Source organism: Mercenaria mercenaria, unplaced genomic scaffold (assembly GCF_021730395.1).
Source record: "Mercenaria mercenaria strain notata unplaced genomic scaffold, MADL_Memer_1 contig_4811, whole genome shotgun sequence".
NCBI lineage: Eukaryota > Metazoa > Mollusca > Bivalvia > Venerida > Veneridae > Mercenaria > Mercenaria mercenaria.
This window is the reverse complement of record NW_026463069.1, coordinates 1-59,341: the sequence shown is the minus strand read 5'-3', so window position 1 is coordinate 59,341 and position 59,341 is coordinate 1. Positions and strand designations below refer to the sequence as shown.

Sequence of the window (59,341 nt, the reverse complement as noted above, 5' to 3'; positions counted from 1 at the left end):
TAGGCCTTCTGGTTTATTTTTAGAAAATTTTTGAAGATTTTCCTATGTAAAATCAAGTGACCCCTGGGGTGGGGTCAATTTTGACCCCGGGGGTCATGATTTGAACAAATTTTGTAGAAGTCCACTAGGCAATGCTACATGTCAAATATCTAAGCTCTAAGCCTTCTGGTTTATTTTTAGAATTTTTTTGAAGATTTTCCTATGTAAAATCAAGTGACCCCTGGGGCGAGGTCAATTTTGACCCCGGGGTCATGATTTGAACAATTTTAGTAGAGGTCCACTAGGCAATGCTACATGTCAAATATCTAAGCTCTAGGGCTTCTGGTTTTTGAGAAGAAGATTTTCCTATGTAAAATCAAGTGAACCCCGGGGCGGGGTCAATTTTGAACCTGGGGTCATGATTTGAACAAACTTGGTAGAGGTCCACTAGGCAATGCTTCACACCAAATATCTAAGCTCTAGGGCTTCTGGTTTTTGAGAAGAAGATTTTTAAAGTTTTTCCTTTTGGTTGCCATGGCAACCAGAATTCTGTATGGAATTTAATTCTTTGAACAATTTTTAAAGAAGACCATCCAAGGAACAACCCTGTGAAGTTTCATCAAAATTGGCCTGTTGGTTTAGGAGGAGATGTTGTTTAAAGGAAAGTGTGGACGGACGGACGGACGGTGAGCGATCACAATACCTCACCCTGAGCACTTTGTGCTCAGGTGAGCTAAAAATGCAACTCATTGCTATATCTTCTCTTACGCATTAAGCAATACTTGAGTACTGAAATGCGCAAACTATTTTATCAATGCATATATCTTACCCCACCTAGACTACTGTTGTACAATATGGGGAAACTGTAATAGTGATCTTCTGAACAATATCTACAAATTTCAAAAAAGAGCAGCACAAATTATTCTCGACAAAGACCATGACACACCATCAGAAGAACTCTTTCAAGAACTGAAATGGATGAAAATCCATGATCAAATTTCATACAAAAAGGCAATCTTTGTTTACAAATCAGTAAATAACCTTTTCCCACAGTACATGTCTAACTTATTCTCACATTCAAATAATACTGCCCTCAGATCACACACACAACAATTTCTAAATGTACCTAAACCAAGATTTGAATTTTGCAGAAAGTCACTGGCCTACTCAGGTCCTATCATTTGGAATAAAATCCCACTTAATATCTGCCAAACACCTTGTCAACATTTAAAACTTCATTCTTGTCATGGTGGTACTCTGGTGGGCAGCAAACCCTTATGTAAATCTAAATATTCCATCCCATAAATATTTAATTTTACAGACTAACTTAGTTAAATGTATTTAGTTAAATGTATTTCATTGTAATTTTACTATATTTTAATATGTTTGTATTAATGTATTCTTTCTCATGTACATGTATATATGTTGAGGCCCATATGTAAGATTGGTTTCCAAATATGTTTGCCTCGTAAAATAAAGTCATTATTATTATTATTATTATTATTATTATCCTGTATATCCAGAATATACGGAGTTGTATACAAAGAATATACGGGAAATGTAAGTCCCGTATTTTCAAAATATACAAATTATTTAAATCCCGTATTTCTGGCATATACGGGAATAATACGGAGTTGTATACCAAGCATATAGGGGACATATACGTCCCATATTTTCGACATAAACAAATTATCTAAATCCCGTATTTCCGGCATATACGGAGTTGTATACGAAGAATATACGGGAAATTTAATCCCTGTATTTTCGAAATATACAAACTATACATATCCCGTATATCCAGAATATACGGGAAATATACCGGGTTGTATATGAAACATATACGGGAAATATACGTCCCGTATTTTCGTAATATACGGATTTATGTATTCCCGTACACCAGACATATACGGGAATAAATGGTGTTGTATACGATCAGAATAACCCTTTTTAGAATTTCCCGTATTTCAGTAATATACGGGGTATCGTATACTAAGAATTCCGTATTTCATAGTATACGGAAATCAGTATTTTATTAGTATACGGACTTTTAAATATACAAGCCCCATTCACGCCCGTATTTTAGTTTTCCCGTATTTCTTCCCGTATACGGGATCCCGTACACTCCCGTATATTAACTCTTTTTTCGCAGTGTATTTAGACACATACGCTGCCGTATGTCCTCAACACGACTAAATGCAATAGCTACTGACAGATGGTCAAAACTACTGATAAATCTCTTAAAGACTACTGACATGGTTTTGAAGGGTCAAACAGGTCTGTTTTTGGTCTAATCATAATGAAAATTTGCTGCTCCTGTGAAAAACCAACATTGGAAAAATCTGTAGTGTCTTAAATAGGTTCAGGATCTAATTCCAGTTCAATATCTGCAGAAATATCAACAGTTTCTGCTATAGTATGGTCCTCGGGCTGAACTAAAGCTGAATTACATAAAGCTTTAACAACATCTGAAAATAAAATTGTCTCCTTTTTTGGCTGTCTTGGTGGTCTGCTTATATAGTCGGCATAATTTGACTTTCCACACCTGTAAACAATTCTGAAATTATAATTTCCTAGAGCAGCTAACCAGCAGTGACCTCTAGCATCAAGCTTTGCTGTGGTAGAAATATATGTCAAAGGATTATTGTCAGTTCTAACAAGAAAAGAATTTCCATAAAGATAATCATGAAACTTGTCAGCTATGGCCCACTTAAGACATAAATATTTTAATTTGTGTGCTGGATAGTTCCGCTCACCGGCTCTCAAACCTCTGCTGGCGTAACAAATTACGCGCTCCAAGCCATCTTGTTCTTGGTACAAAACCGCACCAAGTCCTTCTGTCGAGGCGTCAACATTTAAAACAAAAGGTTTGGTAAAAACTGCATAAGCAAGAACAAGTGGTTTAGTTAGCATGGTGTTTTGGCTTTTTAGCTCGACTATACGAAGTATAAGGAGAGCTATCTTTTCAACTTATCTCTGTAGTTACTTGATGGATTTGATTCAAACTTGAAGTACTTATTCCTCATCATCATCCACATCATCTGACATAAGGGCCATAACTCTGGCACCAATATTTCATGAATTATCCCCCCTTTTCACTTAGATTTTCAGGTTAAAGTTTTGATGCACTTTCACTCTATCTCTGTTATTACTGAATGGATTTGATTCAAACTTAAAATAGTTGTTCAACATCATCACCCACATCATATGACACAAGATGCATAACTCTGGCACCATTTTTTCATGAATTATTCCCCCTTTTTACTTAGAATTTCAGGTTAAAGTTTTGGTGCACTTTCACACTACCTCTGTTATTACTGAATGGATTTGATTCAAACTTAAAATAGTTGTTCAGCATCACCACCCACATCATATGACACAAGATGCATAACTCTGGCACAATTTTTCATGAATTATTCCCCTTTTTACTTAGAATTTCAGCTTAAAGTTTTATGCACTTTCACTCTATCTCTGTTATTACTGAATGGATCTGATTCAAACTTAAACAATTGTTCAACATCATTACCCTTATCATATGACGCAAGGTGCATAACTCTGGGACCAATTTTTCATGAATTATTTCCCCTTTTTACTTAGAATTTTAGGTTAAAGTTTTGATGCACTTTCACTCTGTCTCTGTTATTACTGAATAGATTTGATTCAAACTTAAAATAATTGTTCAACATCATCACCCACACCATATGATGCAAGGTGCATAACTCTGGCACCAAGTTTTTATTAATTATTACCCCTTTTTACTTAGAATTTTAGGTTAAAGTTTTGATGCACTTTCACTCTGTCTCTGATATTACTGAATGGATTTGATTCAAACTTAAAATAGTTGTTCAACATCATCACCCACACTATATGACACAAGCTGCATTACTCTGGCACCAATATTTAATGACAGCTCTAGTTTCCTCAGATGTGCCCAGTTTCACTATCCAACATCGAAATAGTCGAGTACGCTGTCTCCTGTGACAGCTCTTGTTTTGATTTCTTGGCAGCTTTGTTGGTTGGGTGACCTGCAAGAAGATCATTTAAATGTTTTACTATTTTGGCATAGCCATAGACAAAACTTCTGTAGTATCCTGAAAATCCGAGAAAAGTTGGTAACGATTTAATATTTTTGGGGACAGGCTAGGTTTTCAAAGGCTCTGTATGAATACCTTCAGCTGAAATGTCATAACCTAGGTATGTAACACGTGTACTAAAACATTCACATTTTGAAGCTTTGAGCTTTAAACCATGAACCTCTAAACGTTCAAATACTGCTTCCAGATGGGGAAATATGTTCCTGGAAGGTCCTGGAAAAAATAGCTAGTTTAATTTTAAATTCATTGATGGATCAGATTTTTAGCTCACCTGAGTCAAAGGCTCATGGTGAGCTTTTGTGACCAGTCAATGTCCGTCGTGCGTCGTGTAGTGTCCGTCGTCCGTCCGTCAACATTTTCTAAAAAAATCTTCTTGAAAACCACTGGGCAGAATTACACCAAACTTCACAGGAATGATCCTTGGACATTCCCCTTTCAAATTATTCAAAGAATTTCATTCCATGCAGAAATCTGGTTGCCATAGCAACCGAAAGGAAAAACTTTAAAAATCTTCTTGTCCAAAACTGCAAGGCATAGAGCCTTGATATTTGGCATGTGACATCATCTAATGGTCTTCTATGAAAATTGTTCAAATTGTGCCCCTGGAATGAAAAGAGGTCCCGCCCCGGGGGTCCCAAGTTATACGTAGACATATAGGAAAAAACTTTAAAAATCTTCTTCTCTGAAACTACAAGTCCTAGGCCTTTGACATTTTGTATGTAGCATTGCCTTGTGGTCCTCTATGAAGATTGTTCAAATTGTGCTCCTTGGGTGAAAAGAGGCCCCGCCCCGGGTGTCCCAAGTTTTACATAGACTTATATAGGAGAAAACTTAAAAAATCTTCTTGTCTGAAACTGAAAGGCCTAGGCTTTTGATATTTGGTATGTAGCATTGCCTAGTGGACTTCTAACAGAATTGTTCAAATTATGCACCTGGGTTAAAAAGAGGCTCCACCCTGGGGGTCACTTGTTATACAAGTTATATAGAAAAAAATACTTCAAAAATTATCAGATCATATTTCCTAGACTGTTTAATTATATTTATCTGATGTACCCAAGTGATTACCGGTTACCTTACTGTGACCTTGACATACTGACCTACTTTCTTGTTTTTAGCTCACCTGTCACATAGTGACAAGGTGAGCTTTTGTGATCACCCTTCTTCAGTCCGTGCGTCTGTCAACAATTTCTTGTCTGCACGATAGTGGTTTCATTTATGATTTTATTTTAACCAAACTTGCACACAACTTGTATCACCATAAGATCTCGGTTCCTTTCTTGAACTGGCCAGATCCCATTGTAATGGCCCCTGAAAGGGCCAAAATTAGTTATTTTGAGCTTGTCTGCACAATAGCAGCTTTATTTATGATTTGATTTTTACCAAACTTGCACACAACTTGTATCACCATAAGATCTTGGTTCCTTTCTGGAACTGGCCAGATTCCTTTATGGGTTCCAGTGTTATGGCCCCTGAAAGGCCCAAAATTAGCTATTTTGACCTTGTCTGCACAATAGCAGCTTTATTTATGACTTGATTTTTACCAGACTTGCACACAACTTGTATCACCATAAGATCTTGGTTCCTTTCTGGAACTGGCAAGATTCCATTATGGGTTCAAGAGTTATGGTCCCTGAAGGGGTCAAAATTGGCTATTTTGACCTTGTCTGCACAATAGCAGCTTTATTTATGATTTGATTTTTACCAAACTTGCACACAACTTGTATCACCATAAGATCTTGGTTCCTTACTTGAACCGGCCAGATCCCATAATGGGTTCCAGAGTGATGGCCCCTGATAGGGCCGGAATTAGCTATTTTGACCTTGTTTGCACAATAGCAGTTTCATTTATGATTTGAATTTAATCAAACTTGCACAAAACTTGTGTCACCAAAAGATCTTTGTTCCTTTCTTGAACCGGCCAGATCCCTTAATGGGTTCCAGAGTTATGGTCCCTGAAAGGGTCAGAATTGGCTATTTTGACCTTGTCTGCACAATAGCAGCTTCATTTATGATTTGATTTTAACCAAACTTGCACACAACTTGTATCACCATAAGATCTCGATTCTTTTTTATACGCCCTCAGGGACGTATTATGTTATCGCCTTGGTGTCCGTCTGTCTGTCTGTCTGTCTGTCTGTGTGTTGGTTAGCAATTTCCCTTCGCTCTGTAACTCTTGAACCCCTTGATGGATTTCAGAGAAACCTGACACAAATGTTCACTCATTGAAAGGATGTGCAGAGCGCATGTTTTGGATGGCTAAATTCAATGTCAAGGTCACACTTAGGGGTCAAAGGTCATATGACTTTGTTTTATGTGAATATTGCTCTGCATTTGCATTGCATTGCAGTGCTCTTGTTTTTATTTGGCAGATCCTTCTTTGTTCGCTTACAATATTTTTTTTATTACTTCCCTGTTATGTTACTATAAATAGCTTATTTAGTAACTTTTTTATTATTGGCCGTAGGGAAAAACGGAGACACTTTTCTGTGATATAACATGGATGGTACCTCCAGTTTTTAGGTGTATTTTGACATATCTGTACTTTGTAAGAATTTTTATGCCCCCGAAGGGAGGCATATAGTTTTTGAACCGTCTGTCGGTCTGTCAGTCTGTCGGTCTGTCTGTCCGCAATTTTCGTGTCCGGTCCATATCTTTGTCATCGATGGATGGATTTTCAAATAACTTGGCATGAATGTGTACCACAGTAAGACGACATGTCGCGCGCAAGACCCAGGTCCGTAGCTCAAAGGTCAAGGTCACACTTAGACGTTAAAGGTCATTTTTCATGATAGTGCATTCGTGTCCGGTCCATATCTTTGTCATCGATGGATGGATTTTCAAATAACTTGGCATGAATGTGTACCACAGTAAGACGACATGTTGCGCGCAAGACCCAGGTCCGTAGCTCAAAGGTCAAGGTCACACTTAGACGTTAAAGGTCATTTTTCATGATAGTGCATTCGTGTCCGGTCCATATCTTTGTCATCGATGGATGGATTTTCAAATAACTTGGCATGAATGTGTACCACAGTAAGACGACATGTTGCGCGCAAGACCCAGGTCCGTAGCTCAAAGGTCAAGGTCACACTTAGACGTTAAAGGTCATTTTTCATGATAGTGCATTCGTGTCCGGTCCATATCTTTGTCATCGATGGATGGATTTTCAAATAACTTGGCATGAATGTGAACCACAGTAAGACGACATGTCGCGCGCAAGACCCAGGTCCATAGCTCAAAGGTCAAGGTCACACTTAGACGTTAAAGGTCATATTTCATGATAGTGCATTGATGGGCGTGTCCGGTCCATATGATTGTCATTCATGCATTGATTTTAAAATTATTGGGCATGAATGTGTACCACAGTAAGACGACGTGTCGCGCGCAAGACCCAGGTCTGTAGGTCAAAGGTCCTAAACTCTAACATCGGCCATAACTATTCATTCAAAATGCCATCGGGGGCATGTGTCATCCTATGGAGACAGCTCTTGTTTCTTTTTGTTTTTGGTTAAAGCAATGGTACTCAGGTGAGCGATATAGGGCCATCATGGCCCTCTTGTTTAAGATACATCCTTGAAATTTGGATGACATGTACAGTTTTGCATACCGATCTTAAAACTGACTTTCAGTGACCATGAATTTGACCTACTGACCTACTTTCTAATATTTTAGCATCAGTTTGCCATTTGAAACATGTGACTCATATAACTCAGGTGAGCGATTCAGGGTCATCATGACCCTCTTGTTGTGCCCCCCCATGAGTGGTGGGGGCATATAGATTTGCTCTTGTCCGTCCGTCCGTCCATCCGAAGTTCGTGACGCGCCTAGCTCGAAAAGTATTTGATATAAATTGATGAAACCTTGCATGAGTCTTTATCATGATATGAACTTGCGCACCTCCTATTTTTCGTCTGGCTCCACCCCCTATTTTCAGAGTTATGGCCCCTGAAATAGTCAAAAATGCACATTTTGACCTTGTGACACGCCTAGCTCAAAAAGTATTTGATATAGATTCATGAAACCTTGCATGAGTCTTAATCATGATATGAACTTGCGCACCTCCTATTTTTCATCTGGCTCCGCCCTCAATTTTCAGAGTTATGGCCCCTGAAATAGTCAAAAATGCACATTTTCACCTTGTGACATGCCTAGCTCAAAAAGTATTTGATATAGATTCATGAAACCTTGCATGAGTCTTAATCATGATATGAACTTGTGCACCTCCTATTTTTCATCTGGCTCCACCCCCTATTTTCAGAGTTATGGCCCCTGAAATAGTCAAAAATACACATTTTCACCTTGTGACATGCCTAGCTCAAAAAGTATTTGATATAGATTCATGAAACCTTGCATGAGTCTTAATCATGATATGAACATGCGCACCTCCTATTTTTCATTTGGGTCTGCCCCCAATTTCAGAGTTATGGCCCCTGAAGTAGTCAAAAATGCACATTTTCACCTTCTGACATACCTAGCTCAAAAAGTATTTGATATAGATTCATGAAACCTTGCATGAGTCTTAATCATGATATGAACTTGTGCACCTCCTATTTTTCATTTGGGTCCGCCCCCTATTTTTAGAGTTATGGCCCCTGAAATAGTCAAAAATGTATATTTTCACCTTGTGACACACCTAGCTCAAAAAGTATTTAATATAAATGATTGAAAACTCGCATAAGTCTTTATCATAATATAAACTTGCACACCTCTAATTTTTTGTCTGGCTTCACCCCTTATTTTTAAAGTTATGGCCCCTGAAATAGTAAAAAAATGCACTTTTTCACCTAATTATATATCTAGCTCAAAAAGTATTTGATGTAAATTCAGGAAACCTTGCTGGAGTCTTTATCGTGATGTGACCTTGCACACTTGGCATTCTTCTTGAGAACCTTAGCTCTTATTACTGAGTTATGGCCCTTGAAATAGCCAAAATAGTGGATTTTTTGTTTGTGATGCTCACAGCTCAAAAAGTATAGTGCCTAGAATAATGAATCCTTTTCATAAAATGTTTGTTGAGGCTATACCCCATTAAGACTGCAAACATTTGAATTATTGCCACTTATTTGTGACAAATGTACCAGTGGGGGGCACACCCTGTGTCCTACAGACACATTCTAGTTTAATAAACATTTGGACCCTTGAATCCCATGAAGAATTCCATCCTGAATTTCACAAGTTACAAGAAGTCCACGATTTCTGTGTTGTGTCGTTCTCGTGCCGCCCTAGGGATCTACATCTCCTCGGCATTACAAAAATCACTTATTCCCGAAACATATGGGTGCACCCTCTGGTGAACCCTCACAGGTCGACATTCGGTCGATCCAGTATAACTACTGGCCTCTCTGTGGCCCCGGATGATCGATCGCTGCAGCCAGTTGAAATTTTGGAAAACCACACTGGCCACCAATGTCACAGGATGTAATTATACAACTCTGGCTTAGGTTCAACTTCTTATTCATTATCCATAATTAATTGGCCTTCGACATATACATATAAACATATATAAGACAAACATAAAAGATAGCTTAAACAATACAATATTGCATATAGATAGTCAATCAATGCGGATCAAATACAACATACATAAATAGTATTTCAATACATTAGATAAAATCTTACCACAGGTCTGTATTTATGAGTATTTCAATTGAAATTGAAATAAAGTATTTTTCTCTTCTTAGATACTCGTCTTACTCGTAAGAGTGGACTAGAGAAAGTGCTGGATTGGATTTCAGGAGATGCATGCGCAGAAAAAATTGTTATTCATGAAGAACTAATATATTTCTTTCTCTCATTCTTACTCCCATACAAAAACATGAAACGGACAAAACATTTAGACATGTACAATACAATAAACTGACAAGTGTTCACCAACTATACTGCTTCAGTGAACTTCGGCAGTTTCCGTCACCGGTGTATATTGACGAGTATCACCGATTCAATACCGGAAGATGAACACTAATGAATAAAAGCAAACAAATCCGAATATGACGCATGCATGAAGGTTAAGTATTTAAAATATGGAATGCTGCATCGGACATTACGATTAAACTATACTGAATGTTCGACCTGTGACATTTGTATATTTTATTATGAAAAATTATGTTATCTTAATTTAACCTTTAAATACGTTATAGTTTATAATTTTAAAAATAAAATAGTAACTTTTGTCAAAACAAGAATGAAATAACTGATATACCATTATAAACTGAAATAGTTATCTGAACTTTTGCGAACAAGAATTAAATACATCTGTTACCTGTGCAGCATGTCTGTCTTGCGCTAATAGCAAGTCTTGACATGTTTTTGATGCTACCAGCCCCTTTTCATAGCTATGTATCGGTTAACCAGTGGACAAAAGTTGTTTATATGTACTGCATGTGAGGTAAATCACGCATGATATTGGTTATTTTTGCTTATCTTACATCATTTACAGATATCAGATCATTGGGTTATCAGTTGAGATACTTAGTCACCTTTCAGTTCTTGCAATACTTCCTTCACTTGTGTAAAATCTCCATATGATGGTGTCAAACATGGAACCCAAGTTGCATCCTGTCCACTATAATTTCAGTGACTCCCATACCAATAAAAAATCTGGATGGGATTGAGCTTTGAATTTGACCTTGTTGATAAGTACCTACTTTCGACAAGAACGAAAAGCGGTAATGAATTTAATAAAAAGAAGTTTAACTTAAAGGGCCGACTTGGTTCTCCAGGCAACTTTTATCAGTTATCTGCTTACAGCTATAACATGGAAATTTAATGGCCATTATGCCCAGCATGAATTGCAAGAAAGCAATTAATTCGGTCAGTTTTTGGAATCAGGTGTGTGTTGTTACATGTTGAAATTTCACACCAAGCATGTATGCTGTATAAATATCTTTGAGAGAAAACAAAAGTTGAACTCTGAATCTCAAAAAATATTCACAAAAAAAACAAGATAAAAATACACAAATTAAACTATTCAGCACTAACGTTATTATGACGTTATGGTATTTATGTCACAATTAAAAAAACATGAAGTAATGCAACTACTTATAACACAAAATAAACTACAATAGTGTAGGTTTATTACTGTTTCCACGTCGTTATCCATTCACTTGCCCAAATTGATTAGGCTTATTATATTTCTAGAGTATATTATTATTCATTATACATGTATATTGATATTATCTTTCCATGAAGTAAATCCATATATTCGGGAATATTTGATAAGTAATTTATTGTAAATACATCTATTGTTACATACATGTATATGTAAATTTATTGTATATTATTCTTTCTCCATCTGTTTATATATATGCGCAGACATTTACAGTTATGTAAATAAATTACTATCGGGCCTTTTCTTCATCATTTTGGGAATGCCACCAACACCAGTGGAATTGGGATAATGCTCTTGTGGGAATATTTTCAAATTTCAAAATCTATGTAAAAAAAAATTTTTGTGTAAAATATTAATAGATTGCATAATAAAGCATTTCAGTAATTGTTAAACAGTATAACTGTTCCTTTGGTAACCAAAATATACATAAACTTTATCAAAACTATTTTAAAACAGCAAAAAAAAAAAAAAAAAAAGGTAACACTCATTTGGGAATCTGGAATAAAGACAGTTGTTTTTTATGCTTTTGGATTACCTCTTTTGTTTATTTGTTTTGGGTCTAACGCCGTTTTTCAACAGTATTTCTATCATGTAACGGCGGGCAGTTAACCTAACAAGTGTTCCTGGATTCTGTACCGGTACAAACTTGTTCTCCCTCCACAAGTAACTGCCAACTTCTCCACATGAATTATCAGAGGTGGAGGACGAATGATTTCAGACACAATGCCTTTTATCAAATCGTCACGGAGAACATACGCCCTGCCCGGGGACCGAACTGTCGACCAGTGATCCGTAGACCAACGTTCTCCTTAGTTGTCTTATATTTATTTAAATAAATTACTTTCATCACATTCAACTCAGTCATGCACATAGATAGTAATGTACGGTGTCACCTCAAAAGGGTGACGAAATGACCAATTTGAAATCACCGAGGGGGACGAAATGACCAAATAGGGGACGAGTTGACTGGGAAACGAGTTGACTAGGGGACGAGTTGACTGTAAATCCATAATTGTCTCATAATTATGTAAAGAAATTACTAATATCACATTTAATTACTTTGAAATACAATAGATCTTAGTATGTGTTTCATAAAAAACTAACCCCAATGATGAAAACGATGAAAGATATATTTCAGAAAAACAGAAACTCAAGTACTAAGTAATGGGGGTTTTAGTTCCCAGACCCAGTGATTGTACTACAAATGATTCACAGTGATTGAACTGCAAATTATCGAATTACTGGTATATATATCATTGCACATGACATTTGATTGAATATTATTTCTGTATCACAAGTGCAATTCCACACTGGAGCATGAACATATTCTCTGAGAGGAACCCAGATGGTCAGTGAGCAGCCATGTCCAAGCATTATTGCCTTAGTGTGTACCTGGTAATGGCTGATCATTGAAATGCGATAAACATTATGATAAAATGGGCATTAATGTCAGGGAAAACCACAAGACTCTGGAAGCTAATTTATAGCCAAGTCGGCCCTTTAACAAAAAACATGGTTTTTCATGATTTTGTAATCAACTTAACATGTTAGCAATATTTTTTGTAAATGCACATTCTGAGTTTTGTGTGATATGAATTGCAACACTTGATCGATGCACACAGGTGACAATGATTAACCTTCAAGTTTCCATCGATTGGATAAAATTTAATGAGTAATTGTAAGTGATTACCAAAATATTTGAATACATGTTGCAAGAATGGAATGGCACTTTTTTAGTTGCATTCCTGAATACATGTTTTGAAAATATTTCAGATCGTCCACATGTTTTGGAAATATTTCAGATCGTCCATTGATCGAGCCCATGAAAAAGGTTATTGCTGTAGAAGGAAACGACAGTATACTTACATGTGTTGCATCTAGTAAACCTGCATCTAAATTCAAATGGTACCGAGCAGGACATACAGGTATTCTCAGTCAAGGAACTGGAACACTAGTCAGTAATAAGCTGTCGCACATAATAAGTAACGTGCGGAGAACAGATGCTGCAACATACAGATGTAATGCAAACAATGGAATTGAAACGGCTGATAATGAAAGTGTTATTCTTACAGTCTACTGTAAGTACTATTAAGTTCTGCTTTTGAAACTTCACTGTCAACTGAAATTCTGCACAGGCATGATAATTCTGACAATGAACAGAGTATTCTTGAGAAATAATTCCTTGCCTCAAATTGGCATGTCTTTAAATGAAACTTAAGTTACTCTTGAAACTAAGTCAACATTTTAATTTTTACAGTAATCTTCCAGTGTGTGTGTATATATATATATATATATATTACACACACACACACACAAAGTAAATATTATCTTACTGATATGTATAAACAACAACTCCTCATGAACCGCTTGATGGATATTTATCAAACTTGGTCTGTAGTGTAGCATCATTTTAACCTCTGTTCCCAAATTTGGGAATACTCAATTTGGAGTAAACCGGCCACTTGTAGGGGGCTGCTAGAGAAAAAAAAATGAAATACCTGTAAATGAGTTCTTTTCATGGACAGCTGGATGAATCTTCACCAAATTTTGTCTGTTGCATCATTGTAAGGTCCTTTTCCACACTTTTTCGAAGGGGGCATCCTGACCCACATAAAGGGCCACTAGAGCTAAATAAAGAAGTACCTTTAAACAACTTCTTCTCATGAAGGGCTGGGTGCAGAAAACCATTATTATGAGACCTTCCAAAACACCTTCAGCCTGCTCCAGTATGTGTGTATCTTTTCTACACAATGTTAAAGACCTCAAGGAGATAGAACCTAAATTTTTCATAGAGAGAAAAACATTAAATAAAGTCTAAGAAATTGATTGCAGTCCTTTAGATACCCCAAAGGAAGCTTACAAATGTGAATTTATGAAAGTTTTGTTATACCAATAACTGAAGTTTTGATATTTATTTTGTAGCTTGTGTTTGCAAAGAATGAGAGCTCTTGTCTCAGAAAAGGACATCTGATAGTTTTCTTCCCCTGCTTTTAAACAATAATTTTTAGTTGAAAATGAAAATTGTTTTAGACACAATTTCATAATTTGTTTTACAACAAAGACAAGTAGGAACTATTTGTATATTTATGATACCTTTGTTAAACTGCTTCATACGTTTTTGTCAGCTTATTCATAGTAAAAAACTGAACTGTTAACAATCAGATAATAAAATGAAGTATAACTGAGTATTTTATAGTGAAGCTACTAGTTTTGCTTGTACAGTCAAACCTGTCTATAAAGACCACCCTTAGGAGAGCCAAAATGTGGTCTTTATTGCGAGGTGGTCATTACTCACAGGTTAAAATATACTGTTAATGTTAAAATTGGAAACAGAGCCAGGTAGTCTCTGTTCAGAGGTTGTCTTTAACACAGGTTTGACTGATGTATTGAAATGTCATAAACAGGTGTTGTTAATACATGACAGGTAGGATTAGTAAATGTATATTGACCTGTATTGCTATGCCTACAATTTAATGAATCATCACAAAATTTGGCCTGTAGCGCCCTTCAGATTTGTTCAGATGGTTTTGCTTTACCCTGTTTAGGGGCCACCAGAGCTAAAAATATAAATAACTTGATACTACTTTTTCTCATGAACCACTTGTAGTATCTAACTAGAAAAAAACCCATATAACTTCTCATGAATCAGTGGAATTCAGTTTCTGGCAAATAACTTGAGAACCACTTGACCTAGAATGGTGAAACTTCATAGGATGATTGGACATGCAGAGTAGATGAATCCTATTGATTCTGGGGTCACTTAATCAAAGGTCAGGGTCACACGGGCCAAAATACCGAAAACCATTTCCGATCTGTAACTTGAGAACCGCTTGACCCAGAACGTTAAAACTTCGTAGGATGATTGTACTTAAGAGTAGATGTCTCCTATTGATTTTGGGTTCAGTAGGTCAAAGGTCAAGGTCACAGGGCCAAAACATTGAAACAATTTTGAGATCAATAACATGAGAACTATTTGACCCAGAACCTTCAAACTTCAAGGCTAATTGAGCTTATGGAGTAGATGACCCCTATTTTTCAGGATCACTCCATCGAAGGTCAAGGTCACAGGGGCCTAACCATGGAAAACAGTCATTGATCAATAACTTTGAAACAACTTGAACCAGAACGTTGATACTTAATGGGATTATTGGACATGCAGAGTAGATGACACCTATGGATCTTAGTGTCAGTAGGTCAAATGGTTAAGGTCACTGGGACAAGAAAATGCAAAACCGTTTCCCAGCTATAACTTGAGAACCATTTGAACCCAAAACCTTGAAACTTCATAGGATGTTTGGACAGGCAGAGTAGATTACCCCTATTGATTTTGGGTTCTTTTAGGTAAAGGGTCAAGCTGATAAGATCCTGAGGCATGAAAATTATTTATGATCCATAACTTCAGAACCACTTGACGCAGAACATTGACACTTCCTAAGATGGTTGGACGTACTGAGTAGTATGTCTCCATTCCCCACCCTCCCCTAAGACCACAGGGATTTAACGTTGAAAACCGCTTACATGTAGATGACCTAAATGATCGCTATTGTATTTCAATGGCTTACCCAAGCATCTGGGCTACTTTGACTTTGGCTCCAGCCCTGATTGATTTCTTGCCTATGACTGCTTTAGGGGAGACATTTGCTTTCCTACAAAAGTATCTGAAATGTTTGAGTTATTGAGGGCGTGTATGAAATAATGGGCCCATCATTGTTGCCATTTGGACATATAAACATTCTAGCCTTTCAAGCAAGGGTGATTTAAATAATTAAATTGTGGCGTAGTAGTTAATATTGCTGGCTTTGAATTAAATGCTTCTCACCGTTATGAGTTTGAAAACTGAATTTGGGTTTAGAATTCTTTCATGTAAAGAAACCATCCATCTGGCTTACAGATCATAAGTGGTTCTAATCAGGTGCTCACCTGTGTCTGTAACTTAACCCTTTTGGGCAGCTTTAATCTTTCTGCACAGTCTAAAGCTTGAAGTAATATAATTGTGTTTGTGTAACCTTAAACCAAACCAAAAGAGAGAAAAGAAAGGAGTTCACAGGTTTACATATTTTCCAGATCCCCCAGTTGTTACAGTAGTTGCAACGAATACCACAGTCAGTGCTACAACTGCCTTAATTACGTGTAGTGCTAGTGGGATGCCAAACAGTAACTATCAATATGGTAAATGGATACAGACCTGGAATAATTTTCAGGTATCAGAGAAACCCGGAAACAAGAAACTTGAGTTAAAGAACTTGACATATGAGTACTCTGGAGTCTACACTTGTTCCGCAAGTAATGGAATTAAAGTGTTTGGTACAGATAAGGAATTCATGAAAGGATCTGTTCTGTTCGTAGTGAAATGTAAGTGTAAAATTTTGTGTTTGCCATGTAATTTTAAATAGTTGAAGGTCCAAACAAAGTTATATTGTTATGGTTATAGCTGTAGTTTGTCCTTCATTTTGATATGCCTTCTTTAATTTTTTTCAGCATTCCCAATAATAACAAATGCAAGTGAGAAAACTCCAGCCAAATTAAAAGAAAATGCTACTTTAGAAGTTTACTACTACTCAAATGTAGCAGAATCTGAAGTGAAAATTTACAAGAACGTGAATGGAACCAGGAAAGGAGGCATTATCTACACTGTATCAGAGACTCATGTGGATGTAAATTTACCTGTGTTTAATCATTTCATCAAAACTGGTGGAACTAGAGCTAAAATTTTGATTCAGATACTGTCAGCTGATGACTTAGGAACTTATGATGTTGTTGTTGCAAATGATGTAGGTCCTAGCACTCGATCATTTGAAATAGTTCCAAAAGGTAAATAATTAAGGCTTACCATAAAACTTATAAAATGAAACCATTTCTTACTCCAGTTTAGTTTTGGCAGTGTTTGTCCATCTTCCATACTTCCACAGCAATATCTGTGAAATAGTTTTGAGTACACTCGAAACCCGTTATAACGCTACTCGATATACCGCGGTATTCTTTATAACGCGGTATGCTCTTGGCTCCCGAATTTTCGGAAACAATGCCGCGGATGTTATTTAATTTGATCATAACCAGCGTTAAAACTACAAGTACTTGTGTGTACTTTAACACCTTTGCCATGACAACTGTGACAAAAATCAATAATTGTCTGCTAGCTTACTTGTTTGCGTATCGTCTTTGTTTAAGTTTGAATACATGTAGACATGTGACAATTAGGCAATCAGTACCGTGTCAAAATTAGATTGTTTGCATAACAAGCGTGTAACATTGGTCAGTCAACTATCAAACTGTTTAAGTTTGCACCAATTAAGCGGATGACATGAACATTTGAGCGAATAAAAAATCAAACAACAGGCCCGGTTTTGTAATTAAGACTGTCCGCGTTTTTTTCTCTTTTAGTTACATAAACCCCCATTGCAATTGCGTTACATATGTAATTTTCATGACCGCGCACTCTTTACACAGCGTTATATGTTTACTTCAGGGGTACACAATTCCAACTTTCTTTTAGAATCATGACGAAATGAGAAGATGACACAGCGTTATAATTCTTTTAATGTATTTTTATACGCCCGTTTGAAAAACGGGACGTATTTTGGGAACGCCCCTGGCGGGCGGATGGGCTGGTGGGCGGGCGGGCGGGCGGCGTCCACAGACTTTGTCCGGAGCATATCTTCTACATGCATGGAGGGATTTTGATGAAACTTGGCACAGTTGTTCACCATCATGAGACGGAGTGTCTTGCGCAAGAACCAGGTCCCTAGGTCTAAGGCCAAGGTCACACTTAGAGGTCAAAGGTCAAATTCAAGAATGACTTTGTCCGGAGCATATCTTCTTCATGCATGGAGGGATTTTGATGAAACTTGGCACAATTGTTCATCATCATGAGACGGAGTGTCATGCGCAAGAACCAGATCCCTAGGTCTAAGGTCAAGGTCACACTTAGAGGTCAAAGGATACAAGGATGAAAACTTTGTCCGGAGCATTTCTTCTTCATGCATAGAGGGATTTTGATATAACTTGGCACAAATGTTCACCACTACGAGGCGGAGTGTCGTGCGCAAGAACCAGGTCCCTAGGTCTAAGGTCAAAGTCACACTTAGAGGTCAAAGGATACAAGAATGAAAACCTTGTCTGGAGCATTTCTTCTTCATGCATAGAGGGATTTTGATGTAATTTGACACAATTATACACTATCAAGCGCAGTTCCCTTCTTTAGGATTACTTCCCTTTGTTGTTACTATAAATAGCTTATATTGTAACTTTTTCATTACTAGTCGTAGGGAAAAATTGAGACCACTTTTCTGTAGTACAACATGCATGCTACATCCAGTTTTGAGGTGTATTTTGACCAATCTCTACCTGGTAAAGATTTTTGTGTAGACTTACAAGTTTTTTGGGGATTTTTTTTTTTTTTTTTTTTTTTTTTTTTTTGAAGACTTCCCTTAGTTGTTACTATAAATAACTTATATTGTAACTTTTTTATAATTGACCGTAGGGAAAAACCAAGACCACTTTTCTGTGGTACAACATAGATGTTACTTTCCAATTTTAGGTGTATTTTAAGGTATCTCTACCTGGTAAGGAGTTTTTTTGTGGACTTAGAAAAACAAAAGACTTACAATGATTACTAAACAACCACAAAATTAAAATTCCATTTGCAAATACAGGTGCTAGAGTAAAGAAATTTGCTGTGACGGGCGTATATTGTGACATTCTGGCACTCTTGTTACTTTTGTAATCGACTTGTGTCCGTCGTCAGTCAGTTGTCTGTCGTTCGTCCGTCCGTCCGTCGTCAACAAATTGACTGTTAACACTCTAGTCACAATTTTGGCCCAAACGTAATGAAAGTTGGTCAGAATGTTACCCCCAGTAAAATCTTGGATGAGTTTGATATTGGGTCGTCTGGGGTCAAAAACTAGGTCACCAGGTCAAATGAAAGGAAAAGCTTGTTAACACTCTAGAGGTCACAATTTGGACCCAATCTTAATGAAATTTGGTCAGAATGTTACCTTCAATAAAATCTTGGACGAGCTGGATATTGGGTTATCTGGGGTTAAAAGCTAGGTCACCAGGTCAAATCAAAGGAAAAACTTGTTAACACTCTAGAGGTCACAATTTAGGCCCAATGTTAATGAATTTTTTACTTAGTCAGAATGTTACCTTCAATAAAATCTTGACGAGTTTGATATTGGGTCATCCGGGGTCAAAAACTGTCACCAGGTCAAATCAAAGGAAAAGCTTGTTAACACTGTAGAGGCGGCATTTATGACTGTATCTTCATGAAACTTGGTCAGAATGTTAATCTTGATGATCTTAAGGTCCATTTTGAATCTGGGCCATGTAGGATCAAAAGTTAGGTCACCAGGTCAAATCAAAGGGAAAGCTAGTTTACACTGTAGAGGCCACATTTATGACTGTATCTTCATGAAACTTAGTCAGAATGTTAATCTTGATGATCTTTAGGTCAATAGGTCAGATGAGCGATACAGGGCCATCATGGCCCTCTTGTTTGTTTTTTCCAAACCCTTCATGAATTTTTATCAACATGCAAAGTTGTACCGTCCCCCCACCTCACTCCTCCATCCAGTCATGATCACCACCCCAGTCATGCATCCCCCTCCCCCCCCAATTTTTTGGCTCACCAGAGCATGAAGTGCTCAAGGTGAGCTTTTGTGACCGCCCTCTGTCCGTCGTCTGTCGTCGTCAACATTTTAACTGTTAACACTATAGAGGTCAGAATTTTGGCCCGATCTTAATGAAACTTGGTCAGAATATTACCCTCAATGAAATCTTGGATGAGTTCGATATTGGGTTATCTGAGGTCAAAAACTAGGTCACCAGGTCAAATCAAAGGAAAAGATTGTTAACGCTCTAGAGGCCACATTTTGACCCAATCTTAATGAAACTTAGTCATAATGTTACCCTCAATAAAATCTTGGATGAGTTTGATATTGGGTCATCTGGAGTCAAAACTAGGTCACCAGGTCAAATCAAAGGAAAAGCTTGTCAACACTCTAGAGGTCACAATTTTGGCCCAGTCTTAATGAAACTTGGTCAGAATGTTACCCCCAATAAAATATTGGATGATGTTGATATTGGTTCATCTGGAGGCAAAAGCTAGGTCACCAGGTCAAATCAAAGGAAAACCTTGTTAACACTGTAGAGGCTACATTTTTGACTGTATCTTTATGAAACTTTGTCAAAACGTTTATCTTGATGATCTTTAGGGCATGTTTGAATTTGGGTCATCTGGGATCAAAAACTAGGTCACCAGGTCAAATTGAAGGAATAGATAATCTAGAGGCCACATTTACGACCTTATATTATTGAAACTTTTTCAGAATATTAATCTTGATGATCTTTAGTTCGTATTTAAATCTTGGTCAGTTAGGGTCAAAAACTAGGTCACCAGGTAAAATCAAAAGAAAAGCTAGTTAACACTCTAGAGGCCACATTTATGACTATATCTTAATGAAACTTGTTCAAAATTCTATAGGTGAAGTTTAAATTTGGGTCAGGTGGGGTCAAAAACTAGGTCACCAGGTCAAATCAAAGGGAAAGCTTGTTAACACTCAAGAGGCCACATTTATGACTGTATCTTCATAAAACTTTTTCAGAATGTTAACCTTGATAATCGTTAGATCAAGTTTGAGTCTGGGTCATGTGTGGTCAAAATCTAGGTCACCAACTCAAGTCAAAGGAAAAGCTAGTTTACACTGTAGGGGCCACATTTATGAACATATCTTAATGAAACTTAGTCAGAATGTTTATCTTGATGATCTTTAGGAGAAGTATAAATCTTGGTCAGGTGTGGTCAGAAACTAGGTCACTAGGTCAAATCAAAGGAAAATCTTGTTTACACTTTAGAGGCCATATTTATGACTGTATCTTCATGAAGCTTGGTCAGAATGTTAACCTTGATAATCTCTAGGTCAGGTTTGAATCTGGGTCATGTTGGGTCAAAAACTGGGTCACCAGGTTAGATCAAAGGAAAAGCTAGTTAACACTAGAGGCCACATTTATGACCATATCTTAATGAAACTTCGTCAGAATGTTTATCGTGAAGATCTTAAGATCAGCTTTCAATCTGGGTCAGGTCGGGTCAAAAACTATGTCACCAGGTCAAATCATAGGAAAAGAGCTTGTTAACACTCTAGAGGTCACATTTATGACTATATCTTCATGAAACTTTGTCAGAATGTTAACCTTGATAACTTTTAGGTCAAGTTTAAATCTAGGTCATGTTGGGTCAAAAACTAGGTCACCATGTCAGATCAAAGGAAAAGCTAGTTAACACTCCAGAGGCCACATTTATGACCATATCTTAATGAAACTTTGTCAGAATGTTTATCTTGAATATATTTAGGTCATGTTACAATCTGGGTCAGGGGTGCGGTCAAAAACTAAGTCACCAGCTCAAATCAAAGGATAAGCTTGTTAACACTCTAGAGGCCACATTTATGACTATATCTTCATGACACTTTGTCAGAATGTTAACCTTGATAATCTTTAGGTCAAGTTTGAATCTGGGTCATGTTAGGTCAAAAACTAGGTTAATAGGTCAAATCAAAGGAAAAGCCAATTATTACTCTAGAGACCAAATTTATGACCATATCTTAATGAAACTTTGTCAGAATGTTTATCTTGAAGATCTTTAGGTCAGGTTTCAGTCTGGGTCAGGTGGGGTCAAAACAATGTCACCAGGTCAGATCAGTGGTAAAGCTTGTTAACACTCTAGAGACGTAACTTTAAGTTTAAAATGCATGGGAATTAATCAGGTTTGTCTTGATGACCTCTAGGTCAATTTCAAATCTAGGTTATGTAGGGTCAAAAACTAGGTCAGCAGTCTAATCAAAGGTAAAGCTTGTTAACAATCTAGAGGTCAACTTTAAGACTGTATCTTCATGAAACTTGGTCAGAATGTTAATCTTGATGATCTTCAGGCCAAGTTAGAATCTGGGTAATGTGGGGTCAAAAACTAGGTCACCAGATCAACACTCTAGAGGCCACATTTATGACCATATCTTAATGAAACTTGGTCAGAATGTTAACCTTAATGATTTTTAGGTCTATAGGTCAGGTGAGCGACTCAGGGCCTTCATGGCCCTCTTGTTTTTTTTGTTTATTTTCATTTTTAATTTTCCATCAGTATTCATAATCAGCATGTGAAGTTTTGTACCCTCACCCGGTCATCCCCGCTGCCCATCTTTACTAATGAAATTATTTGCTCCTGAGTAACATCCTTAATTTTTTGCCGAATATATTTTTTTGCCGTTCCTAACCACAAACCCTTTTGGCGTGGTAAACCAATTCATTGAATTTGCTTGTTTACATAGATTTATTTAGGGAAATACTTTGAAAATCTTTTTGGCCAAAACCACAAGGCCAAGGGATTTGATATTTGGTATGTCACATCATCTAGCAGTCCTCTACCAAGAGTGTCCTAATTATTTCCCTAGGGTCAAATATGGCCCCGCCCCGAGGGTCACATGGTTTATATAGTCTTATATAAGGAAAAACTTTGCAAATCTTCTTGTCCAAAACCACAGGGTCTATGGCTTTGATATATTATATCAAACTCCAACGCAGTGATCTCCCTTGCCTCTTCACTCATTGATCACTGCCAACAGAATGTTTTTATCTAAAATTCAGCTAAGTGGACTTCTTTTAGTTATATAATTATTTCGTTATTTTTCCCCCAATGTTTTCAAATTACACTTCTTTTAGCACAGGCGATTGTTCCATAATAAAAAAATAAGGATTCGGAATGAAAATAGGTATTTATTTACACGACCGGTACGTATCCTGAAATGAAACTGAAAGTAAACAAACGAGTATGTCGACGTTAATCTTTGACGCCGTTCACAGTTATAATGCTGCCTTTGACCCAAGTCGAAACAGATGGAGGCTTTTGAATATTTTCCTGCTGGCCAAGATATGTTATTGTCAAAAGTGTGGTATATCATATTAATATATAAGTTTATTTTTAAACCGATCATCACGTGATGAACCACGTGAATATTGGTCACGTGAATATTGTGTTGGCAGTGATCAATGAGTGAAGCGGTAAGGGAGATCACTGTGTTGGAGTTTGATTTTGTATATGACATCATCTAGTGGTCCTCTACCAAGATTGTTCAAATTTACCCTAGGGGTCAAATATGGCCCCGCCCTGGAAGTCATATGGTTTACATAGACTTATATAGGAAAAAACTTCGAACATTTTTTTGACCAAAACCACAAAGCCTAGGGCTTTGATATTTGTGATGTAGCATCATCTAGTGGTTCTTTACCAAGTTTGTTCAAATTATCCTCCTAGGGTCAAATATGGCCCTGCCCCGGGGGTCATATGGTTTATATAGACTCATATCTAGGGAAAAACTTTAAAAATCTTCTTGTCCATAACCTACAACATTCAAATTTGGACCACATGTATAGTTTTCAGTGGCAAGATGAACCTTGATATGAGTTGACCTTGATCTTGACCTAGTGACCTACTTTCACATTTCTATAGCTAAAGCCTTTAAATTTGGACCACATGCATAGGTTTGTGAACCGAAAAAAACTTTGACCTTGACATTGACCTAGTGACCTACTTTCACATTTTTGAAGGTACAGGCTTCATATTTGGACCACATGTTTGTGTTCCAAAATGAAATTTGACCTTGATTTTGACCAAATGACCTACTTCCACATTTCTCAAGCTACATTATTCAAATTTGGACCACATGCATAGTTTTGTGTGCCGATATGAACCTTGACCTTGAGATTGACCTAGTGACCTTCACAGAATTATTAATTTACCTGTCTGTATATTTCGGCTATGTAACATAGCCTTCTTCAGCTGACTGCACTGAGTTTTTGCTCTGTGGGTGTCACTTGACTTTGAGTTGTCACGTGACACCAGGAGAGGGCTGTACACCGCTGGAAGCTCAAACCCCTCGTCCCGGTTGAGTGATGGTCGCCGCTGAAAACTCAGTGCAGTCAGCTGACGAAGGCTATGTGACATAGCCGAAATATACAGACAGGTAAATAAATAATGCTATGAGTCAATGGATTTACTTATACTATGGACAATCAAGAGCAAGAGAACAACCTACATTGTTGTATGCGATGGTTATTTTCATATGTGGGCATTTATAGATTAACTAGAAGGTGTCTGTAGGACACAGGGTGTGCCCCCATTGGTATATTTCTCACAAATAAGGGGAAATAATTCACACCTCTTATTTTTTGGCTGGCTCCACCCCCTATTTTTAAAGTTATGGCCCCTGAAATGGTAAAAAATGTACATTTTCACCTAATTATGTGCCTAGCTCAGAAAGTATTTGATGTAAATTCATGAAACCTTGCTAGAGTCTTTATCATGATGTGACCTTGCAAACTTGGCATTCTTCTTGAGAATCTTAGCGCTTATTACAGAGTTATGGCCCTTGAAATAGCCTAAATAAAGGATTTTTCGTTTGTGATGCTCAAAGCTCAAAAAGTATATGGCCTAGAATAATGAACCCTTTTCATAAAATGTTTGTTGAGGCTATACCCCCTTAAGACTGCAAACATTTGAATTATTTCCCCTTATTTGTGAGAAATATACCAATGGGGGCACACCCTGTGTCCTACAGACACCTTCTAGTTAATTATGTCTCCCACCACACAGTGGTGTGGGAGACATATTGATTTACTCCAGTCTGTGTGTGTGTCTGTGTGTGTCTGTGTGTCTGTCACAAAGCTTGTCCCCACTCTAAGTCAAACATTTCTCATCCGATCTTCGCCAAACTTCAACAAAATGTGTCTGCCAATGAGTGCTCGGCCAAGTTCGATAACTAGCCAAATCGGTCTAGGCACTTTGGAATTATGGCCCTTGAATTACCGAAAAATACTCAGATTTTAGGCGCATTCCTGGAGCCAAAAGGACCCCTATACTACTCATGAGTGAGTAGTATAGGGGTCCTTTTGGCATGAGTAGTATAGGGGTCCTTTTGGCTCCAGGAATGCGCATGCAGTCTGAGTAGTATAGGAGTCCTTTTGACTTGATGAATGTGCATGCGCTCTAGTAGCGCAAGTTCGATAATGAGCCAAAGCGGTCCAGGCACTTTGGAGTTATGGCCCTTGAATTACCGAAAATCGGCCTTTTTACTCTTGTCTGCGCTTTAAGTCGAACATTTCTCATCTGAGCATCACCAAACTTTAACAAAATGTGTTTGACCATAGGTCCGTGGCCAAGTTCGATAACTAGCCAAATCGGCCCAGGTACTTTGGAATTATGGCCCTTGAATTACCGAAAATCGGCCTTTTTATTCTCGTCCGCGCTATAAGTCCAACATTTCTCACCCGATCTTCACCAAACTTAAACCAAATGATTTTTACCATAACTCCTCGACCAGGTTCATTAACTAGCCAAATCGCCCGAGGCACTCCAGAATTATGGCCCTTGAATTACCCAAAATCGGCCTTTTTACTCTTCAAAGGTATATTTGTAGTGAGTAAACCATATATAAAGACTGACTTGCTATTTAGATGATTAGGCAGTTGTGGGAGACATGCGCTTTTCTCAAAAGCAACTCTAGTCTATAAATGCCCACATAAGAAAATAACCATTGCATGCAACAATGAAGGTTGTTCTCTTGCTCTTGATTGTCCATATTTTAAGTAAATCCATTGACTCATAGCATTATTAATTTACCTGTCTGTATATTTCGACTATGTAACATAGCCTTCTTCAGCTGACTGCACTGAGTTTTTGCTCAGTGGGTGTCACGTGACTTTGACTTGTCACGTGACACCAGGAGAGGGCTGTACACCACTGGAAGCTCCAACCCCTCAGCCCTGTTGAGTGATGGTCGCCGCTGAAAACTCAGTGCAGTCAGCTGACGAAGGCTATGTGACATAGCCGAAATATACAGACAGGTAAATAAATAATGCTGTGAGTCAATGGATTTACTTAAATATAACCATCGCATAGTTATTTGGTAATAACTTGTATATATATGTCTGGAAATTAAATATTGTTCGAAATACAATCCCTTCATTCATAAAGCAGCTTATTACGGCGGGATATATAAATTCACCTAATTTGCTTATTTATTTAGGTCCTCCCAGCAAGCCATATAATGTCACAGTAGACAGTATTCAGTATAACACAGCACATTTGTCCTGGATACGGGGATACCATGGAGGACTTGCACAAACATTTGTTATACAGCTCAGCACTGACCTGAATATTTGGAGAAATATAACAGTCGATGGTGGACTGAATGAGAGTTTAGAACCAATTTCTGAAGTTCTATCTAATCTTTATGATTCAACAATGTACTATATTCGAATGTATGCATTTAACAACAAAGGAAGTAGCCCTTTTACAGAGTTCCATAATTTCACTACACCTCCAAAGACGGGTAAGAACCAACAAAACCCAATTATTATAAATGTTATGACAAAAAATTAAAAAGAGCACTTTACCTGCTAGTATCCATATTTTGTTGTATTTATTAGTTACAGCCTATGCTCTTATATATTTTGTATCTGTATAGTATACTCATGCATAGAGATATTGTGTTAAATGCATATAGATAAAAGTTTCATGTTTGGTCTGTTTTAGTTACTTTAACGTGTCTTAAGTCCTTGCGCATAGTAAAGAAGTATAAAATACACAGAATGGCAACAGGAGATAATCTCGCGTGAGCTCGTATCAGCACGTTATCTTATTGAAGCATTTGCCGACTCGATCATTTGTGATCAAATCAACAGACATAATAAACCAAATTGGTCCAGTTTTCGAAATCTTGGTTAAGTTTTTTTGTACCAGTTGTGTAAAGTGTTTGACATATGGCTTTGAAACTTTAATTCCTTGTTTATTATAACAGTCTCTATATGTAGGCAAGATAATAACAATAACTCTGTCAACTATTTAGGCTGAGTTTTGGGTCTTTTTGGTCTTGGAAATTAGTTCAGTTTTTGTCCATATTCATGTTTTGTCAAAACTATATGACATGTGGCTTTGGAAGTTTGAACAATTGTTTATCATCATGATTTCTGTCTGCAGGCAAGAGTGCATAACTCTGTCAGGGATTTTGGCTGAATTATGGACCTTTTTAGACTCGGAAATTGGTTCAGTTTTTGTCCACGTCCATGTTTTGTCAAAACTATTTGACATGTGTCTTTGAAACTTTGAACACGTGCTTATCATCAAGATTTCTGTCTGTAGGCAGGAGTATTTTGGCTGAATTATGGCCCTTTCTGGACTTGGGAATTTGTTCAGTTTTCATACAAGTCAACTTTTTGTCAAACTTATAACACTTGTGTATTGTCACTACCCGCCAGCTTAGCTCAGTAGGTAGAGCGTTGGTCTACGGATCGCGGGGTCGTGAGTTCGATCCTCGGGCGGGGCGTATGTTCTCCGTGACTATTTGATAAACAACATTGTGTCTGAAATCATTAGTCCTCCATCTCTGATTCATGTGGGGAAGTTGGCAGTTACTTGCGGAGAACAGGTTTGTACTGGTACAGAATCCAGGAACACTGGTTAGGTAACTGCCCGCCGTTACATGACTGAAATATTGTTGAAAAATGGCGTTAAACCCAAAACAAACAAAAAACAAAAAAACTTGTGTATTGTCATGATTTCCATTTTTAGGGAAGAGTACATAACTCTGTCAACTATTATTTGCTCACCTGTCACATAGTGACAAGGTGAGCTTTTGTGATCACCCTTCGTCCGTCGTTTGTGCGTCCGTGCGTCCGTCAACAATTTCTTGTCTGCACGATAGTGGTTTCATTTATGATTTTATTTAAACCAAACTTGCACACAACTTGTAACACCATAAGATCTTGGTTCCTTTCTGAAACTGGCCAGATCCCATTATGGGTTCAAGAGTTATGGCCCCTAAAAGGGCTAAATAAGCTATTTTGACCTTGTCTGCACAATAGCAGCTTTATTATCCCCCCGAACGTCGGAGGGATATAGTTTTGGCGTTGTCCGTCCTTCCGTCTTTCCGTCCGTCCTTCCGTCCGTCCGTCCCTCCGGAGCCTTATCTAGGAAATGGTTGGGAGTATTTATTTAAAACTTCATATACATGTTCACCACTATGAATTCTTGCGGCCCGTCAAGTTTCGGTCAGATTGCCCAAGTAACACAGAGTTATGGCCTTTAGAAGTTTCTAGTGTTAACTATATAGGGTGCTATAAATATGACAATTTCTGCATCGTAACTTTTGATATATTTGACCTAGAACTATGAAACTTAAACAGAATTTAGATCACCATAATGTGGTTGTGTACATGCAATTTCGTTCCGATTTGTTTGTAAATTAAGAGTTATTGCCCTTTAATTGTATAAAAATCCACATATTTGTACATAACAAACTTACCATTTGGTCGAATTTCATTAAATTTCTTTCATTCTTTTCCATGAACATTTGTTGTAAACATGTGAAGTTGTGTACCCACACCTGGTCACCCCCTTACCTTGATCACACCCCTCCCCCTCCCGATCCCCCGACCCCCCCACACACCACCACCACCACCAAAAAAAAATTATTCCTTATTTTAGACGTTTTTCAAACAAACTTCATATACATGTTCACCACTATGAGGTTATGGCACCCATGAAGTTTCAGACAGATTGCCCAAGTAACACCAGAGTTATGGCCCTTAGAAGTTTCTAGTGTCAACACTCTAGAGGTCACAATTTTGGCCCAATCTCAATGAAACTTGGTCAGAATGTTACTCTCAATAGAATCTTGGACAGATTGAATATTGGGTCATCCGGGGTCAAAAACTAGGTCACCAGGTCAGATCAAAGGAAAAGCTGGTTAACACTCCAGAGGTCACAATTTTGGCCCAATCTTAATGAAACTTGATCAGAATGTTACCCTCAATAAAATCTTGGGTGAGTTTGATATTGGGTCATCTGGGGTCAAAAACTAGGTCACTAGGTCAAATCAAAGGAAAAGCTTGTTAACACTCCAGAGGTCACAATTATGGCCCAATCTTAATGAAACTTGGTTAAAATGTAACCCTTAGTAAAATCTTGGATGAGTTCGATAATGGGTCATCTGGGGTCAAAAACTAGGTCACCAGTTCAAATCAAAGGAAAACCTTGTTAACACTGTAGAGGCCACATTTATGACTATATCTTCATGAAACTTGGTCAGAATGTTGACCTTTATGATCTTAAGTTCCAGTTTGAATCTGGGTCATGCAGGGTCAAAAACTACGTCACCAGGTCAAATCAAAGGAAAAGCTAGTTAACACTGTAGAGGCCACATTAGCCTGGGAAGCCGTTGATAATATTTGTGCTTTGTCAGAAGAAATCATGCCTAATACCTATGCATTACAGATCACTTAATTTGCTCAAAGCTCAAAAAGAATAGGGCCTAGAATAATGAACCCTTTTCATAAAATGTTTGTTGAGGCTATATCCCATTAAGACTGCAAACATTTGAATTATTGCCCCTTATTTGTGACTAATGTACCAGTGGGGGGCACACCCTGTGTCCTACAGACACATTCTAGTTTAACCAATCTTGCAATAGCCAGAATAGTGGATTTTTTGTTTGTGATGCTCAAAGCTCAAAAAGAATAGGGCCTAGAATAATGAACCCTTTTCATAAAATGTTTGTTGAGGCTATATCCCATTAAGACTGCAAACATTTGAATTATTGCCCCTTATTTGTGACTAATGTACCAGTGGGGGGCACACCCTGTGTCCTACAGACACATTCTAGTTTAACCAATCTTGCACACAACTTGTATCACCATAAGATCTTAAGATCTTAGTTCCTTCCTTGAACTTGCCAGATTCCATCATGGGTTCCAGAGTTATTGCTCCTGAAAGGATCACAAGTAGCTATTTTGACCTTGTCTGCACATTTTTTTTTCATTTTTTATTTGAATTTAATCAAACTTGCACAAAACTTGTGTCTCCATAAGATCTCGGTGCCTTTCTTGAAATGGCCAGATCCCATAATGGGTTCCAGAGTTATGTCCCCTGAAAGGGCCAAAATTAGTTGTTTTGACCTTGTCTGCACAATAGCAGCTTCATTTATGATTTGATTTTAACCAAACTTGCACACAACTTGTATTTCCACAAGATCTTGGCTCCTTTCTTGAACTGGTCAGCTTCCATTAGGGTTCCAGAGTTATGGCCCCAGACAGGGTCAGAATTAGCTATTTTGACCTTGTCTGCACAATAGCAGCTTCATTTATGATTTGAATTAATCAAACTTGCACTAAACTTGTGTCACCATAAGATCTTGGTTTCTTTTTTGAACCGACCAGATCCCATAATTGTTCCAGAGGTATGACCCCTGAAAGGGCGAAAATTAGCTACTTTGACCTTGTCTGCACAAAAGCAGCTTCATTTATGATTTAATTTTAACCAAAGTTGCACACATCTTGTATCACCATAAGATCTTGATTTCTTTTTATACGCCCGAAGGTACGTATTATGTGATCGACTCGGTGTCCGGTGTCCGTCTTGACTGTCTGTCTGTCTGTCTGTTAGTTTGCAATATCCCTTCCACTCTGTAACTCTAGAACCCCTTGAAGGATTTCAAAGAAAGGTCACACTTAGGGGTCAAAGGTCATTTGACTTTGTTTTGTGTGTATATTGCTCTGCATTTGCGTTGCATTGCAGTGCTCTTGTTTTTATTTGGCAGATCCACATTTTCACCTTGTGACGCGCCTAGCTCAAAAAGTATTTGATATAAATTAATGAAACCTTGCATGAGTCTTTATCATGATATGAACTTGTGCACCTACTATTTTTTGTCTGGCTCCGCCCCCTATTTTCTGAGTTATGGCCCCTGAAATAGTCAAAAATGCACATTTTCACCTTGTGACGCGCCTAGCTCAAAAAGTGTTTGATATAAATTGATGAAACCTTGCATGAGTCTTTTTATCATGATATGAACTTGCGCACCTCCTACTTTTCGTCTGGCTCTGCCCCCTATTTTCTGAGTTATGGCCCCTGAAATAGTCAAAAATGCACATTTTCACTTTGTGACGCACCTTGCTCAAAAAAGTATTTGATATAAATTCATGAAACCTTGCATTAGTCTTTATCATGATATGAACGTGCGCACCTCCTATTTTTATACGCCCAAAGGGACGTATTATGTTATGGTCCCGGTGTTCGTCTGTCCGTCCATCCGTCCGTTAGCAATTTCGTGTCCGCTCTGTTACTCTTGAACCCCTTGAAGGGTTTCAAAGAAACTTGACACAAATGTTCACTACACCAAGACGATGTGCAGAGCGCATGTTTTGGATGTGTCATTACAAGGTTAAGGTCACACTTAGGGGTCAAAGGTCATATGAGTGTGTTTCGTGTCCGCTCTGTAACTCTTGAACTGCTCGAAGGATTTCAAAGAAACTTGGCACAAATGTTCACCACACTGAGACGACATGCAGAGCGCTTGTTTCGGATGACTAGCTTCAAGGTCAAGGTCACACTTAGGAGTGAAAGGTCATATGAGTGTGTTTCGTTTCCGCTCTGTAACTCTTGAACTGCTTGAATGATTTCAAAGAAACTAGGCACAAATGTTCACCACACTGAGGCGACGTGCAGAGCGCATGTTTTGGATGACTCGCTTCAAGGTCAAGGTCACACTTAGGGGTCAGAGGTCATATATGACTTTGCTTTGTGTATATTGCTCTGCATTGCAGTGCTCTTGTTTTTATTTTGCAGATCCTTTTTTGTTCTCTAACAATAATTTTTGTTTTTGAATTACTTCGCTTTTTTGTTACTATAAATAGCTTATTTTGAAACTTTTTTATTATTGGCTGTAGGGAAAAACCGAGACCACTTTTCTGTGTACAACTTGGATGGTACATCCAATTTTTAGATGTATTTTGACATAACTTTACCTGGTAAGAATTTTTTTGTGGACTTAGAATTTTTTTTTTGGAATTTCTTCTTTTTTGTTGTTCCTGTCCTTTGGGCTTCAACAGTTAAGTTCTTTAAATTTTGCTCCCATCCTCTGCTGTAACCCTTCGGGCGTATATTGCCCCGCTTGCCGGCGCTCTTGTTTGTCTGGCTCCGCCCCCAATTTTCAAAGATATGGCCCCTGAAATAGTCAAAAATGCACATTTTCACCTTGTCCCTCGTCTAGCTCAAAAAGTATTTGATATAAATTGATGAAACCTTGCATGAGTCTTTATCATGATATGAACTCGCGCACCTTCTATTTTTCATATGGCTCCGCCCTCTATTTTCTGAGTTATGGCAAGGACACATCATGATAAATCACTAGGTCAAACATGTTTACACTGTTATGGTGTGTTTCTCGGGTGAGCGACCTAGGGCCATCTTGGCCCTCTTGTTCAATTGATCTTCATGAATTTTGGTCAGAATGATTGCCTTGATGAAATCTAGGTTGTGTTTGACTGTGGGTCATCTGGGGTCAAAAATAGGTCACTAGGTAAAATCAAAGAAAAACCTTGTGTTTGCGATAGAGGCTGTATTTTTCAACTGATTTTCATGAAATTTTGTCAGAATTATAGCCTTGATGAAATCTTGGTATAGTTCGAATATTGGTCATGTTTCTTCAAAAAGTAGCTCACTAGGTCAAATCAAGGAAAAAACGATTATGAAATCTAGGTAAACTTCGTATATGGGCAGTCTGTGGTGTTTCTCAGGTGAGCGACCTAGGGCCACCTAGGCCCTCTTGTTTTTCAGTTTGGGCAGATGGTTAAGGTCCTCTTCATATGAGCGACTTAGGCCCATTTGGGCTTCTTGTTCTGATAATACTGATTCGTCAAAAACACGGCCGCCAGGGGGCGTGGTAACTTTTCCCAATATGGATATAGTAGAAATTCAAAAAATCTTCTTGCCTGAAACTGCTAGACGGATTTTAAGATAAATTTACACAAAGGTCCTTGTGTGATCCTACACCAAGATTGTTCAAATCATTTACCTTTTTTTGTCATCCTGAGTATATGAATATGGTACCTGGTACATTGTTTTTGCAATTATTGGTATTTTATTTATGTTTTATGTTAGTAATGATTCTTAATAGTCTTTCTGTATGTTTAAACTCCTAGTCATTGTATACTGTGAAATCATTTAATTTCGTAGGCACGAAATTTCGTGGTTTTGCCCAAAACGGCTGTTTCGTGGGGACGTAAATTCATGGATTTTCAATTTTTGTAAAAACGAAATATATAATTTCCACAGGAATAGATCTACTAGTACTTCTGTCCTGACATGTGCAACCTACACGTGTCAAACAGCGCTACCATGCTTACCGAAATTGCAATCTGTGCCGCGGGAGATTAGCGAGTGTTCATGTGCCAATTAACGACCGCGTTATCTGTAATTATATGACCCCTAATTTGCAAAAATTTTTAAAACTGTGAAATATTCAATCAGAAAAGTCGTTGCCAATTTAAAAGTGTCAAAACCGTAGCACCTTGCACAATTAGCATTCATAATCGAAACAAATATACAAGCTGATCATTGATCATTTAATTGTGTTTTAAACAAGAACTAGTTATTGTACTGCAAATTAAAAGCAAACTACATGTATTATAGATTTAAATAATGTTGTTTTTATTCCGTAGTACAAGTATAACCCTAGTAATAGTTACTACATAAACTATTATTACCTGGTCCGGTTTTTATTTTTTTATTTTTTGTTTGGTTTTGCAAAATGAATGGCGCATCTGCATCTACTCGATAAAATTACAAGCTGTTGAATATGTGCATGTGTTATTTCCTGCCGAGAAATGTGTAACGTGAATTAAGTATCTATGCATCGGACACAAATCTAGCAGTTAGATTCTCTAATTTTATAGCTCCAAAGTCGTAGTATTTTACTACAAAAATAAAAGCTAGCGTATAAACATTGCATAGCGGGGCTGAAAAAAATCAAACAACAGCCGTATTATAGTGCGGTTGGCATGTGACGCTACTCAGTACGTCAGACTGCTATTTTTAGTATCTACTTTTACTTTGACAAGCATGTCATAAACAAACCACGAGTACATTTCTAAATAAAATAGTCGGTTTTGTTTCCACGCATGCCTTTGTTTATCGTTGATGGAGCCTTCATAAACTACACGAAAGTTGCAGATTAGTACTGCTGCATGCATACAACTACGGATCAGATCGAACGGGTATGGTGTCTTTCTTGGCGACTTTGCGTACAATTAAAATTATCGTGGGCACAATTTGTTCGTTGGGACTTAAATTCGTGGTTGAGCTCAACCACAAAATCCACGAAAATTAATCCCCCACGAATAATAATGATTTCACAGTATGTGATATTTGAAATTCTTAATTTGTGTTGTGCCATACCATGTATTTTATGAAATCAGTCAATCATTCTATTTTGATTTGTCAAAAAACATGGCTGCCGGGGGGTTGAGGGGGAGGGGGGCAGGATCTTGGTCACTTCTTCCTTGATGTATATAGTGAAAACTTGGAAAATCTTCTTACAAGTATAAAACTGTAAGCCCAATTTCAGAATACCGTATTTTGGTGTGTATAGTTCGCGGTAATGTATAGTCCGCATCTAATTTTTGCTCTGGAAATGGTCGGAAAATTTAAGTTCTAGCGTATTAGTCGCAGTTAAATTTCGGATTTTTCCCCCAGCAATATTTAATATTTACCGGCAAAAAAGTTAGGGCGGCGGCCATATTGATGCCGCGGACTGAATTATTTTATCAGAACCTGATTGGTAGAAATCGGACAGTGTTATTTTCGATCCCAGCAGTTTCGTACCAACAGTAGTATCGGTAACAGACTACATCAAAGAAAAGCGGCTTTTTGACACTAATTGGCAGCAGACAGTTTGCGTTTACATTCTGTAATTATGCAAGTTAAAGTGTGAATTGTTTGCACTAAAATTATAACACCTTTCCATGTCATGTAATTAACCACGTTCTTTTGATTCCGAGTAAAAGGATTAACAAAATATCTCTTTTTGGATTAGTAAAAAATTAAAAAATTATCTTTCAAGTTTTTTAATACGCTAAGAATTAGTATAAACAATGTTTGGAATGGAGGACGGATCTGTCCAGATTTTATCCAACCCGGAGTACATGTCAATGGCGTCCAGTAAAACGAAAGTAGAAACAAACGTAATTCAAACTGCAAAAACATCTTTGAATTAAAGTCATTCGTAATTTTAATCCTTTTTGTTCATTCGTAACAGATGCACGTAATTTTGCGAGAGCTACAGTCAGAAAATTGGCCAGAAAAAAATTCTGCTGGCAATGTTCTGTCGTATAGGTCGCAGGAACTTTTTCGGGCAGCAAAATGGGTAGAAAAAGTGCGACCTATACACACCAAAATACGGTAATTTCACAAAAATTGTCCTTGTGTGACTTTCTACAAATACTGTTAATATTTTTCTTCTCCGTCAAAAAACATGACCTTCAGAGGGCATGGTCACTTTTCATCAACAATTTCTTTCCAAAATCACTGAAACCTGCCCACTTAGTTGAATAGGGAGAGCGCAGATTTATGGATCGCGAGTTCGAGCCCTGGACAAGGCATTTGTACTCCGTGACAATTTGATTAAAGGCATTGTGTCTGAAATCATTCTTCCTCCACCTCTGATTCATGTGGGGAAGTTTGCAGTTACATGCGGAGAACAGGTTTGTACTGGTACAGAATCCAGGAACACTAGTTAGGTTAACTGCCTGTGGTTACATAACTGAAATACTGTTGAAAAACGGCGTTAAACTTAGGATTTTGATGAAACTTTACAGAAACCATCTCTTGGTTACTTACTTAATCCTCTTCATTCCGGTTGGAGCATAGGGCCTTCACCACAGCTCTCTACCTAGTTCGGTCCATAGCCCGGGCTTTGGCCTCTCCCCATGATAACTTCGTTTTTCGGAGCTCAGTATCCAGCGTTCTGCGCCAAGAATTTGTGGGCCTCCTTGTGCCTTGAGGATTCCAGTCCAGGGCTTGTCTTGCTATGTTGGGCTGGGCTCTACGCAGTGTGTGTCCGATCCATCGCCATTTCTTCTACAGTATGGAGTCAGTGACCGGTTGCTGTTGTGTTCTTGCCTAGAGTTCCTGGTTGGAGATGTTCTGCAAGATTTGTCTCAAGCAGTTGTTTATGAATACTTGCAGACTCTGGTCCAGGCGCTTCTCCAGGTTTCAGCACCGTAAATGAGGACTGTCTTCACGTTGGTGTTGAAGAGTCTGATCTTAGTTTTCAGGTGGATGTTTTGATTTTTCCACACTGGTCTCAGTGTTGCAAACGCGTGGCGGGCTTTTCCTATTCTGGCCTTGATGTCTTCCTCTGTACCCCCTGTCTTGCTGACAATGCTGCCCAGATATGTGAAGGTGTCAACATCTTCAATGGCTTGTCCTTCTATGTGGATGCCTTGCATGCTGCCTGGGTTGATCCTGGGGCATTTAGTTTTGTTGACGTTGACCTCTAGCCCTGTTGATCTGGCTACTTCTTGCAGTTTCTCGGTTTTCTGCTGTATGTGGGCACAGGTATGGGACAGGAGACCAATGTCATCAGCATAATCGAGGTCTTCCAGCTGTCTTTGTAGGGTCCACTGTATCCCTCTTGGTCTATCCAGTGTCTTCTTCATTACCCAGTCGATAACTATCGAGAAGATCTTTGGAGAGAGAAGGCAGCCTTGTCTGACACCGGAGCGCACTTGGAAGGGTTCAGAGAGATTGTAGATGACCTGGCAGAGGTTGTTGCTGTACAGGCTCCGAATTATGTTAACCATCTTGCTTGGGATGCCGTAGTGCATCAGTATCTTCCATATTGTGTCTCTGTCAATTGTGTCAAACGCCTTTTCTGGGTAGCCCTCTTTAAAAGTTGTTCAAGTAGTTCTGGTTCTTTGAACATATGGGTGTTTTTAGTTAAAAATAGTTTTTCAGTTATCAGACTTCAAAAATCTTCTTCTCTTGTGATATGATTAAGGGTTTGACTCTCTACCATAATTGTCCAAATTATTGCGCTGAGGTAAAAAATGGCCACACCTCTATGTGTAACATGTACTTACTATAGGCTTATATATAAGAAAATTTGAAAATCTTGTCTGAATCCATAATAGCTAGAGCCTTGATATTTGGCGTATGATATCAGCGTTTTGCTGTCTACTCTGTAGTTGTACCATTGTGTTATATAAACACACTAATGAAGCCTTGTAGTTGTAGACAGGTGAGCACTTAGGGTCAATGAGACATTTGTTTGTTTCTGAAAAATTAATTGTGGCAGTTCTGCTGAACTTGTTTTTGAAATTTGATGAGGCCTAACTATTTAAGTCTTATACGATGGTTGTGTTATTATTCCTGGTCCTGTGGAATCATGGAGTCCACTCAATGTTTCATTTTGGTAAAATTAATCTCTTCATCTAATGATTTTGATTTTGGCATGAGGAAGGTTGCACTTCTGATTACCTCTCAAGAACAGATCCACTCAAACAGAGCCTATATTATTTTGATGGTTTGTAATCTATAGTGTATTCTTAAAGATTTTATAACTGAAATATAGAACTTCTTTTGGACAGAATTTGTTCAAACTTGATTAGATGTAATAATGTTTTAATGATTTAATTATGTATCTTATCATCTTCCTGAATAGCAGTTATTTGTGGGAGGCACTATGTCCAGTTGACACACTACTAATTTTCTTCTTTTTAGAGGATGACAGGCCAGGTCGATCAGAAGCTGTAATTGGTGGTGCCGCAGGTGGAATTTCAGCACTATTCGTATTAGTACTAGTAATAGTTATTGTACTAGTACTTAAACGTAGAGGTGTTTTTACAAAAGGTACTTTGTTACTTTAGCTTGATGTTCCTTTATAGATCTGATGTCAATTTAATGTTAAAGGAAAGCGGCCTTTACATTACATACATAAGGGTGTTTTATTGACCTTAAGTATAAAATATAATAAATAAGGGTAGATTTCTCGGAAGCACAGAGCGCCAAAAACAGCCCCAGAGCCACGCATTTACATAGTAGGCCCACAACAAAAAGAAGCTGTAATGGAAAAATATTTCAGATGGGTTGCTTCGAACATCCAACAAGTACATATTAATATAAGCTAAATATTGATAAAGGGGAAGTAATTGGTAAGGGGCGAAATGGGGTCGGGGTGGGGGAGGAATCCAAAGGGGAAAGTTGAACAAGGACGAATATACAAGGGAATGCCATGCTCTTTAAAAAACAGTCGCACTACAACGTAAACCACAATAGCGCTTTTCCATGAACATTTATTATATACATGTGAAGTTGTGTTACCACACCTGGTCATCGCCTTGCCTTGGTCACCCCCCCCCCCCCCCACAAAAAAAAAAAAAAATCCTTATTTTAGATATTTTTCAAAAAAACTTCATATACATGTTAACCACTATTAGGTTATGCGGCCCCGTCAAGCTTCAGTCAGATTGCCAAAGTAACACTTGTTAACACTGTAGAGGCCACATTTATGACTGTATCTTCATAAAACTTAGAATGTTAATCTTGATGCTCTTAAGGTGAAGAAGGTGTAATTCAGCGACGTCTGGCGGAACGCCAAACGTTACGCTTCGCAATGTTGCATCATTACGTTCTATTAAGAAACAAAATGGCGTCGAGCGATGCAGGAGGGCGATACACTGGATGTTTTTTTTTGTTTTTTTTTCCTTTCATTCTCGGCTGGATAGTCTTGGTGGTTATAGGTGCCAAATAAAGACGAATAAAAACGAATAAATCTTTAAAAAAGACTACAGATTTTGAAATATACTACTAAACATTACAATAGCCATGCAAAATTCATTTGAAGTCAAAACATGTGCAGAAAAACGAATGATGTTTTTGTTTGTTTGTTTGTTTTTTCTTTCTTTTTTTTCTTCTTTTTTTTTTGTATTTTCTTTGGCTAACATGGGTGGTTATTTTGTCCTACTTTCGTGTTTATCGCTTTTCCGTAACCGGGGATCACGTGATTATAAAATTCATTCAAACGAATATCCCGTTTTAAGGTACTTCTGCCATCTTGAATTTAGAATGACCTTCATTTGAGGTGTGAAAATATAGTGAACCAAAGCTTTCAAATGCAGCTGTTCCGTAGCACAAAAACAGCTCAGTTTGCAAGACCTGAACTAAAAGTAGCTGTATAAAAAGTGATACTAAAATTTGGAAATAAACAAAGCAGATATTTTACCTGTGTTTTTCCAAATTTTTGGTTAGATTTATAAATCCTTTCAAAATACTTTATTAAAAATTCATGAATGGCAAAAGTTAGTTCAAAGTTTCAATTAGTGCATAGGAGAATTGTCTTACTGAATAGAACTTAACTTATTACAAAATCTGTTTTCAAATCTGACCACTTCATGTATTAAAACGAAAATACATTTGTACATATTGCTATTTTCAACATACATAAAAGTAGTGCAATGTGCGCACAATGATTTTTCTATGTATGGTGTACCAAACTGCCTAAAATTGTAAGAAAAGTCTCCGACTTAATGCGACCAAGATTTGGCAATGATCAAAAATTCGTTGAAAGGATTGTGCAAGTATAAGAAAGGTTTAATTTATTACAGTGGAATTTATGTACTTACACGCTGCTTATCTCAAGGAAAATTTGGAGCAAATGGAATTTTCGAAACTTCCTGCGGTAACTACCGAAATTACTTAACGTAACTTTCTCACACATACGTGATTTTATATTTATTAATTATAAAAACAATCGAAATATTTGCTTTATCACGATATATGCAAACATTATAGACAATCTTGAAACATTGGGCCACAGTATTTTGCATACTGGTCCGGGACAAGTTCGATGTGTATAGATGTTTCATGCGTCGTAAACTAACCAGTTTTGATCTATCGACTTTTTATACACTATGAGAATTTATGCAGCATGTTTTTAAAAATGCAGTGAGAATAAATCGCAGACAAAAATGTACTACAGCCAAATATGTTAGGAGGTAATACAATTTGTATACAATTGTAGATAACTACAAAACAAACAAAATGCAATCAGTTTTTCAGGCGAAAACCTGATGATTAAAACCAGAAATATCTCAAAAGTTACTTTTCTTCGTTAAACAATAATATTTTTTCACACTTTCATAGATATAAACTGATAATAAATGTGTATTGAAATTCCGGCATAGAAATGGACACTGACTTTATATTACTGCGGTGTTGACAGCGGAAGCAGCGGTCCAGACTGTCTACGAAACCAAGGATAACGGGTACAAACATAAGGATCAGTGTTCAGTATACACCTGAAAATAATAGACTTGCTATTTGCCGAGTGCACACTTGTTTTCTATAGTCGTTAATATAAAGTAGACTTTGAAATATGCGCACACATGCATAATCTCATAAGCACTTCTTTGATGTATGAACCACCTGCCCTCGGTAGCCTAGTGGTATCTAGCGTCCGCTTCGAGAGCGGGAGGTCGTGGGTTTGATCCCCGGCTGCGTCATACCAAAGACGTAAAAAATGGTACTAGTAGCTTCCTCGCTTGGCGCTCAGCATTAAGAGGATAGTGCTAGGACTGGTCAGTCTGGTGTCAGTATAATGTGACTAGGTGGGGTATCATGCCACGTGTCTACAGCGTGATATTCCAGTGAGGCAGCACTATAAAGTTGGGCATTGTGCTCACTGCTACAAGTAGACACCGTCGTTTATATGACTGAAAAATTATTGAAAAAGACGTTAAACCTGAACACACACACACACACACACACTTTAATGTATGTTCTCTGAAATTAACAAATAACTGGCTCAACTGAGACACCATACTTAAAAGTAAATTCAGTTTATTCACCACAAGGTTCAAAATGCACGGGAGTCTCGTGATAGTACATGCCTTTAATTTCACATGGTTAAAGTGTAAACAAATAGTTAAATTTGCTTCGTTTTATTTCTCACGGAAAAGATCGGACGGTTTTTGATATTGGAATAATTTTAGAACATATCTGCATTTAAAGTTGAAAGTTGATCGTTTTCTACAGGATGTAAAACTGAAACAAGTCAGCACTTTTACTTTTTCAGCAATGTCCCTCAGGTGAACTTTGACAAAGAGAAACCAGTTTTGTGTCATCCTGAAATGCGTTGTTCGGCTGAAACTTATAGTTCCCGGAAAAGTTCTAAAATGGTTTATTTTGGGGATTTTTGTTTTATTTATGTATTCAACACAATGTGCAATATTTCCAGTTTTTGAAAATGATTGAAATTGAACTTTATTTTAGAAAAAGTTCCGATCTTTCAATAATATTTTGCCGGCGGATGCTTACAAATTTTAAGTGAAACGCCTTTCTTGTCCAAAGGTGGTGTGTAAAGCGAAAAACTATCATTACACATTGCGTTTATTCTTTAAATGTAAAGGATCGGTAACAGATTAAGGAGATCGGGCAGTGCTAAACTATACAAAACGGATATCTCTAACCATGAATAAGGAGGCATATATATTTCAGTAAGGAAATCTGAGGTAAAAGAACAATCATATATTTAATTCCTTGAAATAAACATGGCGGCGAAATATTTTAGAAAAACTGTGCACGTGTTTTGCGCATTAGAATGTTTAACGACATTTTCTTGAAAAAGTAATGCTCGTGTGCACTATTTTGGCATTTCTTTGATTTGAAAATAAATATTTTATAGCAATTTAGGTTGCATACGATACCGAAATTTTGCACTAAAAATGTTCACTCATTTTCTTCCAAAGCACTGTGTAGATAGGGTTCAGCGTAGCTTTCATGCTCGCAAGTTTACCTACAGATATATCTTTTCAACTTTTATCATATATTTTTTGTGTCCTTGCATTTTGAAAGCTGTTTCGATGATTCTGATTTTTCACATGAATTTCTAATTTCAATTTGCGGAAGTACCTTAAGACGCACCACTTGCACAAAATAACTGTATTTTTTGTATTTCCTTGATGGTAATTATACTTGATTTGCATGAAAAATATGAGATATACATCATTTTTAGTTTCAAATTGACAGTGTCATATATAAGGTTTATATTCTTAAAACTATGCTGAAAAAAGATTGACTGAATACGTTTACGTATGAAGTTTTGAAAACACATTTATTTCGGAAGGGTCTAAATTGTGCCCCCCACCACCATGAAAACTTGTAGTATAGCTGTTTATTACCTGTATTATAAGAATGATTTTCATGAAGTTTTTCTGAGTTACAAAAATGTTGGATTCCCTATGTTTGTAAACATTATCGTTGGTGTTTGCATCTGTTCATAAATTATAGCCTCGTTTCGGAGCATTATTCCGGGGAAAAAAAACGAAGATGCGCGACGGGTTCGCAACCAGTCGGAAAACATACTTAAATGTGCAAGTCTTTTCTATATGATAATGGGTACACTTGAGAATTATGAAAGGCATGTCAAAATTCATATATATTTTGAAGACTGCTGATGTGTATAAATTTTATATATCAGTCAGACATTTTATATCATTGCTGTATAATTTACAACCATAGCAGTTATCAAACGCATTGTCATAATGAAAATGAAAAATTATGAAAAACTTTTGAGGTTTGTGTTTTGTTTTGTATTGTAGGTAGTAATGATTTACCAACAATTTAATTGTTATTGTTTCGGAACTCCCTAACGGTATCAACTTGCTCAACATCTATTACTGACAACATCTCTGTAGCAGGCTTGTTTAGATGCAGTAGTTCCAAAAAATAAATTATAGCAAAAGAAGTATTTGGCAGTCGCTCAGTCCCGAATATGTTACAACTTTACATGCTGCTATTATTCCTACATGGTTTCATGTCTCTATCATTTTTTAAAATAAATGTAACAAAAATCTTGAAGCACCTAATGAGATACATGCGACACAATTTTATGTATATTTTCGACTACGTCAAGGGCCATAACACCGGTCTGACTGTGTGAGATCAAATTAAAACATTATATACTCAAATGGAAATACTGATAACAATCCTGTGAGGTTTGATTACTCTGAGTCAATACTTTCTTAGATATGTCCGACACTATTTCGGACTGACGGACGGACGGGCATGGGGAACACTAATTGCCCCGACCAAAAATAACTTGCATAGGGCACATAAAAAGATATATTTCATATTGTTACATTCTCTATGCAAAGAAATCATTTTCCACCAGTTGCACCGTATATTATACTTAAAAACATATCTTCTTGAAATATGTCCTTACATTTCATGCGAAAAAAAAATGTACGACTTTCTTTTCACCACGGAATACAATGAAAATTCAGATTATTTCCGACCGAATATTTGTATATGTACATGTATATGCACTTGCTTAATTGTGTATCGTCTCGCAATTGTACAATCTAGGTAGGTAACTTGAAAATTACCACATATATTCACGTGATAAAGACAACTATGAAATAATTTATAATGATTTGGAAATACAAGAATGAAAGTATGTTTTAGAACATATTAGATTTTTTAAAACGGAATGACTAAATATCTATTTGAAAACAGCATACACAGTTTTAGTAATAAGACGTTTGCGTAACGTCAGAAAAAAGCGGGAAAATGCGCAACGTCAAACGCCGCCCATAGCGCCATTTGAGACTTTATCATTTTTTTGGACTTCATAGCTCGAAAACGAAGTCGGTAGTTAAGGACTTTTTTTCCGTTATTTTGCTGAGAAATGCCTTTAAAATAATTGTGTAAATTTTAAAAAAAATCTATGGACCAGTAAATGCATGCTCCCAATCTATACAAGAAACGTCATTTCCGTAGAGGTCAGATTTTGGAACAACACATGCTAAGATTTATGGCTACAACTTCATTAATCGGAAAGAGTCAGCCTCAAACTTATCACTTAACAAACTCACGTGCAGTCAGTGTCGCTGTGGGCTAACATTTGTCTGGTAGAAGTGTATTTCATTGATTTATCAAGTGATTTTCTTATGATTTTTTATGTTTGAAAAATGCACGAGAAAATGGGGGTAGGGTAAAATTTATGACAATACTGCGAAAACGAAGTCGGTGACCCCTGATTTTTATTTGCTCATTTTACAGCAAAATAAATTTATAAGATAATATTAGTTTTTAAAAAAATTCTGTGGACCAGTTTTTGTCCACTACTTAGTCATTCCGCACGAAAACAATAAATTCATAGAAAGATTTTGGCATGATTTTTGCATAAAATAAGCATTCCTTCAGCGAATAGTGGGAGTATGTATTTGAAAATTACATCACCATGTAGGTTTCGACTGGCATATTATATAAAACGGAAAAAAATACTTTTTAAATAAAATTAATGCCCCGAGACTAAATTAATCGCCATGAAAACAACAACGTCACAACTATTTCCGACTAGGCTTAAAGGTGAAATTTTGACGTCATTTGCGTGAAAAGTGTGCATTTGATCTTCCCAATAATTGTACATCGGGCGAAGATCAACTTTTGCTGTTATCTACGTATGTTATCTAGGATGTAACTTGTTTTTGAAAATACCGCTCATTACATCTTCTTCACCTTAAGGTCCAGTTTGAATCTGGGTCATGTAGGATCAAAAACTAGGTCACCAGGTCAAATCAAAGGAAAAGCTAGTTAACACTGTAGAGGCCACATTTATGACCATATCTTAATGAAACTTGATCAGAATGTTAATCTTGCTGATCTGTAGGTCACTTTATAATCTGGGTCAGGTTGGGTCAAAAACTAGGTCACAAGGTCAAATAGAAGGAAAAGCTTGTTAACACTAAAGACCACAGTTTTGACTGTATCTTCATGAAACTTAGTCAGAATTTTACCCTCAATAAAATCTTGGACGAGTTTGATATTTGATCATCTGGGGTTAAAAACTAGGTCACCAGGTCAAATCAAGGGAAAAGCTTGTAAACCCTCTAGAGGTCACAATTTTGGCCCAACCTTAATGAAACTTGGTCAGAATGTTACCCTTAATAAAATCTTATCAATATTTGGTCATCTTGGGTAAAAACTAGGTCACCAGGTGAAATCAAAGGAAAAGCTTGTTAACACTGTAGAGGCCATACTTTTGACTTTATCTTCATGAAACTTGGTCAGAATGTTAAGGTAGTTCTGCATGTTTGGATCGAATTTTTTTCTACAATGTAGAATTTGATTAAACTCTAATTTTTCAAAACTTCAGAATATACCTAGAATATTTAGCAAATAAAAATGATAGGATCGTGTGCTTGATTATTTGCTAGACTGATTTGAAATATTGGGACCTCACTTAATATTTCATAATGGGAGACTATGGGAAAATCATAACTTTCATAACATTTTCGCGAATAGAATTTTTTCTACAATGTAGATTTTCATAAAACTTCTCACAGTTGTAAATACACACATGGTCTATAATTTGGTGAAATAAAATGTACAGGTCCGTGTGCTTATTTTTGAGATATTTGACTATGATTAAAGGGAACTGGACTTATTACATTAATTTTAAGATATAATTTTGATTTTTTTCAACATGCCATATGTTTGATATCATATTTTGACTTAAGAAATATAGCAACAGTGTCACTGTAATAAATTTACTCATAGGTTTCGATTAATTCATAAATTGATTTTTATTTCCTTACGCCATATCCAGGCTTTAATCTACGTTTTCTGGGTAAATGACGCTAAGCCATCACTTCCGGTTTTTTAAACATGCAGAACTACCTTAATCTTGATTATCTCAAGGCCCAGTCTGAATCTTGGTCATGTAGGATCGTAAATTAGGTCACCAGGTCAAATTAAAGGAAAAGCTAATTATCACTGTAGAGGCAACATTATGATCATATCTTAATGAATCTTGCTCAGAATGTTAATCTTGATGATCTATAGGTCATGTTCAAATCCGGGTCAGGTGGGGTCAAAAACTAGGTCACTAGGTCAAATCGAAGGAAAAGCTTGTTAACACTAAAGACCATATTTATGATTGTACTTACATGAAACTTAGTCAGAATGTTAATCTTGATGATGATTAGGTGAAGCTTGAATTTGGGTCATGTGGGGTCAAAAACTAGGTTACTGGGTCAAATCAAAGGAAAAGCTAGTTTTACTTTTGAGGCCACATTTATGACCATATCTTAATGAAACTTGGTCAGAATGTTAATCTTTATATGATCTTTAGGTCGATAGGTCAGGTGAGCGATACAGGGCCTTCATGGCCCTCTTGTTATAATCAACATGTGAATTTTTGTTTCCTAACCCGCTCACGCACCCCTGTCCCTATTAATAAAATATATATTTGTTTTGGGTTTAACGCCATTTTTCAACAGTATTTCAGTCATGTAACGGCGGGGAAATATATATAGATATATTTAAATATATTTCCATTCCTTTTTAAAAAAAAATGTTCAAACCTTCAACATGTGAAGTTGTAACCGCACCAACCTTGCCCCTAGCCATGTTCAAGATATATTACTTGATTGTGTTCTCTTAAGGACATCTGTTCTTTTAAGTTCAGATGTACATGTTAAACAGCAACAATTGGTGCCAAACCACTCAAAGACAATATTTTGTTCCAGTTAAACTTCAAGCTCACATTTCAAATGCCCACCCGCTTAGCTCAGTAGGTAAGAGCGTTGGTCTACGGATCTCGGGGTCGCGAGTTAGATCCTCAGGCGGGGTATATGTTCTCCGTGACTATTTGATAAACGACATTGAAATCATTAGTCCTTCACCTCTGATTCATGTGGGGAAGTTGGCAGTAACTTGCGGAGAACAGGTTTGTACTGGTACAGAATCCAGTAATACTGGTTAGGTTAACTGCCGGCCGTTACATGACTGAAATACTGTTGAAAAACGGCGTTAAACCCAAAACAAACAAACAAACACATTTCAAATAACTGCATTTGATTTTAAAAGCTAAGCTTATTACAGTAAGCATATTCCATTCAAAATAATTTCTTTAGTCATGATCAACCTATCATACATTTATTATGTACACTTTAAACATTTAGAAATTGTTTTCTGCTAAATTGATTTTGACTAATGAAATTATTTGCTTCTTAGTAACATCCTAAACTTTTTTCCAGATATATTTTTTTGCCATTCCTCACCACAAACCCTTTCGGCGGGGGATACCAATTCATCGAATTTGCTTGTTGTTCCTGTTTTCAAATCGAATATTTAAGGCTGTAGTATTGTTTTTCTGACATTCATTGTTTTATTTTATTGCTATGAGAAATGTTTTACTATATCGTCTGTAAATGGGGATATTAACCTTCAAGGAGCCTCAATTGCACATGTGCACTGTAACTGGAATTCCCCAGCTGTTGACAATCTCAAGTGTAAAAATTACATCAAAGTAATATAAAACAACCGGAATATTCAAATAATAAATAGACTCCGTAATGCAAAGTTTCGCTGCTATGTAAAGGCAACACACTTCTAGATGATTTGATATTGTTACCCAGATGTTTTACGACAGCGTAAAGTCTATACAGCATGAAATGTAAAAGGTCCAGAAAACCTCTTGGATCCTGAAACTACTGGGAAACCAGTATGGTGTCCTAAATTCAAAAGTGAAAGGATGTTTGAAAAAAAATTAAAATGGCCAAAGTTACTCACAATGGCCGCCATTCATAAAAAATATGAAGAAAAGTAAGGATCAAACATACTCATTTGCTTTTTTTTAGCCAAATAATCTGTGTTTTAATCATTTTTTATGGAAACACCGATTACACACACTTTAATGAATAGATTTCAGCTGTTCATTGTTTTCTTTACTATATAATTACAGAAATTGAGTTACTTCCCTTTGCTGATGTTTCGCTGTTTATACCACAGGTAGCTCAATCTGTTTAAATTCTTTGCAGAATGTTAAAAATCGTAAAATATCGATAAGAATACTAGCCTGAACCCAAATGATAATACAAATTGTAGAAAAAGATATTATCGAAACGTTTTCTGATGGATACTGTAGAGAATACAACATAATATTCGGATTAAAGTAATTTGTGTGTGTTGTCATTTAGTTTGTTTCCACCATATAAATTGAAATCAGCACCTTTCCTTATACAAAAATGTATATTCCAAAGATGAATATAGACTGCTGTTCTACCATGTGGTAATATTTCCATAGAAATTATCATGTGTCAATTTATAATTTCAAAGATGTGGGAAATCAAAGTGGTCCCAAACCTTATCAAAGAATGATTGTGTCATTTAACTTCTGTAAAATATTTAGCAAAATATGAATATTCTTAATATAATCATAATGTATATGTTGCTTTTAGCATACAATTTAGATACTAGTTAATGCATACTTGAAAAGACATAAAATGATACTAATGCAAACTTCCAAATACAAAATGACTCCGGTTGAACATGGTGACTTTATCAAAGTCCACTCAAGCCCTAACCAAGGATGAAATTCAAACAGGGAATGTCGCATTCAAAACACATCATTTCAAAAATTGCCTTGATGTAAAAATGTTATATACAAAGGATAGATATATGAAAGAGTGTCCAACTTCAAGAAAAAATACCACCAAGAAATCTTCAGATCATAAGAAGTTCATATTGGCGGCTGAACTTCAAACAATATTCCCTTTTCAATGAGTTTTAAATGAGATTCAGACGGTTGCTCCGGTTGACATGCATGTAAGTTGAAGACTTTGGTACTTCTAATGAGACAGTGTACATTTTATATTTTGATCTTGTGTCCCTATTCTGCCCATAAAGTTAAAATGTCTATCATGTTGTAAATAAAAAGACTGAGGAAGATAGGGAAGAATTTTGTACTGTACTATTTCGCTGCTAGCCAAATGGGTCTCCTTCTATACAGGGGTAATTTGACTATGATCGGATGTCCTAGTTATAATGCGAGCTGCTGTGTTCTGTACATGTTGTTTGAGCAGTAAGGTTATATGAATATTCAACAATGCATTGCAATAGTCTAATGCGAGGTAGATAAGCAATTCGTAAAGATGTTGATTGCATCACATGTTAGGTACCGTCTTATCTGACTTATTATGTGCAATTAGTTTATACTAATTTGTTTTAGCTCGATTGTGATGAAAGCTTCAAAACGAGTACTGATGTCAAATCAGAGGTCATGGTCGTTACCTCAGTGGGACTCGAACCCATAACCCATGGATTAAGCGACCGACATTATGAGTAATAATGGATATACAGCCCTGCAAACAGAGTTGAAGTATTGTTATATATGTCCATCTGAAAAACTGCCTGTGATTCCTTGATTCCTCACACACAAAGCTGCAGTCACTGGCCTTCCTTGACATGTTAATATTGAACCTGGAATTATGCTTTGATATCAACATTATTATGCCCCCCTTCGAAGGAGGAGGGGTGTATTGTTTTGCAGATGTCGGTCGGTCAGTCTGTTGGTCGGTCGGTCGGAATGTAGACCAATCCGTTTCTGGATGATAACTCAAGAAGGCTTGGGCCTAGGATCATGAAAGTTGATAGGGAGGTTGGTCATCACCAGCAGATGACCCCTATTGATTTTGAGATCTGTTTGTCAAAGGTCAAGGTCACAGTGACCCTGAATAGTAAAACGGTTTCTGGATGATAACTCAAGAACACTTGGGCCTAGGATCATGAAAGTTGATAGGCAGGTTGGTCATGACCAGCAGATGACCCCTATTGATTTTAAGGTCAGTATGTCAAAGATCAAGGTCACAGTGACACTGAATAGTAAAACGGTTTCCGGATGATAACTCAAGAACACTTGGGCCTAGGATCATGATTTATTTATTTATTTATTTGGGTTTTACGGCGCACCAACACAGTTTAGGTTATATGGCGCCAAACAGGACTACAAATTTTGGTTCCACATCTCATTTACATCGAAATAAAAACATGAGGTATGGAATCAAAATTTGCACACCTGCTGGAATCACAGAGTTACTGCAAAACCAAGTGTTAAGACCCTATTAGTCGCCTCTTACGATCATGCAAGGGTAAGGCAGTGGTTCCAATTCTTTTCATACACAGATCGTCCCAGAACAACATGGGGCCTAGGATTATATAAGTTGATAGGTAGGTTGGTCATGACCAGCAGATGACCCCTATTGATTTTGAGGTCAGTATGTTAAAGGTCAAGATCACAGTGACCCTGAACAGTTAAACGGTTTCCAGATGATAACTCAAGAACGCTTAGGCCTAGGGTCACGAAAGTTGATAGGGAGGTTGGTCATGACCAGCAGATGACTCCTATTGATTTTGAGGTCAGTATGTCGACGGTCAAGGTCACAGTGACCAGGAACAGTAAAATGGTTTCCGGGCAATAACTCAAGAGTGCTTGGGCCTAGTGTCGGTTGGCCATGACCAGAGATGACCCCTATTGATTTTGAGGTCATTAGGTCAAATGTCAAGGTCACATTTGCCAGGAACAGTTAAACGGTTTCTGATCTTCTTGTCTAAAACCATAGGGCCTAGGGCTTTGATATTTGGTATGTAGCAAAATCTAGTGGTCCTCTACCAAGATTGTTCAGACTATTTCCCTGGGGTCAAATATGGCCCCACCCTGGGGGTCACATGGTTTATATAGACTTATATAGGAAACATTTTTGTAAAACCTCTTGTCCAAAACCACAGGGCCTAGGGCTTTGATATTTTATATATGATATCATCTAGTGGTCATCTGCTAAGATTGTTCAAATTATTCCCCTAGGGTCAAATATGGTTCCGCCCTGGGGGGTCACATGGTCTACGTAGACTTATATAGGGAAAAACTTGGAAAACCTTGTCCAAACCACAAAGACTATGGCTTTGATATTTTGTAATGTAGCATCATCTACTGGTTCTCTACCAAGTTTGTTCAAATTTTCCCTCTAGGGTCAAATATGGCCCCGCCCCAGGGGTCACATGGTTCATATAGACTTATATAGGGAAAAACTTAGAATCTTCATGTCCCTAACTTACATCATTCAAATTTAGACCACATGTATAGTTTTGAGTGGCAAGATGAATCTTGACATGAGTTGACCTTGATCTTGAGCTAGTGACCTACTTTCACATTTCTGTAGCTACAGCCTTCAAATTTGGACCACATGAATAGGTTTGTGTACTGAAACAAACTTTGACCTTGTTATTGACCTAGTGACCTACTTTCACATTTTTGAAGGTACAGGCTTCAAATTTGGACCACATGCATAGTTTTTTGTTCCAAAATAAAAATTGATCTTAATTTTGACCTAGTGACCTACTTTCACATTTCTCAACTTTCACATTACTGAAGGTACAGGCTTCAAATTTGGACCACTTGCATAGTTTTGTGTTCCGAAATAAAGTTTGACCTTGAATTTGACCTTGATTTTGACCTAGTGACCTACTTTCACATTTCTCAAGCTGCAGCCTTCAAATTTGAACCACATACATAGTTTTGTGTACCGAGCATATAATTTCTGTTCCTTGTGCAATTACTAAATGCATCAAGGGGGGCATTTCGTGTTCGACGAGCTCTTGTTATTTCTGTTTTATTGAGTTGAGCATGTCACAATACCTAATTGTACTTTTTATAGGCTTTAGGAAAGGTGTTGGTGAAGTAACAACAAAACATTCCATAGCTTCTGATTTTTGCACCAACAGTAAATATATGTAACTTTTGGGATTTAGTTTGTGATCTATAGGCACACTGTATTTCATCAAAATAGGTGTTGATAACTCCCCATCAATGCATACTATTTAATAGTGATTGCTTAGATAGATGACATTTAACCTTTCAAATGGTTTTATTACCAACGGCGGTGGTTCTAGTAGCTTATACATATAGTTTGGTCAAGAGGCTGAATAATGTCGTTGTGAAATTTCGTTAGGTCATTAGTGCATATACAGGTGAATATTTCAGTATGCAGACTGCAATTCCTCAAGGAGTTTGTTCTTTTCTAGTTCTTTTCAGGTGCTCTTACTGGATATCAACTGCCTCGGTAGCCTAGTGGTAGAGCGTCCACTTCGAGTGCAGGAGATCGTGGGTTCGATCCCCGGTCGCGTCATATGTAAAAAAGACGTAAAAATGGTACTAGTAGCTTCCTCGCTTGGCGCTCAGCATTAAGAGGGTAGTGCTAGGACTGGTCAACCCGGTGTCAGTATAATCTGACTGGGTGGGGTATCATGTCACGTGACTATGGCGTGATATTCCAGTGAGGCAGCACTATAAAAAGTTGGGAATTTTGCGAAGAGAGAGGCGAAGAAATTCACTGGACTCATTTATGTATTAACCAAAATATGATATAATACAGTGTGATTTCTGTTGCCATACCCAACTCTATTGAAATCAAGGCTATATTTGAGACTTGGTTTTATGTGGTAAAAAACTAGGTTGCCAAGTTCAGTCCTAGAAAAAACCTTGTTCGCAGCAGATCTTTTTGATAGTTGAGCAGAATGTTTGTCTTAGTGAAATCAGGATTAAGTTAAAAGTTGGGAATAAAAGACTATCTATAGGTCAAATCTTAAGAAAGCCTTTTTTACTTTCATGTAACTACATGTTTACCTGGTCTACATTGAAAATAGTAACAATGTTTGTCTAAATAGAATCTATTTCAAGTTCTGAACAAGGGTATTTGTTAACTTAGGTGAGCGATCCAGGGTCTTTATGGCCCTCTTGTTTCATTGAGCAGATTATTTGAAAAAAAATTCTGTTTACCTTTTTAGGCAAAGAAAACTCTCATGATGACAAGAATGATAGGTAAATTAATTTTTATTGAATATAGATTCATATCTGTTTAAGAATGCTTTGTAGCCAACCTAATACACTGGTAGTAAACGTACAATCCTATTGAGAATATGCTTAAAATGGGTTATGCGACTCAGGGTGCTTATGTTGCACATAATTTGGTTTTGCAGTAACTCTGTGATTCCAGCAGGTATGCAGATTTTGATTCCATACCTCATGTTTTTATTTCGATGTAAATGAGATGTGAAACCAAAGTTCGTAGTCCTGTTTGGCGCCATATAACCTATACTGTGTTGGTGCGCCGTAAAACCCAAATAAATGAATAAATTATGTTGCACATAAGGATGTACAATATCAAGGTAAGTGGGTTTTGTTTTTAGCTCACCTGTCACATAGTGACAGGGTGAGCTTTCGTGATCGCCCTTCGTCCGTCGTCCGTCCGTCCACAATTTCTTGTGAACAAGATAGAGACAACATTTTGCAAGCAATTTTTATTAAACTTGTACAAAACTTGTATTGGCATGATATCTCAGTTCCTTTCAAAAACTGGCCAGATCCCATCATGGGTTCTAGAGTTATTTCCCCTTAAAGGGCCAGAATTTGCTATTTTTGTGCGTCAACAATTTATTGTCTGCATGATAGTGGTTTCATTTATGATTTTATTTTAACCAAACTTGCACACAACTTGTATCACCATAAGTTCTTGGTTCCTTTCTTGAACCGGCCAGATCCCATGATGGGTTCCAGAGTTATGGCCCCTGAAGGCCAAAATTAGCTTTTTTGACCTTGTCTGCACCATAGCAGCTTCATTGATGATTTGATTTTAATCAAACTGGCACAAAACTTGTGTCACCATAAGATCTTGGTTCCTTTCTGGAACTGACCAGATCCCGCAACAGGTTCCAGAGTTATGGCCCCTGAAAGGGCCAAAATTAGCTTTTTTGACCTTGTCTGCACAATAGCAGCTTCGTTTATGATTTGATTTTAACCAAACTTGCATACAACTTGTATCGAACCAAGATGTTGGTTTACTTTCTTGAAATGGTTAGATTTCTTTATGGGTTCCGGAGTTATGTACCCTGATAGGGCCAGGATTAGCTATTTTGACCTTGTCTGCACAATAGCAGCTTCATTTTTGATTTGAATTTAATCAAACTTGCACAGAACTTGTGTCACCATAAGGTCTTGGTTCCTTTCTTGGACCGGCCAGATCCCCTAATGGATTCCAGAGTTACGGCCCCTGAAAGGGCCAAAATTAGCTATTTTGACCTTTTCGGTTTAATAGCAGCTTCATTTAATATTTGATTTTAACCAAACTTGCACACAACTTGTATCACCATAAGATCTTAATTCCTTTTTATATGCCCGAAGGGACATATTATATATTATGTTATCGCTTTGGTGTCTGTCAATCTGTATGTCTGTTGCCCTTCTGTAAATTTGCCACCATTTTCCACTGAAAAATCATTGGAAAACAGTGGAGTATTGGAACAAGCCTCTTCGAGTGGAAACTGATGGAAAACATTGAAAAAATAGAGGATGGAAAGGCCAGTCAAAATTTTCCACCATTTACCATCAAATGCCAGTATCAGTGGAGTATTGGAACATTTTTCACTATTTGCCATTAAAGTTTTTCATTGTTTGCCACTGTCACATATTGATGTAAAAACTGCCATTGTTTTCCATTGAATGCCACTATCAGTGGAGTATTGGAACGTATTTCACTATTTGCCACTAAAATTTTCCACTATTTGCCATCATAACTGTTGTAGCAATCAGTATAAAATATGCCGCTGTTTTTCTCTAAATGCCACTGTTTGCCATAGATATATCTCCACCAACCAGCATGGAGAATGCCACTGTTTTCCACCATTTGCCATCAAGTCCATGAGGTGTATACCATCACTGCATGTGTTTGAAACATGATATGAAATAAATAATGAAAGAAAGGAATATAATCATTAGAGCAGCTTATGTAATTTTTCCTTTTTAAACTGTCAATTAATTCACATCATTTTCATGATTTTATTAAAGCACTTAATTCAACTTTGCTCATTAGACTTAAACATTCTTGAAGTGAATATGCTTAGATAAAAGAAAATTGTTTTGTATTAAAGGTAGAAGTTTACTAGAACTGTTAAGTAAAAACTAAAAAGATGTTACAAGAACATTCCTTACAATAAACACTGTTCAGTGGGTTTTGTGCTGGATTAAAGTACCTGCAAAATACTTACAAAAGTTTACACATCAATAGGGTTTCTCTGTGAGCACCATTCATTCTGCAGTGTGTAAATCACTGAAGCCTGAAAATGTCTCAGGCCTCATAATTTTATCCATGTGTGTTTTGGCATATGTCAGGTACTGCATATACACACCTGATACTTTATCTGAAAAGTAATTATGATAAAAGAATTTAAACCTTTTTATGTTTATTATTGATTTAGTTTGTGTATAAACTGACAAGAGATGAATCACTGAAAAATAAATGGTCATTTGAAAAGATTTAGTCAGCATTTAATTTACTCAAGTTTATTCTGAAGCTTCCTGAATGTTATAAAACATGTTTAAATAGAAAATAAGTAAATAGATGTACTTACCTAGTGTCCATTTAAAAGTCATTTTAGCAACATAAAAAGTTTAAATTCCAGCTGCATGTGTAAAGGAATATCTCCAACAAAGAAGTTCCTGTTTACATTTAAACTTTTGATAATCTTGAGCAGCTTTCTATTTTGCTATCTGTTGTTGAAGGAATCTCCACTAGAATGTTTTAAATACTTAAATCTACTAAAGAGAGAATATGTTTCATTTGTCTATTTTTAAAATTTAAAAGGCCTTTGAAATAAAACTGGACTGTTGGGATTACTTTGTGTGTTTTGGCTGTACTACATATCTTTATTTTCATTGGTTAAGAGTTCTATTTATAACACAGCAGCATTCCAGAGTTAACCCTTTATCTCTGCAGTGTGTTTACACTGTATTTTTATACAATGTACAGGTATCAAGGCCATGCTGTGAGAGAACAGTCCCTATAATAAATAGTGCCAGTCATTAAATAAATTCTCAGTAACTTGAGTAAGATACAATGATGAAACAATATTAACTATCTATAAGTTTGATGTTTATTTCAATTGAGGCTTGTTACACAGTAGAAACAGCAAATTTAAACAATAAACTACATGCTGAAGAGTGACTCAAACAATAGTTCACCTTCATTATAATTATAAGCAAAAATTATGATTATGATTAAAATAATTATGTTTTGCAAGAGGAACTCAATGTGACAAGTCTTTACTTAAATCTAATGTTTCAGCTTTATCACTACACAAATGATTTCAGCACAGAAATTTCCAGTCTCAGAATGACAGAAAAATTCTAAGTGTTTTCCACTGATTTACACTCATAAAAATGGCAAAGTTCAATTTTCCACTGATTTCCACTACAGTTCTGTGGCATTTTGTGGAACTTGTGTTGTCATTTGGTGGCAAACAGTGGCAGTGTAAGGAAAAGGCAACAATTTTCCATCAAATGCCAGTATTGTCCATCATATTTTCCATCAGATGCCACTGAATGCCATACAGTGCCATGAAAAATAATGGAAAATGATGGAAATTGGTGGCATATTTACAGAAGGGCGGTTAGCAATTTCCCTTCTGCTCTGTAACTGTTGAACCCGTTGAAGGATTTCAAAGAAACCTGACACAAATGTTCACCTCATCGAAACAATGTGCAGAGCGCATTTGGATGGCTCACTTCAAGGTCAAGGTCACACTTAGGGGTCAAAGGTCATATGACTTCTTTTATGTGTATATTGCTCTACATTTGCGTCAATTGCAGCGCTCTTGTTTATATTTGGCAGATCCTTCTTTTGTTGACCTACAATAATTTTTCAGCTCACCTGTCACATAGTGACAAGGTGAGCTTTTGTGATCACCCTTCATCCGTCGTCAGTCCGTCCGTACGTCCGTGAACAATTTCTTGTCTGCACGATAGCGGTTTCATTTATGATTTTATTTTAACCAAACTTGCACACAACTTGTATCACCATAAGATCACGGTTCCTTTCTTGAACTGGCCATATCTCATTATGGGTTCCAGAGTTATGGCCCCTGAAATGGCCAAAATTAGCTATTTTGACCTTGTCTGCACAATAGCAGCTTTATTATGTCTCCCACCACACAGTGGTGTGGGAGACATATTGATTTACTCCAGTCTGTCTGTGTGTCTGTCTGTCACAAAGCTTGTCCGCACTCTAAGTCGAACATTTCTCATCCGATTTTCACCAAACTTAAACAAAATGTGTTTGACCATAAGACCTCAGCCAAGTTCAATAACTAGCTAAATCGGCCAAAACACTTCGGAATTATGGCCCTTGACAATAATTTATGAATCACCTAGATGCATAAAATGCTGAAGTCTTCATTCTCAAACATGCACCAAAAACCATTCATCTTGTCTGCACTCTAAGTCAAACATTTCGTATCCGATCTTCACCAAACTCGAACAAAATGTGTTTGCAAATAAGACCTTGGCCAAGTTCGATAACTAGCCAAATCGGTTAAGACACTTCGGAATTATGGCCCTTGACAATAACTAATGAATCACCTAGACTCATAAAAATGCTGAAGTCTTCATTCTCAAACACTGCGAAAAATATGTGCATATACGGGAGTATACGGTCCCGTATATGTCTAATATACGAATATCATATAAAAGGTATCTTTCCTGAAAGTATGATCAAAACCTACGCCTTAAACATACTTTTGGACCTTGACAATCCCTAACTTTGAATACTGACATAAACTGTTGAAACGTATTTATGCCACGTATGAACGAACGGATCCATGTGAGAAAAACATGAATGTTCAATTAAAGAATACGGGAATCCCGTATATGGAATGTTCCATATACGGGGAAAATGTTTCTGTATACGCCCGTATATTAGGAGTATACGGAATGCGTACACTCCCGTATACGGAACCATTTTCCGCAGTGAAACATGCACCAAAAACCATTCATCTTGTCCGCACTCCAAGTCATACATTTTTTATCTGATCTTCACCAAACTTAAAATGTGTATGACCATAATTCCTCTCCCAGGTTCGATAACTAGAAAAATTGGTATAGGCACTTCAGAATTATGGCCCTTGAATTACTGAAAATCAGGCATTTTACTCTTCAAAGGTATATTTCAATTTGTTGTGACTAAACAGTATAAAAACACTGACTTAGTGTTTAGATGATTAGGCAGTTGTGGGAGACATGCGCTTTTCTCAAAAGTAGCTCTAGTTTATGATTTGATTTTTACCAAACTGGCACACAACTTGTATCACCATAAGATCTCGGTTCCTTTCTTGAACTTGCCAGATTCCTTTATGGGTTCTAGAGTTATGGCCCCTGAAAAGGCCAGAATTAGCTATTTTGACCTTGTCTGCACAATAGCAGCTTCATTTATGATTTTATTTTAACCAAACTTGCACACAACTTGTATCACCATAAGATTTTGGTTCCTTTCTTGAACTGGCCAGATTCCGTTATGTATTCCAGAGTGATGGCCCCTGAAAGGGCCAGAATTAGCTATTTTGACCTTGTCTGCACAATAGCAGCTTCATTTATGATTTGAATTTAATCAAACTTGCACAAAACTTGTGTCACTATAAGATCTCAGTTCCTTTCTTGAACCGGCTAGATCCCATAATGGGTTCCAGAATTATGGCCCCTGAAAATGCCTAAATCAGCTATTTTGTCCTTGTCTGCACAATAGCAGCGTCATTTATGATTTGATTTTAATCAAAGTTGCACACAACTTGTATCACCACAAGATCTTGCTTCCTTTCTTCAACTGGCCAGATTCAATCATGGGTTCCAGAGTTATGGCCCCTTAAAAGTCCAAAATTGGCTATTTTAGCTTTTGCAGCCATATAGAGACTTCGTTTATGGTTTTTATTAGCTCACCTGTCACATAGTGACAAGGTGAGCTTTTGTGATCACTCTGTCGTCTGTCCTCTGTGCGTGCGTACGTCCATGCGTCAACAATTTCTTGTCTGCACGATAGTGGTTTCATTTATGATTTTATTTTAACCAAACTTGCACACAACTTGTATCACCACAAGATCTCGGTTCCTTGCTTGAACTGGCCAGATCCCATTATGGGTTTCAGAGTTATGGCCCCTGAAAGGGCCAAAATTAGCTATTTTGACCTTGTCTGCACAATAGCAGCTTTATTTATGATTTGATTTTTACCAAACTTGCACACAACTTGTATCACCATAAGATCTTGGTTCGTTTCTTGAACTGACCAGATTCCATTATGGGTTCCAGAGTTATGGCCCCTGAAAGGGCCAGAATAGATATTTTGACCTTGTCTGCACAATAGCAGCTTCATTTATGATTTTATTTTAACCAAACTTGCACACAGCTAGTATCACCATAAGATCTTGGTTGCTTTCTTGAACTGGCGAGATTCCTTTATGGGTTCTAGAGTTATGGCCCCTGAAAGGGCCAGAATTAGCTATTTTGACCTTGTCTGCACAATAGCAGCTTCATTTATGATTTGAATTTAATCAAACTTGCACAAAACTTGTGTCACAATAAGATCTAGGTTCCTTTCTTGAACCGGCTAGATCCCATAATGGATT

General features: G+C 37.1%; 1 protein-coding gene across 1 annotated transcript; it reads left to right on the top strand.

The window, feature by feature from the left end:
* Positions 1-12,948: 12,948 nt before the first annotated feature.
* On the top strand, positions 12,949-52,722 carry LOC128554188 (protein turtle-like; the record flags this gene model as incomplete). Its single annotated transcript, XM_053535435.1, has 6 exons — positions 12,949-13,253; positions 16,240-16,527; positions 16,654-16,986; positions 26,250-26,555; positions 37,781-37,909; positions 52,685-52,722. Coding segments are annotated over 6 exons (1,399 nt in total), but the record flags the coding sequence as incomplete, so codon positions are not given.
* Positions 52,723-59,341: the final 6,619 nt, after the last annotated feature.